The 72,089-nt window shown below is 48.4% G+C and overlaps 1 protein-coding gene across 2 annotated transcripts; it reads right to left on the minus strand.

The window, feature by feature from the left end:
- Positions 1 to 8,503: 8,503 nt before the first annotated feature.
- On the minus strand, positions 8,504 to 19,365 carry LOC149336581 (uncharacterized). 2 transcript variants are annotated; one of them, XM_089553004.1, is made up of 3 exons: positions 19,042 to 19,365; positions 17,674 to 17,781; positions 8,504 to 11,727 (listed from the first exon to the last, which is right to left on the minus strand). In XM_089553004.1, exon 3 carries the CDS (start codon positions 11,343 to 11,345, stop codon positions 10,071 to 10,073), a length of 1,275 nt encoding a protein of 424 aa, XP_089409130.1. In that variant the 5' UTR covers positions 11,346 to 11,727; positions 17,674 to 17,781; positions 19,042 to 19,365; the 3' UTR covers positions 8,504 to 10,070. The 2 variants fall into 2 exon arrangements, with proteins under 2 accessions (XP_089409130.1, XP_089409129.1); XM_089553003.1 differs by having other exon boundaries at positions 8,504 to 11,826.
- Positions 19,366 to 72,089: the final 52,724 nt, after the last annotated feature.

Below are 72,089 nucleotides of genomic sequence, written 5' to 3' on the forward strand. Positions count from 1 at the left end.
GCGGCTTTCCGTCATCAACGCACGCCCTCTGGGTGCCGACGCGCCGACAAGTCGATTGCGGAGGACCTTTATATTATACGGGAGCCTCCAGGGGCCGCAAAAGACGCCCCCGTGGCACGAAGTGCTCGGGCATAGCTTGAGTTTCGCGCGCAATTTCTTTTTTTTTTTTCGCCGCGTTAGACGCGCGATGCGCGCACTTTGCGTGACCCGATTTTGTGCCGGAACACTTCTCCTTTTGCTCGGTGTGCGATGAGGGCGTTGATGGACAAAGTCACGCCATGCCGGAGAGATAGATAGAACCAGAGATGGTGAAAGAACGACAACGACAAAAAGAAAGGGTTACGCAGGCATATGAAGCGCAAGTCAGCAGCGCTACCTGTTGACGCTGAGAGGATCCATTGTTGGCACTGAATATATGCGACGCCGTGCTTTGTAGGAACAGCGAAGGACCGCCATTGGTCCGAACCAAAAGGGAAAGCACCACGTTTTGTTTGCAAGCGTTGAGTCAAGTCGGTCGTGGTGCCCGAAATGTGCCAACCAGGCGCCAATTCTATTAAGTTGTACTTTTTTTGCACCTCTATAGCCACGGTTCCTGGGCTCGTCATCCTCGTCACCAGTCCAACACACCTCCACTTCAGGACAGAAGTAGGTCTTGCTGGTTTCAAATTGACCGTTGGCATCTTTATATAACGGAAGTAAAACTGGTGACCGGCAAAATTGCATACCTTATTGCCGTCACTTATTTCCTAAATAGTCAATTGCGCAATGTCGCTCCCGACGTCACATGTACGGATGTACGGAAAAAAAGCTTTTTGCTCATTTAGGTCATGGAAATTCATGATTTAAAAAATATTTCTAGATATTAGGCCCATTCGCAACTTCCCAGTTTTTTTTTTTAATTAAGCAAAAGAAAAGTAAACCTTGTCGAAGCTCTCCTGAAACGCGTCTCGAAAAGCTGCGAAACTTATGGATCTGACGCGAGCTTTTCGGATGGCAAGTTGGGGATACCAATACTCCCCAAAACGAATTATGGGTCGACCAAGTCCGAGTAGCCGCCAGTTACGCATTCGAAGACTTACAGGAAATGAAATGTTTAAAACTCACTGATATGTCTTGCATGTTGACAGCATTTAAAGTTCGACTCCCAGTGGCCTGACGTGACACGCGTTCTTTTTAATCCAACATAAAAAATGCCGGATGACCGAAAGAGACACCGGCAACGTTACTTTCAATCACAGGTTTTTTTACAGCTGCCAAAGATTTTAATTTAACAAGCTCATCTCAAACAAATCGAAGCGTACAAATTTTTCTGTACTGCACGTGCAGAAGTGTATCAGCGTAATAAGAAATATCTAGTGACCTTTGTTGGACTGGCCATATGCTGGTCCCTTTCGTCAGGCTTCGTCGCAGTAAGAAGCTCGCGCACACAAGTGCGATGCTCGATCCAATGAAACCCTTACCTTTTGACATTGAAGTGTTTCCTATCTACCAGAAATGTCGCCACTCAGGTAAGAGCATAGCTACTCACAGAACTTTTCCCCGGGTAAGCTGGTTTTTGCGCTAAAGCCAACTCATTGTTTGCTTCGGTGGTACACATTTGGCACATTTGTCAGGTGGCTGTGAGGGAGAGAACGGTATCGACCGACAATGTCTATACAAAATGCGGATCAGGATTCAGGATTTTCATCTTTCGGAAAAGCCGGGAGCGGCTCAGAATGGAGGACACAGCGCTGTTTCCGGGAAGAGAACAGAAAATTGTGCGCGTTCATTGAAATTTTAAGCTTCTGCTGAACTCCGCCGTTGTCGTTTCGCAAACGAAGATTTACTGTCATAAGGCAGGGGTTCGCATTGGATCGGGAATCCAAGATTGTGTGCAGAATGAGGTTTTTTTTTTTTTTGGAGGGGTAGGGGTGGTCATATTGAGAGATCTAGCGATTTAAAGCTGACTGGTCTTTGTTTGAGTACCTACATATATGATGATGCTAACGATAATTTGACTTTCGTTGACTCTGCTGACTTCAATAGCACTTTGAACAAAGTTTAAGAAGTTTTCAAGAGACTGTGTTTGTGGTCTGAAATGCACTTGTCAGGCAGTTAATGACAACGTTCCGCCGCGGTTGTTCGGTGGTTATGGCGCTCGGCTGCTAACCCGAAAGACGCGTGTTCGATCCCGGCCGCAGCGGTCGAATTTCGATAGAGGCGAAATTCTAGAGGCCCGCGAGCTTTGCGATGTCAGTTCACGAACCCCAGATGGTCGAAATTCCCGCAGCCCTTTACTACGGCGCCCCTCACAGCCTGAATCGCCTTGGGACGGTAAATTCCCATAAACCATAATGACAACGTTCGTCAGTACCTTCTCCCAGAACTAAAGTTTGAGGTTGGGCATGTGTGTTGATCCTTTAAACCGAGAACGTCAAAGCCGCTGCTCGTTTACGACTTGCAGCTTCCAAGATTGTCAAGAATGGCTTCGCGTTCATCCATGACCAAGCCCTGTCGCCACTGCTTACAAGAACGCTTTCGGTCCCAAGTTCTCCGATTAAGGACTACGCGTCATCCAGATTTCTTTGTATCTCAGGTGTGTTCTTGTCTGGTCATAAAAGGTAAAAAGTAAACCGTGAAAGCCAGCGCGAAAGAATGAAACAAATACATTAAGGCTAAGTAGGAAGCTCTTCGTATGTGCCTCCTTTGTAGCATGGCGTAAAGAATGTAGTAAGCACGTACTGTGTTGACCATCGTACGAAGACACCTACCAAACTTTGTCAGCTTTGCCCATTTGTTCAAAGGAAAACAGCTTCACTGCGTCAGGATCGCAAGGGGCGCGGTGTTGACCCCAAAGTGGAGTTCGTGAAACGCCGTGTTGGTGTTGGAACATTCGGCTGCGTGAGCCCTGCATGAACGTTCCGACGCATATGTCGACCTATTGCCGCGCATGTGACAGTACAGCTATTTCTGACCGGACACGAGCGCTCTAACAAAGAAGTTCTTATAAGCATTTCATATCGCGGTCCACCGTACTAAATTTTTGAGCCATCTACGCTTGCCTTCACGGAGAAATGGCGTTTTATTGCGAAGCAATACTACTTTAGCTACCACCTCAGCCCGTTCCAGCGCGAAGCGGTGGTAGGCACCACTTGACCTTTGGCATGACCTCTGGCATGACGTCATACCATCTGTGTAAAAACGGGGCCCGATCTCGCGCCGTCGCAGCGCGAGGCTGGTAGGCACCAACGGCAGCCTAACTCTCGCTCCTCTCACCAGGGGCGCCGCGCGCGCAGTGACGTCATACCATCTGTGTAAAAAAAAAAGCGGGACCCCATCTCGCGCCGTCGCAGCGCGAGGCTGGTAGGCACCAACGGCGGCCTAACTCTCGCTCCTCTCACCAGGGGCGCCGCGCGCGGAATGTCGTCATACCATCTTTGTAAAAACGGGGCCCCATCTCGCGCCGGTAAGGTCCGTTGTAGCGACCACAGAATGGTAAGGTCTCGTGTTAGCTTAGATTTGAAGAGGGAACGGAGGAAACTGGTGAAGCGAAAGGCTATTAACGAGTTAGCATTAAGAGGGAAGGTAGAGGAATTCAGAATGACGCTGCAAAACAGATTTTCCGCTTTAACTGATGAAGACGACCGCAGTGTTGAAACAATGAATGATAATCTTACAGCTATCGTTACAGAGTGCGCCGCAGAAGTAGGTGGTAGGATGGTTCGACAGGATACCAGCAAGCTATCTCAGGAGACCAAAGATCTGATTAAGAAACGCCAAAGCATGAGGACGTCTAACTCCACAGACAGGATACAACTAGCAGAGCTATCGAAGTTAATAAATAAGCGCAAGGTAGCCGACATAAGAAAGTTTAACATGGAGAAAATTGAGCATGCTCTAAGGAACGGCGGTAGCCTAAAATCAGTGAGGAGAAAACTGGGCATAGGTAAAAACCAGATGTATGCGCTAAAAGACAAACAGGACAATGTCATCAGCAATATGGATAAGATAGTTGAATTAGCCGAAGAGTTCTACACAAATCTATACAGTAGCGAATGTAATCATCAAGTTACTGAGGGAGGCAGTCAAGCACAGCAATGGGACATCCTGCCAGTAACGAAGGAGGAAGTAAAGAAAGCCTTAGGAGCAATGCAAAGAGGGAAAGCAGCTGGTGAGGATCAGGTAACAGCAGATTTGTTGAAGGACGGAGGAGAGATTGTGCTACAAAAACTAGCCACCCTCTATACGCAATGCCTTGTGACCTCGAGAGTACCAGAAGCTTGGAAGAACGCTAACATTATCTTAATTCATAAGAAAGGAGATGTGAAGGACTTGAAGAATTACAGACCGATCAGCTTATTGTCCGTTGCCTACAAGGTATTTACTAAGGTAATCTCTAATAGAGTCAGGACAACCTTGGACTTTAGTCAACCAAATGATCAGGCAGGCTTTCGTAAAGGATACTCGACAATAGACCACATTCACACTATCAATCAGGTGATAGAGAAATGCGCAGAATATAACCAACCCTTATATATAGCCTTCATTGATTACGAGAAAGCATTTGACTCGGTGGAAACCTCAGCTGTCATGCAGGCATTGCGGAATCAGGGTGTAGAAGAGTGTTATGTGAAAATATTGGAAGATATTTATAACGACTGCACAGCTACTATAGTTCTCCATAAAGTCAGCAATAAAATTCCAATACGGAAAGGGGTCAGGCAGGGAGACACGATCTCGCCAATGCTCTTCACTGCCTGCTTACAGGAGGTATTCCGGGGACTGGAATGGGAACAGTTGGGGATAAGAGTTAATGGAGAATACCTGAGTAATTTGCGATTCGCTGATGACATTGCCTTGCTAAGCCACTCAGGACAAGAACTGCAAAGCATGATCAATCAGTTAGACAGGCAGAGCAGAACGGTGGGGCTAAGAATTAACATGCAGAAAACCAAAGTAATGTTCAACAGCCTAGCAAGGGAACAGCAGTTCGCAATTGGTAGCGAGGTGCTGGAAGTAGTAAGAGAATATGTCTACTTAGGGCAGGTAGTGACCGCAGATCCGGATCATGAGAGGGAAATAACTAGAAGAATACGAATGGGGTGGAGCGCATATGGTAGGTTCTCTCAGATCATGAATGGTAGCTTACCAATATCCCTGAAGAGAAAAGTATACAACAGCTGTATCCTACCGGTACTCACCTATGGGGCAGAAACGTGGAGGCTAACAAAGAGGGTTCAGCTTAAGTTAAGAACAACGCAGCGAGCTATGGAAAGGAAAATGATAGGTGTAACGTTAAGAGATCGGAAGAGGGCGGAGTGGGTGAGGGAACAAACGCGGGTTAATGACATCTTAGTTGAAATCAAGAGGAAGAAATGGGCTTGGGCAGGGCATGTAATGCGAAGGCAAGATAACCGCTGGTCCTTAAGGGTAACGGAGTGGATTCCAAGAGAAAGCAAACGTAGCAGGGGACGGCAGAAAGTTAGGTGGGCGGATGAGATTAAGAAGTTTGCAGGGATACAGTGGCGGCAACTGACAAAGGACAGGGTTAATTGGAGAGACATGGGAGAGGCCTTTGCCCTGCAGTGGGTGTAGTCAGGCTGATGATGATGATGATGATGATCTCGCGCCGGTGCAGCGCGAGGCTAGTAGGCACCAACGGCGGCCTAACTCCAGCTCCTCTCACCAGGGGCGCCGCGCGCGGAGTGACGTCATACCATCTGTGTAAAAAAAAAAACGGGACCCCATCTCGCGCCGTCGCAGCGCGAGGCTGGTAGGCACCAACGCCGGTTCGCTCCTCTCGTCAAGCCTGTCAGATGCCGCCTCAAGCAAGCAAGACACTTCCGCAGAATGCAAAGAGGAAGCATCAGCGAGCTACGGAGACGGCAGAAGAACGAGAAGAACGACTTTCCAAGCGGCACGTGTGTGTCGTCATTCTTGGCTATGCGTCATTAGCCGTGTCAGTACATGGGAAACCAATAAAATAGCGGAACCTATCGTATTGCTTCGCAATTACCAGACTTAACCAAGCTAAGCCACAGCCAGTTTTTTTATGTAGCAGAAGAAAGCAATTGCCTTTGCATTGGTTAGTTGGCCCTGGTTCATTAGGGTTTAATGTCCCAAAGCGTCTCAGGATATGAGGGACGCCGTAGTGAAGGGGTCCATAAATTTCTACCACTTGGGGTTCTTTAACGTGCGCTGACATCGCACAGTACACGGACCACTAGGATTTCGCCTCCATCGGAATTCGACCACCACGGCCGGGATCGAACCCGCGTCTTTCGGGTCAGCAGCCGAGCGCCATAACCACTGAGCCGCCACGGCGGGGTGGATAGTTGGCACTGTTGTATTTTTTCCCTCGGTATTCCCGCCATCCTGTTCGGCTGTATATATCCGATCGTTTAAATCAATTCTTTGTTGAAAGTCTTTGGTTGTCCAATCTTTGCCTTGTATTCGCCCGTAATTATTTCTCCGCTGTTTTTAGTTCAAAAAGACCCGCGAGCAGCTCTCCCGAATGTCTTTCCTTGAACGCGTAGTTTAAATGCGCCCAGCACATTCCATTTCCGCCTATCCAGGGACCTGCCGGTTTCAGAGCGGATGCCCATTAATGGAAGCGCAAATAGGTTTGGTAAATCGCCCGAGGCTTCATTGCAATCCTTACAGCCCCATAGGCTTCGGCGTAGTGAATTTACGCAACTGGTGAATGTGTCGAAGCAATGTTCTGTTCCAGAACGTGAAGAGGCTTTGCGAGCGAACAGGTTTTATGAAACACGCAGTCTGACTATGCTTGAGTGGCGATGCGTCCTCGACTTAAGTTTGAGCGACAGGTTCAACCGAAACACGCCTTCTAGTTTGCCACACAGCAGTGTTTGTTTGCTTTCTTTTTGCTTTACTGGTAGGTCAGATAGTCCCGGCGCTCAAGGCGTTTAGTCGCACAATCAAAAGAAACAGATTCCCAGAGAAGATAACTGCAGCTATTTGCTCCCTCGCAGTGCCATACTTTCAAGTGAGCTGTTGTGGCAAGGGTCGTGGTAGTTTGCATTGTGAAGCAGTGCTGCAGAAGTTAAAAGAACCAAACCAACGGAAAAAGAGCTGGTTACCTCATCCATCACGGAAAGCGCCTATACTCATTAGCTAGAGTTGCTTCAGTTCCATACTGTTATTTTTAATTATGCTGAAGGAGAAATCATTCTTGAAGTTATAATTAGGAGGCTTTCATTTCTATACAAGGCTCTGCTGACATTTGTTAACAAAAGATGAAAGTTACCAAACCTACAATTGCTTGTAAACACCGAATAAAAACTTTACATGTACCTGTGTAAGCCTATCACTTTGCAGTGGATGAATAGATGGAGAATGCGTTTTTACTAACTAAAACAAGCGATAATTAGCGCGATAAGAAGTGGAAAAATCTGCAGAGAAAACAAAATTGGACGTTCAGAAACCGCTTAGGATCGGGCCGATTTTTTTTTTTTTACCTCAAACGAGGAAGGTTTATTTTCGTTTGCACGAAACGGAACTGTGCTTTCAAAATAAGCAAGTCGCACAGACAGAACTCTTTCCCAAACCAATGCCTCCAGATTATGTCTCATCCTTTTCGTCTTCCAGCATACTTTCATCTTCGTGCACACGACTCGCGGCAACGGGCTTCATCAATCATCGCTGTTTCCGAGGCATCCGCACAGTTCACGTACTGCTAGCGTGCAAAACCAGCTGTAACTTCGAGTTTTTGCGCGGATCTGGCAGACAGCCATCTGGTTGTTGAACTATAAGTTTCACAGTGAAGTACTGTCTTTTTCCTGAACCACAGAATAACAAATATCTGCTCTCTCGATGAGGGCCCCGGTGGTTGAATTTCCCATATATCGCAGACGAAGTTTGCAATTGTGTTTCTTCTTTTACGTATACGGTTTGTAGTTCGCAGTCGATTTGAGTCGATAAAGTAGATGAGGCGCCAGTCGATGCCGGCATTCTCGTGGGAAAAACACTTGGTAGAACCCTATTGAAAATACTGAACGTGGATTCTGCGTGCCTATCTTTGCGTGTTTATTGCCACGCACATTGTGACGATTGAGCGAGGTCGCAGAACGCGAGACATATTTCACACAATTTGCGCAAGCCGAGCAAGCTCGCAAATGCGACACATCTGTCACATGAAGTGCGCAAGCCGCGTAAGGCTCGTACAGCAGGAGACATCCTCGCGTGATATGCGCAAGCCGGGTGGGGCTTCCAGAATGTCCGAGAGCCAAGGGTGAGTCCCAGAATGTTCAAGAGCCTTGTCTGGCTCACAGAGCACTAGCAGTGTCAAATGGAGTTACCATCATGATACCGATAATACCTTGCATGGCTGCAAGGCTCCTACATCACTGCTCAACACGTTACGCCAATGCCCTACCTAAAGGCCTCCTCACCTGTCTGTCACTGCCTCATTCAGCATGCATGTTGTGAGATAACAAGCTTTGCAGCAATGTTCGTGGGATGACTCTCATGTGTGTAGCATGCTTGCAAAAGGACATAGATAAGGTCACCTTAACTGGCTTTATTAATGCCACATCCCTCATGACGGGTGCCACACAGTGGCTAAACAATTTCTTCAGCTTCTCCAAGTCCAGCAGGTTGGCGTCTTGATCCAGGTTCTCACTATGCAGCACCTGCAAAAAGGTAGCAGTATATGCAAAAAAATTCAGTTAATTTGTTTTCTCGAAATTCCAGAAAAGGGCACAAGTAGTTCTTCCATTAATGAACTAATGATGATTTCGAAAAGTATCAGGTTTGAAATACAGACATTGGAAAACCCGACTCAAGCACGCAGGCTGCTCAGCATCAAACCTGCACAAAATCTAATAACCGTGTCACACAGGCATTTTGAAGGCTTTCAAATGGCCATCAACTCAGTGGCACTTGAATGCAGCTAAATGGGCATTTCCAATAGCCACAGAGTCCCTAGAACAGTGTGGACATCTATCAAGATTTTGAAGGAGTAAAGTTTCACAGGTTCTTCTACTCTCCTTGCACCAGCGGTGCCCCGCCAGAGACGGGTTGGTTTCAACTCGAAGACTGAAGCTTGATCTCTGCACCAGCGGTGCCCCGTCAGAGACGGTCTCAAGATGTGTTGACACGCAGGGATAAAGAAAGGCAATAACTGAAGCTTTATGTACAGATATTTACAGCATACAGAAGTTTAGACACTCGAGACAAATTAAACGGCAAAAGGAGAAACAACAAAAAGGGTGGAACTGGCTAATACCAGGGGAGGCCCCTACTCGGCGTGGCCGAAGATGCGTAGCATCTCACATTAGCGCAGAACCCCGCTTCCAGCTCCGGGGCCCGGTTTTAAAGCCCTAAAGGCCCGGCCCACATTTCGTAGCTTCCAATCATATTGTGCTCTCAACATGATTGGTTCTTCAAGAGCCTGGCCAGCCCTCCAGCTGCCGTAAAGTAGAGCTCTCTCTCCACCACAAAATAAAAACAAACACAAATAGACATCCGTGCCAGCACGTGTGCGAATCAGTACCGCGGGTGGGGGGACACCCGTATACCTGCCGGCGCGTTCGCGAGCGCCGCGTTCCAAGAAAGGAGACGCATCGCTTTGAGCACCCCCAGCCGCGTTCCGATGACCCCCGCGAACGCTACCGAACCCTTACACGCCCTTCCCAAGATTCTACAAAGGGCTCAAATGCCACTTTTAGAATTATAACAAAGGGATCGGTACGGGTCACAAAACCACCCTGTGGGTGACATACCGCAGCTACACAAACACTGGCACGAACAAAACCAAAAACAAAAAAAATGCACACGGGCACCAACACAACATTAAAAAATGCACACTTAAATACACACAGTGGCATGCCTGCCGTGCGCCGTAACACAGCGTCCAAGTTGGTGCGTTGCACCCAGTTCACCAGCATGCACGCCGTCGTCCTGCTCGCGAATGAGCACACAGACACAGACACTCGCGACTGGAGCGTTCACAGCACTCGCCCAACGCCCACGTGAGCCTCCTTAGTCGCACCGAGCGTCCCTGTGTAGTAACATTCGAGCCACCACGTGTTGTCTGTAACACAATTAACGCCTAAACGGTAACTCACTCATTAGGCTGGCGCCACAACGGGGCGTGAACTGAAAAGACGGTGCCCTCCAGGATCAAAAACGTCCCGGGTTTTGATGGGTCCAAACCCCTCACTACACGACGCACCTGAGGGCCCGCTCTCTCTGGCGCGCCGGTACGAACCGCGTGCTGCGTAAGGAACATCTCTCTTGCCGAGTTCAGCTGTAACAGTGCGGCCGGCTTTGCTGAACATAATTTGGCGTACCGCAGCACGGAACGTACTGTTCCACGCGCCGACATTCACTGTGAAGGCTATGCGCCTGTCCCCTGGTACTTTGGAGCGTTTGGAGCTATTTGCACCGTTCCTGCACGGGCAAACATTTAAATCGCCGCTCCCTGCTTGATAGACGCTGGCCGGCTTCGTGGCATCGTCTGCTGCACGAGCTGACTCGCCGTCGCTTGACCCGAGCTTGCCTTGCGGCAAGTCGCCACTCATTTCCGGGTCCTCAAATGACCTGGCCGGACACACACCGGGTGCGTTCGACAACTGCGCGGCGCTCTGCCCGGTCGGCCCAGCAAGCCCGCCTCCGTTCCCTGGCTCGCATGGAACGCTCTTTCCATCAATGACGCTACGGGGCCCTTCATGCCCTATGACCGACACAGTGTGCGGTTCCAGCAACGCTAGACTTTCTCCTGTCACTAGGTCCGCGATCTGACATCTGTCGTCGCTGGCCGTTCCCTGCTGAGCTAAATGCTCTTTTCCGCAGCTTGCTTGAGACTGCGTTTTTGGAATTGTGAGACTCACTTCCAACAATCCTGAGCACGCGTCCGCGTCCCTGGTGTCATTTGGGATTGAGCTAACCTGGGCGGCCGTGTCGTCGGCGTGCGCGTTCACCGCCTCTAATACCGCGACGCTGCGTTCCGTCAGGCTGCTTTCTTGATCTGCGACTCCAGCTTCGCAGAAATCTGGCTCACCCTTTACCTCTGCCCGGCTGTCCTCTTGACCTGCGCCCGGCAGGCATATGCCGTTGCCTTCCCGCACTGGCGACCTCTCTGCTCGTGACTCGGAGCAGTTCTCCCTGGCTAGTTGGCTAGCTCTCCTAGACTCCTTGATCTTAGAAATCTCGAGCTCTACCTGCTGGCGTCTCGCTTCTAATACCCCCAAGACATACTTAACATCCTGAGGTTCTTCCTCGCGAAGAAGCGCCTTTCCGCCATTTACTTTCGCAAGTTGAGCCTGAAGGTCCGCCAAGCGCGCCTTCGCTAACTCAACCTGGTACCTCACATCGAGCGAGGGCCGGCTTGGATAGCTTTCCATACCGCCTTCCGTACCCCTCAGCTGTCCTACCGGCTCGAACACAGGGACGTGAACAATGCGACCAAGGAAACTCACGGTTTCGATGCGTCGATCCGCATTGCCAGCTCCTTGGCGTCGGAGTCCACCGCCACTTTCCCCGGACGCTGCGATGAGCTGTCGCACGCCGCTGCTCCGCCGCCGGTGACCGTCAAGTTATCGACGCGCTGCTTCCTTCAACCGGACGCAGTCCCACGTCGCTGGACTACTGCCGTGGTCCTTGCGTCCTTGCCGCCGTGTCTCCGCAGGTCCGTTCACGAACGCTGACCTGTCGCCTTGTCGTCACCTTTCTCCCTGCCTTGTCTTCTTCCTGCGCCGTCTTCCGATGGCCGCAGGATCCTGCCGACTGCGCCAGTAAAGTTTCACAGGTTCTTCTACTCTCCTTGCACCAGCGGTGCCCCGCCAGAGACGGGTTGGTTTCAACTCGAAGACTGAAGCTTGATCTCTGCACCAGCGGGGCCCCGTCAGAGACGGTCTCAAGATGTGTTGACACGCAGGGATAAAGAAAGGCAATAACTGAAGCTTTATGTACAGATATTTACAGCGTACAGAAGTTTAGACACTCGAGACAAATTAAACGGCAAAAGGAGAAACAACAAAAAGGGTGGAACTGGCTAATACCAGGGGAGGCCCCTACTCGGCGTGGCCGAAGATGCGTAGCATCTCACATTAGCGCAGAACCCCGCTTCCAGCTCCGGGGCGCCCGGTTTTAAAGCCCTAAAGGCCCGGCCCACATTTCGTAGCTTCCAATCATATTGTGCTCTCAACATGATTGGTTCTTCAAGAGCCTGGCCAGCCCTCCAGCTGCCGTAAAGTAGAGCTCTCTCTCCACCACAAAATAAAAACAAACACAAATAGACATCCGTGCCAGCACGTGTGCGAATCAGTACCGCGGGTGGGGGGACACCCGTATACCTGCCGGCGCGTTCGCGAGCGCCGCGTTCCAAGAAAGGAGACGCATCGCTTTGAGCACCCCCAGCCGCGTTCCGATGACCCCCGCGAACGCTACCGAACCCTTACAGAAGGCTTTTCAGTGGTAGAAATTTGCACTCAGACATGGAGCACTCGCAACTTACACTAAGGAATAAAATCAAAGCAATTTAATCGCTGAAAGAATACTCAACATGAAATGTACAACTTATTTCACTGAAAAAAAAGAAGGCTGGCCACAAAACACTGCAGCAAGCGGATTATCACTGTTGCCAATAGCACAAAAACAATGAATACCACCTTTTCAAAACTGCGTGAGTGCTACAACAGCTTCCCAGCAAAATTATCAACTGTGACAGTGGCTCCACAGCAGTTTGGTGCGAGATGATGAAATATCTCTACGGCGATCAAGTATTCTGTGTAGCAGCGGCATAACTCCCGAGTTGAAGTGCAAATCTCAAAGCTCAATCTCCCACCTTAACTGTTATCTTTAAATACATATTTAAATTCATTGCAGCATGCTGCAGAAGTATGTGGTCAGATCATTCGAGAGGATACCTGCAAGCTATCTCAGGAGACGAAAGATCTGATGAAGAAACGCCAAAGCATCAGGACGTCTAACTTCAGAGATAGAATAGGACTAGGAGAGCTATCGAAGTTAATTATAAGTGCAAGGTAGCCAACATAAGAAAGTTTAACATGGAGAAAACCTAGCATGCTCTAAAGCATGGAGGTAGCCTAAAATCAGTGAAGAGAAAACTAATCACTGGTAAAAACCAGATGTATGCGCTGAAAGACAAAGAGGGCAATGTCATAAGCAATATGGATAAGATAGTTAAAGTAGCCGAAGAGTTCTACACAAATCTCTACATAGTGAATGTAATCAGAAGGTTACAGAGAGAGGCAGTAGAGCACAGCAATGGGACACCAGCCAGTAACGAGGGAGGAAGTAAAGAAAGCCTCAGGAGCAATGCAAAGGGGTAAAGCAGCTGGTGAGGATCAGGTAACAGCAGATTTGCTGAAGGATGGAGGAGAGATTATGCTAGAGAAACTAGCCACCCTGCATACGCTTGCCTCGTGACCACGAGCGTATCAGGAGCTTGAAAGAATGCGAACATTATTTTAATTCATAAGAAAGAAGATGTCAAGGACTTGAAGATTTACAGACCGATCAGCTTACTATCCATTGTCTACAAGGTATTTACTAAGGTAATCACTAATAGACTCAGGACAACCTTCGAATTCAATCAATCAAATGATCAGGCAGGCTTTCATAAAGGATACTCAACGAGAGACCACATTCATGCAATCAATCAGGTGATAGAGAAATGGGCAGAATACAACCAACCCCAATATATAGCCTTCATTGACTACCAGACAGCAATTGACTCGGTGGAACCACAGCTGTCATGCAGGCATTGTGGAATCAGGGTGTAGAAGAGTGTTATGTGAAAATATTGGAAGATATTTATAACGACTGCACCGCTACCATAGTTCTCCATAAGGTCAGCAATAAAATTCCAATAAGGCAAGGTGTCAGGCAGGGAGACACGATTTCACCAATGCTATTCACTGCCTGTTTACAGGAGGTATTCCGGGGCCTGAAATGGGAACAGTTGGGGAGAAGAGTTACTGGAGAATACCTAAGTAATTTGAGATTCCCTGATGGCATTGCCTGGCTAAGCCACTCAGGATATGAACTGCAAAGCATGATGAATGAGTTAGACAGGCAGAGCAGAATTGTGGGGCTAGAAATGAACACGCAGAAAACCAAAGTAATGCTCAACAGCCTAGCAAGGGAACAGCAGTTCACAATTGGTAGCGAGGTGCTAGAAGTAGTAAGAGGATATGTATACTTAGTGCAGGTAGTGACCGCTGATCCGGATCATGAGAGGGAAATAACTAGAAGAATAAGAACGGGGTGGAGCGCATATGGCAGGTTCTCTCAGATCGTGAAAGCCAGTTGCCAATATCCCCCAAGAGAAAAGTCTAACACAGCTGTATCTTACTGGTACTCACCTATGGGGCAGAAATGTGGAGGCTAACAATGAGGGTTCAGCTTAATTCAAGGACAACGCAGCGAGCTATGGAAAGAAAAATGATAGGTCTAACGTTAAGAGATCGGAAGCGGGCGGAGTGGGTGAGGGAAAAAACGCGGGTTAATGAAATCCTATTTGAAATCAAAAGGAAGAAATGGGCTCGGGCAGGGAATGTAAGGCGAAGGCAAGACAACCGCTGGTCCTTGAGGGTAACAGAGTGGATTCCATGAGAAGGTAAATGTAGCAGGGGGCGGCAGAAAATTAGGTGGGCGGATGAGATTAAGAAGTTTGCGGGGATACGGTGGCCACAATTGGCAGAGGACAGGGTTAATTGGAGAGACATGGGAGAGGTTTTGCCCTGCAGTGCGTGTAGTCAGGCTGCTGCTGATGATGATGATGACAGCCTGAGCACACCTACAAAGTAAAACTGTGAACTCGACCCAGCAGCACTTTACTGTGTTGAAAGAGAACAGGTACAATTGAATTACTGCATTACCTTGTTATCATTAAAAAGTACAGGGCTCTAAGGACTTCCTAATTTACATCGAAACGAATGGTTTACAGTGAACTTTCACGGATTACACTAACAGGCACTGAAAATCCAACACAGCTGCCCAAGAGAATATTAGGCAGCCGCGCTAGCCTTCTTTTGCGCTATGCTACCTGATACCAGATTAAGATTCGAGAGCAATTTACTCATACTCTAGCACTGGGATACGTTATGCCCCAGACTGATGCAGCTGTCTTACTAAAGGCAGAGAAGCTTTCAGTGTGGGTCATGTGTGCTGTGGCGTGAACACATGCACAGGATCGCCTGCTACCATTCAAGTCCTCTGTGTACACAAATGCAGGTGCAATAGAAAACCCACATCACAAATTTGGCTAGTCTGGTCGGCCAAGCATGGGCCAGCTGATAGCACGAAGCAGCAGGTGCGACACATACCATCATCATCAGCCTGACTAGGCCCACTGCAGGGCAAAGGACTCACCCATGTCTCCACATTAACCCTGTCCTTTGCTAGGTGTGGCCACCATATCCCCGTACACTTCTTAACCTCATCCGCCCATCTAAGTTTCTGCCGCCCCCTGCTATGCTTGCATTCTTTTGGAATCCACTCCATTACCCTTAAGGACCAGCGGTTATGTTGTCTTCCCATTACAAGCCCCGCCCAGGCCCATTTCTTCCTCTTAATTTCAAGTAGCATGTCATTAACCCGCGTTTGTTCCCTCACCCACTCCGCCCCCTTTTGGTCTCGTAATGTTAGACTTATCATTTTTCTTTCCATAGCACACTTTGCTGTCCTTATTGTTTGGCACGTGTTTTTTTCTTTGTAATAAGGCATAAAGTATTACACATGAATTACCACATGGCATCCTCCTATGACCGCTAAATAATTTATAATCAAATTTCTTTCTCCTGCTGTATTTGTTTCGGTTTCGACAGCTGAATGATGGCTGTGACGTCAAAGCGAGGTTATTGGTCACGTGAGGCATGAAAAACTGCAATACAATTGGTACTTCTGGCTCTTAAGGAATGCTGGTGTCAGCGCTGTAGCGAATTAAAATGATGAAGCAGCGATTATAAGTGCAGTTTTACCACGCCTCACGTGACCTATAACCTCTCTTTGATGTCATAGCCATAGTCAAATTGTTCACCGAAACAGGATGGCAGAAAAAGTTGATTATAAATTATTCAGCGGTCTCACGCGAATACCAGATGGTGATTCATGCATAGTAGTGTCTTCCGCAGCATTATAGAGAAGAAAACATGCCACCAAGATTAGGTGTCTATACTCTTTTAAGCTGAACTCTTTTAATTAGCCTCCACATTTCTGTCCCAAAAGTGAGAAACATGCAGGCTAAAGAAAAGATTTCAGCTTAAGTACCAAAGTGGCTCTAATCACACGATGAAGCGGAAAAACTCTCGACACTTGAACAGAGAACAAATAGGAATACCAACAAAATTTTAGATTCTTGTAAGGCTATCAAGCATTTCTGAATATTGTAAACTGCACTTTCACACATACAGTACGCATGTATGCCAAGCTCACATTCAGTAGCCCTGTTTTCCGGCTGTAGTTGTCACGATCTGAGCTCAGTTACAGATTTAAAACCAGCCAAAAGATGCAACACAGGAAAAGAGAAGAAAACAGGTTGGACTATCAATTGAATTTTTTGTGAAGGAAAAGAAGGCTCGCATGAAGATGCGCCACACATGACCCACACCAGCGAAAGGCAGGACAACAAATAACTGTCACTGATATACAAGCACGTCATCTAAAAGAGAAAATTCTTTCCGTTGAAGATTGACTAATGGCTTCGCTACTCATACAGCCATTGCCTTGGAGATATGCATCAAATACCTTACAGATTTGTTTACCACTTCTATACACCACTGAAGTGTCACAGAAATCAGGCGTACACACTGATGGGTCATCTTATGATTTACACTCACGACATTGGCACTGTAGTGCCAGATTAGAAGCTGCCTTCCCCCTAACGAGTTAGTGCTCACTCAGGAACACATTAAAGACACCTGCACATATCCCTGAAGTAGTTTCTTGCACAAGCTAGCGGAATGTGATAAACCACTTCCTGCAAGTCCTGAACCTAGTTTTATGGGATACCATACTGCTATCCCGGGTTTTAACAGCAGCGCAAAGGCCATCAACACAATGATTGGCGCAAAAATTACATTTAAAAATTTTCCCGACACTCGATTTGAACTCATGAAGTCTACACAAAGGACTCCATGATAACCGTTCTGAGGTGAATGGCAGTTCAGCCTAGCCTCTGGAATCTGTGCCAAAAAAAACGGAGTCAGCGCATCGCAATTTATTTCCGATATCAGCCGGTGCTGATGACAATTGTATGTTTTGCTTTCTCTGGCTTATAAAGCTCCACTTTCAGAAAAAGTGTCGTCTTTGTGGTTAGGATGCGGAACTTCATCATCACAGGTCAACTTCAGCTTGCCATCAGTGTCCTTTTAATGCCTCAAAGTTGAACAATAGCTCCATTCATAGAGGAGGGCTGTGCATAAATTTCGACCACCAAAGATTCTTTAACATGCACTGACATTGCATAACACACGAGCAAATATGCATTTCGCCTTGTCGAAACGAAGCCACCACAATTCAATCCCGCGTCTTTGGGCTCAGTAGCCGAACACCAATGCAGTAGCCCACAGCAGCAGGTGAAAAACAAAAGAGAGCCCTTAATAGGCAACCTAACTTGCAAAAATCAACATAACGAGGGGTCACACAAGTAGCAGTGGACTAGGAAAATAAAAGCTACTTGTGTCGGAAGATGTCTTCAGTGCTTACCTCAAAAGCCTGCTTGCTTGCTGGGCATCCTAGCACCAAGTGAAAGGCTGGCACAGCTATACTGGAGAGCTTGGAAGAGGCATTGCTGGTAAAGCTATGTGGAGCTTGCTGCAAGGTAAAAAGACACATTTAACAGCAGCACAGTGCAAAAAATGGACTAGAATCAAGCATGTAAGGCAAAATGCAAGGCACAAAAAGGAGCCGGTCGCAGAATGGAACACGACTGTTTAACCACATTTCGAAGTGGGCCAGGCAACAAGAAATTCATAACCACGGCAGTCATTCACAAGCTAGCCTCAGACGAGACATCACTTGCATATCGATATCCAGCATCGTTTCTACAATACATGCCACCATTCAAAAGAACAGACCACAGCAGAACGATATTTTCAGTAGAAGGCTGGTTTGCTTCAAATTCTGCATGCGTCCCTCAATTTGAAATCTGGCATGATTAGCACTGATTTCACATTCTCACAGGTATGATGAATTAATAGTGCCAATTGCAGAAAAACCACACTTTTTCCTTTAACATCAAATAAGGTATTGGAGAGGTACCTCAGCATATTTAAGTCAAAGTCAGATTTATTTGCGCCATTGGTTATAATCATGAAACAATTAAGTTTATTCTTCGTACATATTAAAGGCTCAATTACCCTTAAATTTCACTGCAACTTCATGATTTATGCCAAATGGAGCTACGGCACTTGTGTGCATTTTGCAGTTGTCTGTACCATTTCAGCTCCGAGCCAAAGTATGAAAAAGCGAATGCCAAAATAGAGGCGAAAAACTTCAGAGCAATTTGTTTTTATCTCACCGTTCTGCTATTCAAGGCTCGACTACACTGGCTCGGCTATAAGTACGAACGCAGCTGGATCATACGGAGCTTCGTACCTTAAATACACAATTTATAAAAGTACAAGTGAAATACAAGTGAAAGAGGAGGAAGCTCAATCCTAAGGCATACAGCTGAATCGCAGTCTACGTAGTTATACTGCTCGAGCGCTGTTACTTCAATTACAGCGTAACATGCGGCGAGAATGCAAAGCCCGGGCCGAAGATCTATTCGCGGGCACATATTCCATTCTCGGCGAGAGATGAATGGCAGTACGGCGGCAGTACGGCGCCGATATCGTGCACCCCGCGATCGGATCAGCTGTGCATATTTGCATGGCATACTGACCATGACCGTGTGACCACTGACACTACACGCGCATTCATGCCCGTGTGCCGCCAGCAAACAACCTTTCAGCGCTGCGTGCTGCCGCGATAGGCACTGCGTCTTCGCGTCTCTGTACTAGCTGTGTTGACGTGGCCAGTTGTGCGCAAAGGCTTTGAAATAATGAACAGGTTCGAAGAAAATTAACTTACCCCCAAGATGCGAGATGTCACCCGGGTAGTGGTCTCCCACCAGCTGCTCCGCCATGGAGGAAATGAGCCCCGCCGTCAGCATAGCGTTTCCAGTGAAGGCGCGCAAAGGACGACGCGCTATCCGTCGAGCCCGCTGACGCACGCTATAAACACAGGTTTAGCGAATTTCACTGCTGTCGGCACATCACATATCGGAAGAGTGACAAATGCTCATGCCAGCGATGGTTCACGCCCTCGGCACCACAAAGGAGGACCACGACCGACCACGACAAACGTAGCAACGCTGTCCGCCATGCTGTCCCTTCCCAGACGCTGCGTTCGTTGGCTAGCGCTTCGGCCAGTTTCGGCTTCCTTCGGCCCGTTTAGAAAGGCATCGCCTCCAGGCATTCCTCCAGGTCGTCTCTTTCGGGCTCTATGCTTTTGGGCAGTGCGATAGCAAAGAATTAAAACCAAATGAAACTTTCGTTACAAAAATAATTAAGTTCTTGTGCACATATTAGCATTAAAAACTTGAGAAATTTGTGACGCGTGGACGCATGAATATGCGTGTCGGTACATGCGTGCGTGCGTGCGTGCGTGCGTGAGTGGGCAAGGTCTAGCGCGTCAAATCCAAAGCCTATCCGACATGCTGCATGGTTTCTGAGATCACCGCCGTGAGCTTCGCTTGTTTTCTGGTGCTGCTGCTGGGCGGTCTTGTGCGCCACTGTTACTGTGCTGGAATCGCAAAAGAAGAAGGATTACCGGTGTGTGCTGCCGGTGGGCGCGCTCTCATCCAAGAGTAGTAGCAGCTCCCAATTAAGCGATCCGTCGGGGCATATGTGTTATGGTTGTCTGGTCGACAACGATAATGAGGTCAGCAGTGCGGTGCCGTCGTTTGATGAGTCGAACCTTTCGGCCTATTGCTCTGCTAACTTTGTTGCAAAAATGCCTGGCTCATAAGCAGCGACAGTGGCCATTGTTTCTGTGGTGTGTTTCGATTACAAGACGGCGCCCTTCTACAGTGTGGCTTCCTTGGAAACTTAGTCGGCGGTGTGCCTGCAACGCCTGTCGCTGTCAGCTCAAACTGACCGCCTGCGAGCGCTGCCTTCTTTTGCGATGTGAACGGTGACGGGACACTTACTGCCTGTGGCCGGAGCTTATAGCAAAAGCGAAGAGTGTTTTCTGTGAAGGTTTGACGAAGTGCGTGTGTCAGTCTGGACCCTTAGCAAGTCATACGAGATGCGACATGCAAAAGTGGTCCACCAGTCGCTTCAGCAGAAAGGAGTGCGGATGTTTTTTACGTTACTTCAATCGAGAACTGCCCATGCAAATATTTCAACTCGTCTCTTGCCTAAACAGCATAGTAAAGAAGCTAAAGCAACAAAACTGCTGTTTCCATGCTGTATATTGATTCCGCACTCGTGCTAGAGGTGGGAAATATGTAGCAGTTATTGGCGGAGTTACAGCCTATGAAGCACGTGCAGCTTCATGTAACTGCAGGTTAGGATATGCGCCTTACTTGGTATTGACTTTGTGACCAGACATAGCCATTTGTCAACTAAAAGAAATTTTCTTGCTATAGGATTCTGCAGCATTATGTATGCTTCTGGACACTGAATACCGGGTGCGTCACCTCTCTTGAAAGCACTCAGATTTGTGTACTTATCAGTACGTTTGAGATGAGAAAATTTTATCAGCTTCTTTTCTTTATTTTATAATTAGCTACACAGCATGTTGCAAAAAAAATGTTTTAAGGAAAAGTATTTCAGTTTAGAGTAGAACAGTTCAACAAAGTTGTTTTGGGCATTCTGGTAACTTCAAGATGGTATTTGATGGTTGCATACAGACGCGCAAGTCAAACCTCAAAGGGCATCAAACTTAACAGTACCGCTGAGCTTATCCTTTCGTGCTTTTTATGTGTGTGTAGATCACGTGGGGAAGTTCAGTATTGGATGTTGGATTTCATAGTTCTGCTACAACTTTTATCTTCCTTTCTACACATGAAACATGACTGAACTTGATTACATTCCCCAAGCAAATACCTGACGCCTTACAAGCGTTCCTTACTGTGCACAGTTGTCCCAGTGCATTATATCCACTCATGTGCAGCACACTGTTGTGTTGCTCTTGGTCTCCAAATGTGACTCTCAGCAATATGATGGAATCATAGTCCATCCAGATGGTCTTTGTGGTAGTGCAAATTTCAAAACAGATTGAAGAAGAATGAAGAGTGTGATACTTCGTCATGCATCATGCAATGCTGCTGCTAATCAGGCAACATGTGTGGTATATATACTTCGCACATTTGAGATTCATTGGATTTGTTCTGGAGCCATACTGGGAATTAATTAATCGATCTGTGATTTGTCACTGAAATTGAGAGAGGGCACTAATTTCTGAACTTTTGACACCAACTGTGAATTCAAAACTGTCTTTTCATGTAGGCTTACATGGCTTTTTTACGTGTATGTAAATTTATGCTAATGACTTTGGAAATTGCTTTGGAAATGGTTTTAGAAATTGCCTCGTAACATTCCTGTTACAGCTCACAATTCGCTTTCTGCACGTCATGTTTGATTGAACCTGATTATATCCCCAAGCTTGTTTGTTGCACCTAACAGACACTGTTGCCCTTTCAGAGTTATTCCATTGATTGACTCCTTTCGAGTGCAAGCAACAAATGGTTGTGTTGCTTCTGATTTCGAAATATGGCTGTCTGCATGACGGGCGACAACATAAATGCTCTGGATGGCTTTCATCATGCATCTATAAGATATCTGTAACTTTCAGAATTGGTTAAAGGAAGAACTGAAGGATGCTGTAAGAGTCGTTAGAAGCTTGTTTTTTACATTATTTTATAATGAACTTGCAATGTTGACAAGTTCTTGCTCAGTGTGCATGTTGTCATGTACAGGTCCCTGCAGTTTCGAAGGGAACCATTTTGCACTAAAAGATAATTTTTTGGTTATTTGTTTGCTGAAGTTGAAAATGATTAATGGGTACTTACGCCAAGACGAAAATTATAAAACAGCAAAACGTGAGCTTATTGCTCATTATTGAGAAGTAATCATTAACTGAATGCTCGAACTTTGTTTGCTTTCACCCTAAATGGGCCTTTACAGTCTCGACAAGTTGCTACTAAGCAAGCAAACGCACACATGGCCACACGCAGCCTCACTGAGCTTGCTCAGTGTGCACATAAGCACGCACAGCTTCGGCAAGCCCCCTCTCAGCACGCAGATGTCCACGCACAGAGAGTTGTCCACGAGAGTCCACGATTTTTTACACACAAAGAGTGTGCGTGTACGTCTTTCAGCTCACAGTACGCGATCATGTACACACAGGACGCACAAATGCGTACAGGTAACGCACAATTTCTGCGCATTCGTGTGCAAAATAAACGTGATCGTACAAAAATCACTGTTCTCGTGCAAACTCACGCAGAGTTTTTTCAATAGGGAAGAACATACGGAACACCACAATTTGAAAAAAGAAAAAGAAGAAATGACTACAAGAAGAGGAAAAAAGGAAAACATTGCCAGTTACGCAGTTATATGAAGGTCCTGTGCGCAAAGGGTTTGCCTTATAGTTTCTTAGTTCTCCTTTAATTATCTCTAATGATTCCTTCTGGTTAACATCCCTGCCTTTCCCTCTCTCTGTATCTCTCTCTCTCTCTCGACCATGTGGCCAACACTGTCTTCGAAAAGCTCGTGATAGCAATAGATGACCCGACGTCGTTATCCCATGAGAAATGCTTTGACGTAGCCATAGCGTTGTAAAACGCGAACATGTATGCTGCAGCACACTCGGAAAAAAAAAATCTCCTGAGGTAATCACTTTTCTCCGGGTAGAAGAACAATGCAGCCGGACGCCGTCATGCTTCCCGACCCTCCTCCCCTCACTCCTCTCTCCCCAAACTCACTAGCCCACAGAACGACCGTAGGCCTGGATCTTACTGATTAGCAGCTGTCACATTCTCACTGGTCCGCGGACAAGAACAAAACAGGCGCTCCTCTTCGTTTTGCGCAACTTTTTGTGTTGTGTTGCGTTGTATTGTGTTGTGCTGCCATTGCACGATACAGAAGTTAGATATGCAGAAAGAAAGACCAGTCTGGCGCATTTCTATCGACGGCACGTTACATCAAGCCAGACATTAAAGCGGCAAGAAAAAGATGGGCAAGGTTGAAACTTTATGCCGGCTTTATTTTTCGTAGCAAAATGTACAAATGGCAAGTAATTTTCTTTTTTCGTTTTCTTGCCGGAAATGCTGTGTTGTATTGTGCGGTGTTGTGTTGTACTGTCTTGTGTTGTGTTGTCTTGTATTGTGCGGTGTTTTGTTGTACTGTCTTGTATTGTGCGGTGTTGTGTTGTACTGTCTTGTGTTGTGCGGTGTTGTGTTGTGCGGTGTTGTGTTGTGCGGTGTTGTGTTGTGCTGTGCTGTGCTTTGTTGTGCTGTGCTGTGTTGTGCTCAGTTGAGTTGTGTTGCGTTGTGTTGTGTCGTGTTGTGTTATGCTGTGTTTTGTTGTGTTGTGTTGTGTTGTGTTGTTTTGCGTTGTGTTGTGTTGTGTTGTGTTGGGCTGTACGCAACGCGCGGTAAACACTGTGCACATCGCTGTTATAGTTTATGTGGTTAAGCTCTCCTGCAAACAACTTTACCGCACCCTACTGCTCTTTAGCTCACCCCACACCTTTTGTGCGGCCACCCTATGTCTGTCTTTTCCACAAGAGGCCACAATACCGCGGCAAAAATAAGGTGCCCGCGAAACTGCTGATAAAAAATTCTGCGACGCAGCTGTTTCAACATGAGCTCGATGCATGGTGGACTTCACTCCGTCATTTATAATTTTTTGCGAGACCTAACTAGTTGTGGTAGTGGCGTGCCGCTCTTGCCTTAAGAATGCTTCCCGAACTTTGCGGCTGTCACCACCGGTTCCAGGCGGTGTGCGTGGGAGGAAGGCATGAGAAGCGAATCGCTAGCGCCAGCGATAAAGCCATTAAGAGGATCATTAGCGGAGCACAGCCTAGCCGTCTTGAGCCTCCTGTATACCTCTGCTAAAGCATCACGTTGCGGGAAAAAGTGTAGGAGCGCTCGGCTCGAGCAAGCGAAAAGAATAAAAAAAAAGTATTTTATGTTTATTCGCTCATTCGTGTGTGAAGGCACTCTGTGGGTGGAACGCGAAAGCAGATGGTTATACCATGTAGGGCTTTTGTCTGTGTTATAGAGCCTTAGTAGTCTGCTTCTAGGCCGAGTAGTAAGGTTCTTGTAGTATCTGTCGAAGTCCTAACTTTCGCACAGTGAAAGACGAGAGTTTCCCCTCACAGTCACGAGCTTTAGAACACTGTCGATGCACAACAGATCACACTGACCAGCAAAATGCGATGGGCTGTTCTGTTCATCTGCTCTGGCAAACTGTGTTCATCAATCACTTTAGCGTGTTTGATGAACGTTAGTGTGCGCTGGCGTTCTGGTCTCCATAGTAAAAATGACAACTTTTTCACTCGATTCTATTGCATTGTTGTCATTCGTCCCGTCTCGAGGTTAAATACAACAATAACCTGTGCGTAGTGATTGGTGCGATAGCCGATGACGAAGGAAGAAAAAGGTTAGTACTGGGATGTAACTGTTACATTATCCAGGCCCTACGTTAGGCGCGCCTGACTACAGACTGCAGGTTTCTTTCTGGCCGCGTTAAAGAGTATGCTACTCCGTCACAACGCTATATTTTCTCTATATTTGCTGGTGTTCAGAATCACAAGGTCACAGCGAAAGCCAGCAAAAGGAGAACCAGTGTGGCAGGCATTTGGAACTGAACTGCCCGTGCCGTACTTCCGCACACAGAACGTGCCACTTCATCTTCGCAACCGGCGCCAAGGCGTAAAGGCGCTGGTCTCGGCGCCTGCAGGGCTACGCTGGCACTGAAATGGCAGCTACAGCTTGGCATCGGCATGTCAGAGGGTATAAAATATTAGGTTCATATTTCGATTCCAGTCATTTTTTTTGTTATTTGCGATTTCATGAAGAGATTCCACGAACTGCGCTTTTGTTTCATCTTTAGGTGAAGCCCACAGACGGCCTTCTCTTCGAACCTAGTCCGTTATGGTCCTTAAGAGCAACCAGATGGATTCAAAGAGAAGGCAAGCGAAGGAAGGGGCGGCAGAAAGTTAGGTGGGTGGATCATATTAAGATGTTTACGGGGATAGGGTCACCGCAGGACAGGGTTACTTGGAGTGGTATTGGAATGTCATCAGGCTGATGACAGGCTGATGATGACAGATGGCGGAGGCGCCCCGGCCCTGCCGTGTTTCATTTCGCTGTAAACGGTTCGCCACAATCGGAGGCTTCTTTATTCCGAGTAAAAGTTCTCGGAGCACAAGTGACCGCAATATGGGCAGCAAAAAGTCGCGAAAATTGGCACTTCGATCTGCTGTTATATACATGCAAATTTGAATGCGAGATAATGACCCAGATTTAAAAGAAGGCAGGGGAATGATGTGATGCACGGGATGCAAGGGAAACAGCAGCTTTTGTGTGGTGCACCGATGGAGATGGTTGGGGAAAAGTAAAACGCTGGACCTCTGGTCATCGAAGCAAAGCATCCGGATCTCCGGTTAAATCACGGTCACCTGGAGCGCCATACTCTTAGAAACGTGATATTTATACTTTTTCGCTCCTGTAACAATGAATACACGGCAGTAAAATTGCCAATTTTTAGGTCGTGACTGAAACGCAGAAACGAGGTTGTCTGCCTCCATTCTAGCGAAGGACGAAAATGGTCTTCCAAGCTCGACAGTTTTCGGTTCGCTAAGTACTCCAGCATTGCCTAAAAGCCTAAGCGTCCAAAAAGAAACCGCGCGCATAAAAATTTCGCCATCCTTCTTACAAAGATTCGCCAGCACGGAAAGTTGCCTTAATAACCGTCTCTTCATCTGAAGTAAGCACGCGCTCTTATCGTTTTATCAAGCAATTTCAGAGACATATTTTTCTGAATTTTTTCACTTTCTCAGAACTCTATCTTTTTTTTTTTTGCGCTGAAATCTTTTCGATCACTGCTTCAGCTCTCTTTGAAGATTTCCAAAGCCTGTTGTTTATACGAGCCTTCTAGAATATGACCTTATATTCGTCGATAGTAGAGTACTTTACAAAGAAATATATGACAGTACCTTAGGAAATCTCTACAATTGTATTAAAAAGTTGAGCTACTATTTTATACTAAGTAAAATATTAAAGTGATTTCAATCAAGTACACAAAAGTAACGCGGGGATAAATTTTTAATCATCCTGGCATCTTCACTTGCATCCTTAAGAATGTCAATTGCTCTTATTGTGAGATTGTGCCAATAGCTAGAACAACTGGGAATCTTGGCCTTCTACCTTTTAATCTCTCCTCATCTGACCGTGACTGCCCGCCCGGGAGAGCGTTGTCGCAATATTGTGATGCCATTTCGGTGCACTTTAAAACCCCCCGGTACTCCAAATTATTTTAAAAGTTCATCATTTGTTCGTGCCTAATGGGCCTCACTGTTGCTTTTGCAAGTAAAAATATAACAACCATGAAAAACTCCATCGAACAGTTTACTTTCGCAAAGTCGCCTTTATTTTATCTTAAACATTGTTAACAGCCGTGGTAAGAGTTCCTATCACAAGCTCGCAGCAGCGCATGAATTGTTAAAAAAAACGTGAAAGAGCCACAAAAATAAGAATCAAGCGGATGAGTAAAATATGGAAAATAAAGAAAAAATGCCCGAAATACACACTTAAGAAAATTGAGTCCAGCCTAATCTTTCCTAATTCGCATCAGCTCAGAAATAACGTAATTCCTCAGCTTTTGTTCAGTTTCTTTTCAAAGGTAAAAAGTTTCTCACGTCTACAAAAAGCAGGCACGTGCCGATGTCAGTCCAAGAAGAAAAGAAGGATACAAATCTCTTTCTGCTTTCGCTGGTTGCGAAAGGCACACCGCTTCACGACTCTGTAGTGTGAAGATCTTGCGGATAAAAAGAAAGTGAAGCGCACGTGTGAGACTGCCTTTATTTCTTTCTTTTCTGCATGCTTTGTAAAGCTGGAGCGCCGTTGCGCAAGTGTCAGATTCCTTTCTGCTCTTCTGTTCACGCAACTCAAGCGTCTCTTGCGGATGACTCAGCCTATGGATAACGTATTCAAATGGGAAGAGCACATTTCTGTATTTCTCGTTTTTGTTTTTCGTTCTCGTTTATTCTTCTTTTTCGTTCCTCGAATAACGAGGTGCGAATTGACGCATAGATCTCACAATATAGAGAAATGTTCATTTTTTTTTAATGCAAGAATTCCTTTCCGCCGGCCTCTTCGATTAACAACGCGAAGGGATCCTTTCGAAAAGAGCTGCGAATGTGTTAGCTCTTGCCAAGCAGTGAAACTCTCGACAGGGTTAAAAGCAATCGATTCTTTCGCAGCACCCAGGCTTCCCTTGGAAAGTGAAAACCTCCAGGCGTTTTGTGGGCTCTTTTTAACGTGGCTTTTTCAGTATACAGTAAATAAAGCAGAGCACGATTCACACTTTATGGGCACTAGGGGTAGCTAACTAGATAGGGAGGGATTTATATTACAGAAGAATAGACGAATGATAGAGAGACATATAATCTATGTATCTCTACACTACCACACACAGTGGCCTAGCGTCTGAAGATCAACTTTAAGGGGAAAAAAAGAGACCAGAGGGAATTCTGCCTCTGCAAAAGTAGAACGCGGATAGAACAACTATAAATGTTCTTGCCTACGCAAATCCAGTTGTAAAACCAAAATATTGACATTACTGAACAAGAATTCTTCAGCGTCGTATGGGCCATTCAAAAATTTTGCCCTTATTTCTACGGCCGTCACTTCATGTCCGCACCTGACCACTCTGCTCTGTGCAGGTTCCTGCCACTCATGAATTTGAACGGGTGGCTCTGGCCCTCGATTCTCTTCATTTAAGAGCACGATGTCGCAGTCACGCAGAAATCTGGCAATAAATACAAGGACGCCGACGCTATATTTCCTAGTCCCCTCGAAACGTCGCCGCCGCCTACACTACAATTGCCTGCTTTTTGGCTGCCAAGTCGTTCCGAGGCTGCGAATAATCAACCTGTAACGTATGTACTCATTGATTTGGCCACCCCACACCTTCAATGTGGTCCCGTTTCCCAACAGTGAGCTGGCATGCTGCGCTGAGCACTCGTCCATCGCGAAACAATTGCTACACAACCTCTACATTCCGTATTGCGTCTCTAACTTCCCCACTTCAACGAGCAGGACATCAGGATTCCCTGGCAAACTTTCTCGCATCTTTTGGTTATGCTGTCCACATGCGTTAACCTCAGCCACACCAACTGGCACTACATGCCTCCGTTTGTTACGTTCGCATGTGGCACTGACGTCCGACGACCGACTACCTATTAACTTTTCTTGTACGCGTCATTTTCCGGAAAACCGTTAGGAGTTAAACTTTATTAAATCGTGCAGTGCAGTTTACTGAAGCACCTCTCTACCTTTTTTTTCCGTATTAAGTTAAACTTTTCGTAATATTTGCAACATCTGTAGGATATGTTGCAAATAACACATCACGGCAGCGCATCTTATTTTTGTGCAGGTTGCGCTGAATCCCGAAACGACATCCACCTTGGCGAAAGAATTTTATTCAAGCTTGGAGAGCTCATTCTGTTTCGTTGCGTACTGCGTGATGTCAGTGCGTGTCACACAGCTCGGGCAGCCGAATCTAATCCGGAGCCTCCAATACAGTGGGTGTAGCTTTCCGTTTTTTACTTTTCCTCCTTTTCTTAACATTTTGTCCTGTTGTTTTTTTTTGCCATTTTTGTCAGCTCGCGAAAATTTGTTTTGCTACTGATATAATAGGGCATAATTTAAAAGGACCACCCTCGAAGACAAATATCTATTCTAATAACGCTCTCTCGCCTTCCTCACTCCTTTGTCAGTCCCGTACTTTTGTTTGTTGGGAACTAAAATTCAAAACCCAAATCAGCATTCCCCCCTCCAGAAAAAAAAATTCCTGCTCGCAATTACAAGCCGACCTCATCCTTTTTCTATGTTCTTTACTTGCAGCCGCTTGAGGGGCATTCTACTTTCATATTTCGTTTTCATGTGCGCGTACATTTTCTGAAGCTGCTCACCTCCAGTCCGTGGCTTAGCCACTCTCTCTATTTTTCGTTTCGAATAATCCACCTAAGGAGCATTCCATGCACAAGTCTACAAAACTGTGCCTCGCTCAGATCTTTTCAATGCAAGTGTGGACCCCGCTATAGCCACTCCCGCCGCGGAGACCGCAGCAGGCGCACCTCGTTACTCGTGAAGCTCGTAAGTACCGGAAAATCGTTAGGCGGTAATTAGGTCAAAATAGGGCGCGGCACGCGGGGATGAAAAGCAGCGACCCCATGCGGGCGCACGTGCTGCTGGCGGCGGCGGAGCGCCGTGACTTGAGAGGGAGTCCAGATATAGACGGAGCTGCTTAGCGTTGACCGACAAAATTGAAGGCAAAGAAAAAAAATAGTAGATAATTTAGCATGGTTAGGCCAGATAAGGTGCGCTAGCAAGTTTAAGCCATTGCTTTGCTGATTGCTGCAAGGTTATGGAAAGGTACAGTCTTTGTCAAAAGTTTAGAGCCCAGGGGTTTGCTTCTAAGCCCCGCAGTGGGACCCTGTAACATTCGTGGTAGTCCTACCCATTGGAGGAAGCAGGACCAGAAATCATCTTACCTTCAGCAAATTTGTAGCATTAGAGATGCATTACGAACCGCACAGTGTGGCTCAGAAGCAAACCCCCTGGGCTCCAAACTTTTGACAAAGGCTGTACATGCAACGCAAGCATTAACTGAACAGTCACTTCCACACGTGACTTGACTAGTGTTACAGTGTCCGTTATGCATTTCCATAACAAAACGCAACACAAATGTCGTTCCAAATTCAGCTGTTGTTTTATGGAGTGTTCCGCCTTAAAAAGATTTGCATAGTTGGCTACAAAACTTTCTGGAAGGTTGCCGACAACCCAGTTGGAAGGAAGGGTGCCCCTGCCCACCATGGCAGGTGAGCCACCTTCCAGAGGCTTCGGACAGACTTAGATTGGCGAAATGTGAGATTCGAGGTTTTAGAGCCCAGCGCACTAAAATACCAGGATAACGAAAAAAACAAACAGAGCATCAAACAAGCAATCTGGAGAGCGGCCTGAAACTAGGGTGAAGTGTGTTAAAGCTAAGGTGATCGCTGTGCCGAATTCGTGATCATGCAACGTCGTACTTGCGGTAATGACAAGATACGAGTGATATGCCGGCGCCTAGGCCCGGTGGACGGTTCCTACGCAAACGCAAACCTTGGAGCTTCTGCGGCGAATTGTTGCGCTGCATATAGGAGACGATACGAGACATTAAAGTGAAAATGTGAAAGAAGAGCTTATACGCCAGCCTGTTTCCCGACGACGTCATTACTAACAGTTCGGTTACGCTCAGTTCGGGTGGAAGGCCTCTCTGCGCGATAACCAATTAGTACTGTCCATACTATCCGCGGCGACCACCCTGCCTGACCCAATTACGTAACAACTCCAGCCTGACTTTCTGCCGTCTTTCTTTTGCCTGTTATTATCTAGCCGTAAAGGACCTATGGGCATCTGTCATGTGCGCGACATGCCATGGAGGTATATGGAATGGCATGGCATGTGGGGTATAACGTCTTAGATATGCACATGATGCTATATAGGGGACGCCTTAGTGGCGGGCTACAAGTTAATTCCCAGCCCCTCGGGTTCTTTAACGTGCACTCATACTACACGGCATTGGCATATTTTTGCTTTCAGTTTGCAATGAAATCCGAACGCCGCGGCGTGGAAGGCACTACGGCAGGTTCCACGCAGGCATGTCGAGTCAAAATCCAGATAAAGAATCTGCACAATTTCATTTCATTTATTGTTCTCTTAAAGGCCCGAAGGCATTACATAAGAGGGGGGGGGACATATTGGTTTACAACGGCGACGATGGGAACATGCATAACAATAAAAAGAATAAACATACAAACAAACATAAAAGGTGTTGTAGTCATATCAGGGTTTCCCAGCAGGTGATACATCATTCATTAAATATCAAGCAATACTCGCCACAAAGAGCGCAGAAGTGATCAAGATCTATGTGAGGTGAATTTTTATTTTCTCGCGGAATGTTTTGTGATCAGTGCATGCAGCGATGTCGTTAGGCAGTGAATTCCAGAGTGTTATTGCGTTGTGAAAAAATGAGTTCTTGTAAGCAGACGTGTGGCCACTGATGCGTGCTATCGGGTTACCGTGACTGAGCCGGGAGGACGTTCGTAGTAAGGCGGTTAATAGAGCATGCCGTGATCTTGTCTTATGATAAAATGTATGAAGTAAGCATAGGCGGGAAACGACGCGGTGTGATTCTAGTGTTGAGAGACAGAGGGAATGCTTGAGGGCGGTGACACTGGCTTCTCTTGAGTAGCATGAAGTGATGAACCGAGCTGCACGATTTTGGATCGATTCCAATTCGATGGTGAGATACGATTGCCATGGGTGCCAGATGGATGATGCATACTCTAATTTTGGCCGCACAAATGTTTCATACGGGAGTTGTTTTATGTTATGGGATGCAGATTTCAGATTTCTTCTCAGGTAGCCAAGTGTGCGTGAAGTGTCGGACCAAATGGTTCTAATGTGGGTGACCCAAGAAAGTGTTGATATGAGATGTACACCTAGATATATATAAGAATTTGCAATGGTTATAGGGACTGATGAAATGCTGTAAGTGTGATTCTTCAAGGTGTGTTTGTGAGTGAAGGACAACGATTTGCACTTAGTAAGATTTAAAGGCATCTGCCATTTTTCAGACCATGATGCAATAACGTCAAGGTCCTGTTGCAAAGTGAGGTTTTCGGTTGGGCTACTTATTGCATTATAGATGACACAATCATCCGCAAAGAGTCGCAATTTGCATTGAATATTAGAGGGCAGGTCGTTTATGTATATTAACAAGAGTAATGGTGACAACCCGGCCCCTTGACGGACACCAGATGTTACATCTGTTAAGGGTGACTGGATGTTATTGGCGGATGTGAACTGCGAGCGTCCTAAAAGGACGCTCGCAGTTCAGATTGGCAGGAATTCCCAGGAACAAAAGTTTCGCAAGCAGATGATTATGAGGTACGCGATCAAATGCCTTCGAGAAGTATAAGAAGATTGCATCTATTTGGAGGTTATCGTCTATGGCCTTAAGGATGTCTTGGGTGAACTCTGCCAGCTGGGTTTCGCATGAAAATGATTTCCTGAAGCCATGCTGATGAGGATAAAAGAAATTAATTGAATCAAGGTGGGACATTAAGCTTGATGATATAATGTGCTCTAGAAGTTTAGAAGATATGCTAGTAAGGGATATTGGACGATAGTTAGCTGGGCATGCGCTATCACCTGTTTTGAAAATGGGAACAATTTGGGCTATTTTCCAATCGTCAGGAATGATTCCGGTGTCTAAAGATTGGGTAAATATTAGGTGTAGTATCTGTCTTGATAACGAGATAGGGTTTTTAAGTAGTTTACTGTTTATTTGGTCACATCCTGCAGATGATGAGAGCTTGAGTGAACTGATTAATTTGGAGATTCCTTGGGCGCTAATTTGAATTTCCGGCATTACTTTTTGACTATGGGTTTGCAAAACTGTGGGTGTAGAATTGCTGACAGGCGAAAACACATATGAGAAGTAGTCATTTAAAAGTTTTGTGCTTTGATTAGTATCAGCTGGTTCGCCATCAGGTCCTACAAGATCGAACCGATTAGATTTATGTTTAGGGGAGAGGATACGCCAGAATTTGGTGAGATTTGTTCTGAAAATAGATACCAAGTCAACAGAGAAAAATTTATCTTTCGCAGCACTCAATTCATTTAAATATTTACTCGCGCAGGCGTGGTATCTTTCCCATGCTTCTTGTTTTTGACTTAGTTTAGCGGAACGCTAAAAAGCCGTTTCTTCCTACTAAGAAGGTGCTTCAAGTTTTTGTTAAAGCAAATATTGTTGGAATCCGATTTGACGACAATGGTTGGGATGTGCTTATTTTATAGTCGCAGCATTGTTGACTTGTAACTTTCCCAGTTTTCGTGAACTGTGTTGGTTAGATAAGAACCTAGGAAGTCGGTGAAAAAGAATGAAAGTTCCTTATTTTAATTTAAAGTTCCTTATTTAATGAAAGTTCCTTATGTTTAGGGTAATCCTCCGAAGTGGGGTAGATGTGAAAGTGGATTCTACTTACGCATTAGAATCCACCCAGTGGCTAAAAAAAAAGACAGCTACATAGCTCCTACATCGAGTTGTTGATCCATTCGCTTTAATCATACCATATGCTAGCCGTCCCGTTTGGCTCAGTTGGTAAAGTGACTCCTACGTTCAGGTCGTGGTCCTGGTTTCGAACCCCGGACACGGACGAATTTTTCTTCAACTATGAAGTTAGTTGGATTACTGATCAACAAAGGCGCACTTTGTCAGACGCAGCCATGCGCGATGTATGCAGTATTAATTTCTATGACTGCCCTCTCCCATGAACAACCTAAATGAAATTGAATCCATAGCCGATGAACTCCGTGGGTATCAGCGGCTGTCACCCTCTAGTTTCCAACAACCGTCCAGCTTGATGTCACCGACATTATGAAGCTTCGCAAAGGACTGCATGGTTCTTACGAGAGACGTGATAATTAACAGACCATCCCTAGCAGGGAACGCTTGCCCCTTCATTACATCTTTAAATGAACAGTATAAAAAGTTTTCAATACAAGGGAAATGTGTCGTCTCAGCAGATATACAGCATTTCAAGCAAACTCAATCGCAAAAATTGGCAGTGGCTTAGCTCGGCTGTGCCAGGATATACGTAGCGAAAGCGAGCTCAACGACGAGGCAAGCGGTGTGACGTCATACCAAACTGTGGCGGTGGGTCCGCGGCGAGGCGCGCGATGTGACGTCATGCCAGATGGCGCGGAGAGCGTGCGGCGTCCGCCAGCTGTGGCGGTTGCAAGGCAACGGCTTAAGGTCTGTCTCTGTGCCTCCTTGGAGCACCGCCACAGCGAAATCGCAAGTTTGTGGCCAATGTAGCTTTGATCGCTACAATACATATGTCTACTGTAGTCAAAATGTACAACCCTAACGAAATCTGGCCTAATGTGAACTTAGCAACATCTAAAAAGAATTAGAGATAATTTACATAGTACATTAAGGACTGTTTAGGTGCTTTGAATGCTAAAGCATTTTTTTACTGTTTCGCTTTTAATTTTTCATATATATCTTTTTTTATTTTTCCTTTAATTTCTAATGACACCTCTACTCATTAGAATCCAGTTGTAAGGCAACGCGTATTGTTCCCACTTGTTCGCCAAGAAGCAACGGTTGTTTTGCGGCCTATGGGTTGCCTGCTCGCCTCGCAGTCTGAAATTTCTGCCTTCCATAGACAGCATGCGAAATGCACAGCGCCATCTCTTGGCGCTTCGAGAACGAGGAAAGCGATGTTAGTTCGGTAGAGAAAACGAAACTGCTGCCGAGCGTTGGTTTAAAACCACTGCGCTTCGTTTGAAATGTAAAATACCAATACATTGTTGCGCTACGTTGTGCACAATGCAAGGACACTACGATGCGTGCAGGAACCATGTTCAGGCTTGGCCAAAGGTCAAGGCCACAGCTTCCAGCTGCAGCGGAATGAATGTCCCTAGGATGCTCCGTGTAGCGGATCATTCAAAACACAAGTCAAACTGGAAGCTTCTTACATCCAGAAGAAACCTTCTGCCAGCATTTCAAGGTCATTCGGTCTTCAGTGGTGCCGTAATGACTCTGTAATGCGGCTGAAGCGAACAGCCTTTGGCCTTAAGACTTTTTACCAAGACTGTATGTTTCAGCATTTCGGTTTTTTTTATTTCAACTCCTTGCCAACGTTTTAATAATACCAAATACTACGCCAGGTATCATAATCTGAACGAACAAACGTAGCGTTTAAACAGGACACAGAAAGATGAGGACAGGACGGGGCTACATAGCCCCGTCCTGTAGCCCCGTCCTGTCCTCATCTTTCTGTGTCCTGTTTAAACGCTACGATTGTTCGTTCAGATTATGTATGACCAACTGGCCCCACAGTGTACTCTGTTAAGCCAGGTATCATATCAGCACGCCGGCCAGTGGACACCTTTCGCTTTCTGCGCTGATCTTTCACAAAGCTTTATGGGTGATTTGCGTTTAAATAAAGATGCTGATCAGAGTCTTTGTTCTCTCTGATCAAAATCAAGAGACACTTTCGTGTATTTACTAGCACTCCGAGAGCGCATAGTCGGTCCGACGTGAACATATCGACGCGTACTTGAACACCGTAATACAGGAGGCAATTTTTTTCAGGCAGCCTAAGCCTGCGTTGCTCAAGCATGTAGTCTAGTCGCGAAGAAGCGCGTTCATTAATTTGCTGGCAAATTAATGAGGGCTCGACGCGCTCCATCTACAAACCTCGATAGTTCGTGCCGTCGCGAACTAAGTGCACTCAGAGAACCTTACGCCGATTACGGCCCAGTTTTCTACGCGTTCAACTCAGTTTTTCTCGTGTTCAATTACTTCTAGAAGGGCCAGAAAGGTCTCTCGATCGTGGAGTTGCTGAAAGGACCCACGGGCTATTTTCCTCTAACGTCGTGCGATGGTGCCCGCATGTTATGCGCGTTAATACGTCTTTGGGATGCATAATATTCCGTGAGCATGAAAACTGAGACGTAAATGTTTTTATCGATATCCGCGGCGACGAAAGTTTGTTCATGGCAGCAGGCAATGATCCGCGTTACCCGCCAATGCTTTTTTGTAAAGAGGAATTCATGGTCTCTTAAGCTGTTTATCAAAATTTTTTCCTGGCTTTCCTCGAAACATCTTATTGCGAAATTAAAATGCAATCAAATTTATTGTCGCAATTAGGATATCTGAAAAAAACAAAAACTGGGTCTTTGTGTTACAATATTTTTTAATTATAAATTCCTACTTTTCTCTCAATATCGACTGCTAACTGCGCAATATTCACTCCAACTGTGTCAAGTAAGATGCAGTTTTAAAGGGACACTGAGGAGAGCACTATTAATATTTTTTTTATAGTAAAATCCGATAGTTCGGCATGTCATGGCTTTGTTGCCACTTGGCCGGCAGCGAAAGATGCATTTATTTCTAAGAAATTTGGATTCGAAGTTGAAAAAGTTTTTCCCGCCGCTCTGATTCAAACTTGGGATTCGTCTATGACGACAGAGGACTAAGAGACGTGAAACATGACGTGCACATGACGTAACGCAGACTCCGTGATTTCTGACTGCCAGCAGTGCGGCCTAGCAGCAGCCGAAAAGAAAGCTACCGCCGGCCGCACGTTGAAGGCATCTATCGGCTATTGCGGCCGTCGCTACAGTCGCTTCGATTACGTTTGCACTGGCGTTTTGCCAGCGTTACGATGGATCTCGTTCTCGAAGTCGTCAACGAAGTTCTCGCAAATAGACACCTTTAGCATACCGTGTACCTTGTTACCGCTAGCGGAATACCGGGAGCCCGCCTACCGCCGGAAAACGGGCGCTGATTTGTCCCGATGCTTCAGGAGCGCGCGTAGCAGCCGGGCACGTGGCGCCATCTGGCGACATCAAGGAGATTTGCGCATGCATTGGCTGCGCCTCAGTGATGCATGGTTTCTCGGTTCCTGGTGTTGCTAGAACCATTCGTTCTAGCAACACTGTTTTGTTCTATGATCTCATCACGCTTGTACTTGCGAGTTTGGCCTGTGGCGGCGATACCTGTATTTTGGTTCTTGCTCTTTTCTATGTTACAAGAGCTTTGTTGTCAGTATGAGTGGCGTTTTTGTAATCAGGAGCTGGTATTCTGTCGATACAAGCCAACTTCAATTTCTCCTCAGTGTCCCTTTAACGAGGTGTGCGCCTCGTTCAATCAGCACTAGCAACGGTGACGTTGAAAACCGGGGATATGCAGTGCACATTGCAAAATTTGATGTAAAATGTGATGTAACCGCCTCTCCTGAGCTCTTTCCTTCCTCCATACACAAGCTCGAGGAGCTTGACCAAACCAAGAAAGAAGCCGGAAGCTTATGGCGCGGTGTTGCCAGACTGCCAAGCAGTTTCGCATATCGTCTATTCCTCGCAACTACGGAAGAAATTTTATTTTTCTTTGCCTGGTCACGTGCGCTCCTGGACGCCACTTTTTCTTGACATCTCGTTTCGTTGCCAATGAGCCATATAATGTTTGCACAGCAATACCGCAAAACCGCTGGTTGTAAAAGGAAGCGCCCAGCGTTGCCTGCGATCGTTTCGCCATCGCGGTGTGTATAAGGTGACGTTTTGCAAAGTAATTATTTACTTTTTCACTCTAGGCTTCGCATACGTAAAAAAGCGTGTAACTCAAGATTGCCGGGTTGGTTACTCGTCGCTGTACAGGATAAAAAACTTTGAGATCACTGTGGCGACCCGCATACAGAGCAATGTGAAAGCAGAACATTCAGATACTATATCGGCGTCCTTGGCTTTTCTGACATCCACATACTACATCAACATCCATAGCTATTTTGACGTCTAAGTTTGTTTTTCGCGTTTAATTAATTACGTAATTACACCTCATCAGCCAAACTTTCCCACGGCAACATTTTATTACGCACTATCACAATCACGCTTTCACTCATTTATCTTAAGAGAACGACATAATCGTGCGGAAAAAAATTGCGGGCACGCGTTGGAACACTTTTTCTGACGCGACAGCGCCATATAATGCTTTCGCAAAACCACATACCGTGCACGTAACGCCATCTGTCGCATTGCCCAAGCGTTTCTTCTGAGTCACCACTGAGGCACACAAGGGGAGCAGCGCGTACGAGTGGCCGTCGAGGTTTAAAACATAGAATTTCTTACTATTTCCTTCTGGGAAAGCTAGTGCCCGTCTATGGGAGTTTGCGTGGAGCTCTCTCAGGACCACTTCAGCCACCATGGGGGCTCAAAGCATCATGGGCCGCTGAGCTACCGACTGCAGAACTACAACTTTTGACCAAAAAAATAATGCAAAAATGAACACTGTTCGATAATAAAGAATGACCTAACATTCAATATCCCGTCTATAAATTACAACAAACGAGTATAAAAGCATGTAAATGCAAAGTTTGCCCAAAATAAGAGGTGGCTTGAACTCCTATTGGCCAAGTATTGCACACTACATAAACTAATGTTTCGTGCTTAATAGGCGCAATTTTAAAAGGAAATATGTTTTCAAAAAAATATTGCTGCTTATACACTCTAAGTGGTTTTTTAATGGCATTTCGGAAACAAGAGAACTTTTATCGGCGTCGTGTGTTGTTGCGTTTTTGCTACTATGGCTTTTCCACATTGCATTCACGCCAAAGTCGTCTGCGCACGCACGAACAGCGTTTTCGGAATGAAACGTCTTAGTAGTGACACTCTGTGTTCATGAAAAAATCTGGCTGTCCTGCACCAAGTGGCTCAACGGCCCATGATGCTTTGAGCGTCCATGGTGGCTGAAGTGCCGCGCCGCCAGCTTTCCCTCTAGGTAATAGTAAGAAACTATGATTTCAACGGCCTTGATGACAATAGCCATTTGGTTTTCTCGCGTGACAGGGAACTAAGGGAGCTTAGTCTCTTTATTTCTTTCCCGTTTTCATTTCTTTCTTTTCTTAGAGCACCCGTGGTCTCTGTATTTTTGCGCAATTCTGTCGCTTTCACGATTCCAGAAAGACAAAGTCCAAACGTTTCGGACTCCATGAAGTGATGAATGATGCCCCCTGGGCTAAACTGATGCAGAACCGATGTAATTGGCCACTTTGTCTTTCTTCCTTCGGAATTGAGCGCGACAGCTGTTTTATCATAGCTTCCCGACAACATCACCCGCACTCCTCGTAAAACGTTTCCCTTCTATAATGCAAAGCTGCGATACTTCCTCATCGATACAGAATTTAAAAAAAAAGAACTATAAGAAATCGACAAGCAAAGGAGTCCAAAAATGGTATCTGGTTAAGGAGCACGGAAAAAACGACTGCCCACTCCGAGCCCTCTCCTCCTCGTTATCGGTATGAAACGTGAAACGTCCCAAAGAAGAGAGACGCCGAAGAAAATTTTACTTTCTGCTTGAAATCCATCGCGACAGGTCCTGGCCATGGTTCCGCTGTAACGGATGCAAACACGCTTCTGATGAAAAATGTGCTGTCACGCACCGAAAGAGAGGGAGGAAGGAATAATTACCAGACTATGAAGAAAGAGCTAAAACTTGAACTTGACTGTCTTTGGCGAGTGTTCGAGGAGGGAGGCAATGGTCGTTCAATCAGTGGTGTCCAGTTTTTCGTCCCACGTTGGGCAATACGCACCAGTTCACGTTCAAAGCAACATTCAGAAACGCCTCCACATTAAAAAAGCATATTGCTAGTCCTAAACGTGGTTGACATACTGGTTTAAAAATACTCATGGGATGTCGGAACACTGTTTGTACGGCAGTCAAGAACTAATTTGTTTCTTCTGCCTTTGACAGCTGCTCCTTTTTTAGAGTTTGCTGCGTGAGCGAAATTAAATGACCATCTTGGGTCGTGAGGGCACTCTTGCTTGCAATTACGTTTTGCGGCTGTCTCTTGCACGAGACCTGTAAATAATGGGCAGAAAGACGTTTCTCATCTCGTCTGAGCGCTAGAGTTCTAACACGGAGTTAATATAAGGTTCAAGGTGCGCTTCTATCTCCTATTATTGTGAAGCAACGAGCCTGACGGTAACGCGTATTGCATTCGTTCTTTCCGAAGTTGGTAGTAAGTGGTACCCTATTACAGCAAAAAAATAAAAATAAAAATCAAGAGAGAGAGAAAGTCGCGCATAATGGTCTTTATATGTTTCATAATTCCGTTTTGCACATAACAGATCCTTTCAAGCAGCTTTCTTTTCCGCCGCCGTGGTGGCTCAGTGGTTATGGTGCTCGGCTGCTGACCCGAAAGACGCAGGTTCGATCCCGGCCGCGGCGGTCGAATTTCTTTGGAGGTGAAATTCTAGAGGCCCGTGTACTGTGCGATGGCAGTGCACGTTAAAGATACCCAGGTGGTCGAAATCTCCGGAGCCCTTCACTACGGCGTCCCTCACAGCCTGAGTCACTTTGGAACGTTAAACCCCAGTAAACCATAAAACATCAAGCCGCTTTCTAAGCTCTCAAGCGCACTCATGGGCTCGTGGCCGAGACCCGGTTGCTGGGGGACGCGGTAATATCGATAGCGATTGCGTTTAAGGCAGCTGGTGGTGGGTCGGCATCTTCGCCTTCGATCATCCACAGAATTGTGAGGATACAGCGCCGAAGTTACCCGCAGAGTATGTACATACATGCAGAGCTTACAGTACGCGTCACCCTTGTGTACAACACTCTGGCAGCGCAGTGGGCTCCAAACAGAGCGACAACTCGAGATAGGCGTGGCCAACACGTCTCCTCAAGTGTACTGATGCAGAGGGAGAGTATTTTGAAGAATTTTGGCCATTTCTACATGTCTGGTCAATAACTCTATTTTCCCCAGAAAATGCGCTTTACTTTCATAATGCACCTTGTATATACCCGATCGACATAGTTTAGTGTTGAATTGTGGTGCGCGGGCATCGCGCTTCCACCTGTTATTATTCTATTCCATTATACAACCACCTCGGTAACCATGGAAACCACTGGGGTACCGTGTCGCTGCTATAGAGACCGTCATCGTCGACTCTATCCGTAGAATCAGCATTACTCGGAGGCCCGAAACACGACCAGTAGAGCTAGAGCTCCAAAAGGAAGATTTCTCGGAGCATCCTTGTGTTGGCACAAGTGATTTACAACAGCCGGGAACGGCGTTAAAACTAAGGCGCAAGTTAAAGTGCGTTCCAATAGAAACCTTTAGAGCGATGAATTCGCCAGCAACGATGGCTTGTTTCGCACTTCCGATTTTCAATGACCAAGCCCGAAATTTGGTTGATTGGTGTTAACGTCCTAAAGCGACTGAGGCTATGAGAGACGCCGTAGTGAAGAGCTCCGGAAATTTCGACCCCCTGGGGTTCTTTAACGTGCACTGACATCGCACAGCACACGGGCCACTAGAATTTCGCCTTCAAGAAATTCAGCCTCCGTGGCAGGGATCGAACCCGCGTCTTTCGGGTCAGCAGCGGAGCGCCGTAACCACTGAGCCACTGCGGCGGGGCTAAGCGCGAAATTTAGTTGCTTTATTTTCGCTGAGCCAGGTGTTTAATCGGATTACAAGGAGCATGCAGGCCTCTATTTTTTAGAGTACTCAGCTGCTATCAACCCAACTAGTGTGTCAGCACCTGTCGGTGAGTTTGACGCGGGCAGAAGAGAAAATAAGAACAAAGGTATCAATGAAAGATGTCCCATTATGCGAGTTGGATGGAAAACTAAGCATCCGAATCAAAAATGCGACTCGACAGACTCATCTGTTTGAAAAAAAGGTAAAAAAGCGTTATTTTTTTTTTGATCGTCCAAAAATTCTGAAAAAGGTAGCTTCCTTTTGACTTATTTTAGACCTAGACCGTTGTTCATGTCTACAGCGGATGCAAGGCAAGAGGGTGGATGATTTAATTAGTTCGCGAATTAAACTAATTCGTTAATTAACTTTGTATTTTTTTTTAATTTGAGGCGTTTGTCTTATTTCCAGAAATGTAGATCGTCCTACAAACAGTCTAGCCAAGAAAAAAAACATCGAAAATTTTTAGCGCGCTTTACGGGGCGAAAAAAGTCATCCTAGTAGGCGGCTTCACACCGTAATTCAGGGGCAATTAGCGCCTCGGATGAAGATCGCTCTGCCCAGTACTTTGCATCACACCGATGACGGCTCAGACTGGCGGTCAATCGCTGCCAGTTTCACTTCGCTCCGTGAGCTCGCGGATTTCCGCCGCGTCGGAACCCAGTGCGCGCTGTCATTCTGCTTGCAATACGATCCCAAGACGACTGCGTGGTCATTGTCGTCTACTGGAGCGGCAAAAAGAAACGCTCGCGTCATTTTCAAACGCTGAGTGCATGACGTGAACGGCTGCTTTTGTACGGGGAAAGCTTTTTATCTGCTGAACTGCGCACAAGCACCTTAGATGTATTATCTGCAGGTCTTGACAACGTGGTTGGAAAAACCATGAGCGTGAAGCCCCTCTGATAATAATTATTGTAAACCGCGGTTTGGCCACAGCTCCAGGAGATTCATTTTATTTTCATTTCAAGGCACTTATTGCGCTCCAGGCAAAATAAATACAAAACCTCTCGGTAACTGAGCTGTCACCCGATGTTAACGATGTCAAAGTGACCATAGAGGGGCTCACGAGTAACTTGTTGACAGTGCACGTAACGCACAGCGCCTAATAGATTTCACTACTGAAATATTTTTTTGTTAATCGCTTGCTGCAGTAAATTTATCCATTCGAAAAAACTGCTTAGAGCAAGTGTTTTAGAAGCGAACGTCTTTATCATGGTTGTTTGGGTGCAATCTTCGGACATTGGATATCTTCAGGAACAAATTGAAGCTTCTTACTCGGCATTCTGAACGCTCACAAAAAAAGAAAAACTTATTTGCATCCCAGCAGTTAAGCAGTTTGTGCAAATTCAACGGAAGCAATTCATTGACGTATTGCTGTAGTAGAAAATTGCAATTTGTGGACTCACATGAAAACTTGTTAGCGGTACCAGAAGCACACGCTACTTTCAGAAGAAATGCTCGAAATGCTGTCCCACCGCAGCAGCACACATCACCTGTCGCTCGTGCACAAAATAATGTACCCGTAGCACCACTGAAGGCTCCACTGCATCTCGTGCTGGGATGATCCTCGCCTTAAGGTGTTCTACACTGGCAGGCTCATTGACAAAAAACCTCGTTCTTTATGTACCTCCGCAGGAAGGGAGCCGTGGATCTAGAGACCTCGGGGGCCATGGAAAGGGACCGTTAAATCTTATCCACTTTACTGGAAACCTTGCATCGACATGCTTAACAGCACGTCGACATGCTTAACAGAAGAATGCGCTGGCTCTCTGTACTGCTAGTACCACACTTCCTTGAGCGCTTTTAGAGGCAGGTCTGCAATAAACTCCTCCCCTTCTTCTTCCACAATTTCTTCACAGTGCTTCTTCCCAGTCAGTGACTGTTCATAAAAGCAAGGGCCGAAGATTCGGTTGTTGAAAATGCCGCAGGGAACGTTCACTGCCCACCTTAGTTGGGGTTTTTCCGACCGAAGCTAGTGAGGGTTCACATTAACCCAGTAAAGGACATTGTACAGGGTCACACACGAATAGCGAAAGAACTCTGCTAGACACCCGTCCACATCATATTCTGTAAAAATCCAGGATCTCTCTATGTCCGACTGAATCAGGGTTCGGTTACAGAAATCTTGCCTTTGTTCAAAGACAGACGCACTCAGCTGCTGGTGCAGACTCGCATGAATAGCATACATTCAGTGTTTGACAAAGACTCTCAGCAGAACACTCACGTCTTGCCTGCACTGGCACACTGGGCTATTTGTCAAATGCTTACTTCCGGATTCGGTCTTACGAACACAAGCATGCCGATTTTCAACCCTTCTTTCAGAACAAACACTTCAGGCCTGCTTGTTGACGCCACAGAACCTGTAGAAGCTAATTTGTTGAAAATCCTCCCATGTCTTCGCTAGAAGCCGGCCCCCTGGGTGCTTGGAAGAGTAGAACTGCGTCGCCAGACGCTTGTTCCTCCCCGTATATAGTTACATATGCGACCACCACGCCCACTTTATCTTCTTTGGACAACCTTCCTTCACGCCGCGACGCATTCCGGGGCCGATGCAGTCCCACACCGCAAGCGGGAATAGCGTGAGCCTTTCTTTCTGCCGCTTCCACAAACGATAACGGCCACGCAGTCGCTCTGAGGTATTATTGCCAGCGCAATGACAGGCGCATTCACGACGGACCGTTCGCCCGCGGCCCGCGCCCTACGTGTTCATGCGTCAGCACATTTAGAGGCGCTGTGCCGGCCATGAGAGGCCGCGGCCGGCAGAGCGCCTCCAAATGTGCTGACGCATGAGCGCGTAGTGCGTGGGCCGCGGGCGAACGGTCCGTCGTGTGAATCGGCCTTAAGGCGGCAATCCGCGAAGCCGCGGAGTGAAGCAAAACTGGCAGCGATATCGCCGGCCCGCACATCTGGGCCTCACGTGACGTCAGCACTCTGATGAAAAACGCAGGGCGGAGCGATCAACGTCCGAGGCGCTCACTGCCGCTGAGCTACTGTGTGAAGCCGCCTACCAGGGTGACTTGTTCTCGCCTTGTAACGCGCTCTTAACATTTGCTGATTTTTTTTACTTGGATGAACTATTTGAACGACGATTCCTAACTCTGGTAACCGAAAATATCCCCTGTAGTAAAAATTACAAAGTGAATTAAAGTATTTAGTTAATTGACGAAATAACTGAAACAATCTGTCTCCTATCTGGTGCCCGCCATAGCCCACAATATTTCCGCTCGGTTAAAATAAATATATAGCAAGTTACCTTTTTTAAAAAAAAATTGGGCGTTCTAAAAACAACACCCGGTACAGTGACATAGGGGGCCCTTCGACCCGTCTGTTTTGAAGCATTTATTTCTCGCTTGCTGAGAACTTTGCGCAAGATCTACCACCATTTATTTTTCATACGCTACAGTTCCGATGAAATAATTCCTCGCTGAACGAGCATCCGCATCGCGTGCCTTATAGCCCATTCTCGTTCTCCCTACACAGTGGAGGCAGAGCAACACAGCGAGGTCAGTAAACGGGGTTTGTGTCCGCCCGCGCAGAGAAACAAAGCATCTGTCTCCGATACAATGCCTTGACCGCCACTTTCTCCCCTGAAATATAATCGTATACTTGCGAGGGATGTCTCCTGAGGTCGCTCTCTCGCTGAGCGGTAAAGGAGGAGTATAATCTTTTATATAAACGTGTTGGCCTCGTCATCATCGTCTTCGAATGACAATTCTGCCGCTGGGCTCTAACCCTAACTGCGGACCGCACGATAGCATTCTGCCCTTAGCCATAACATGCACTTGGTGTGCGCACTCATAAATAAACACCAACTAAAGAAAAAAAATGATATATGAGCTTCAACGTATTACTTATCGCTAGAATATTACATGGCAGCATCTCTAGAATACACCCTTGCTTAAGGCGACAAAGAAAAAAACGCACAAGACAAGAAAACATAGTCTGCTACCAACAAAACTGCATAGCATTCTTTATTAATCAAGTCTGAGAAACCGTGAAGCCAAGCGAAGCAGCACGCGTGCTCAAGCGCACCCAACATTTAAAGGCAGTTACACTCACGACTTCATTGAGTGAAAACAGCGCTAAGTTTTACACAGCGCTTTTAACGCTTCCAGCGTCATAGAGGAGACCATTTTTCTGTCTGTGGAGCAGTGAGAAATGCCTCCGCTGTGTATAAAGAGATCCTGATCTCCCACTGCGGCCTGCACTGTTCATGTTACGCGCTGAAGCGATAAACGTAGCCAAACACGAACATAACTTTTTAGGCCCTTTACATCGCCGTTCATTTGGACTTTTGCATAAAATTTATATAAAACAATTTTCTTCACCCTGAGCTTGGCGCATGATAGCCTTAGTCGCTTATGCGCCATTAAACTCAACTCAACTCATTACCTCTTTGTCACACACCCATCGTTTGTCAATGAGAGACCCTGGACGCTATAACAAGGTTCTGTGGAGGCCAGTGTTGAGGTCGCCCAGGAGGCGACCACGGCCACGTTTATTTGAGGCTGCCTTAGAAGAGGTAGCGACAGAGCAGCAGCGGCAGCGTCTGGCGAGGCCGAAGTCCAGAGCATTCTCTGCTGCGCGAGCCGGCGTTCTCCTGCGCGTGCCCACCGCTTCGTCGTCTTCCGCGAGCCGAAACGGTGGCGCTACAGAGGCCCCCACCCAGCACGAACGTCCGGTTTGTGCGAGAGGGACAGAAAACACGAGAGGAGAGGGTGGAACAAAAGAAAAATATAAACTTGGAAAGAAAGGCCGGTGAGTTCAGGTCGGTAGTCCGGGAAGGCAGTCAGGCTGGAGAACAAAGCTCAGGCGGTCGAGCCTGGCTGCTTCGCAATGGGCGAGGGAGGCAGAAAGCGGAAGGCGAGGACAGGGGCAGCAGACATGAAAAGTCACCCAGTAAGCGTCGACGAGATGGTCGTACAGCAGTCTTCAGAGAAACTAGTAGTGGTGGCAGTGGGCTCGAGGATGGCCTGAACATCAACCAACGTGCAGATGTCCGAGCGTGTGAAGTGCGTCGCCCCAGCCGGCAGGGTAGTAGGTGCCGCCTGATACAGCAGCAGTGGTAGAAGCGGTGGCGATGGCGCAGTCGCTCGTGGCGGCGAAGCAACGGCATAGCAGGCGAAGTGAGCAACGGGCGGCTGCCATCTGATTGGAAAGCCGGGACTGCTTGGGTAGTGGCAGCGGTGGATGCAGGAGTAGGGCGCAAATCCGGCACGTGAGCGTCGGAAGAAACGGGATGCGCTGGTGCTGCTACGACAGGCGGTGCTGGAGGGGGCCCGCTGAGGCGCGTCCATGTCGCATGCATGCCACCTCCGGTGACTCTCGTTTGGCGCAGAGGCAGAGTCACTTGCGAAGCCGCCAGATGACCAGGGAGCCGTGGGAAGCAGTGCGGGTTGCGCATTAGCAGCGACAGGGTCCTGGTGTGGCGTGCATGCGTGCCCCGCGACAGGAAGGACAGATGGGCTCACCGGAGAGAGGCATGAGGGGACAGGCGAACATGTGACGAGGAGCGGGGCTGCGGCGCAGGTCGGGTTACTTTCCGAAGAGGTGGGGCACGTGGCGAGAGAGACCTCGTCTGGTGGTGGTCCCAAGGCAGGCACCACAGCTGGCAAGCAGGGCTGAGCAGGAGCCGTCGGACGGGTGCTCGCACGTGGATCGTCGTCTAGAGCCGAAGCTTGTTGTACCGTGTGGGATGCACGGCGGAGAAGGTTTGCGCCGAAAAACTTGAAGGCGTCCTTCAAGTCATCGTAAGGGTGTTCACCCGGCGGTGAAATGTCAAGCTGGGTAAAGAGATCGGCGGGCAACTCCCTTTTCACGAGGAGGTACCGCCAGATCTGTGATCGGACGCCGTTCACGTATAGCTGAGCGTCCACTTGCAGAAACCAAACTACAGGGCTGTGCGGGCGGAACGGCCACAGCTGCAGACGTGAAAGGTCGAGAAGCTCGGGTGGCTGCCACTCGTCATGAGCCAGGTCCTTGTCGAGAGGGCAGGAGTTCGAGGGTGCGGTCGTAGTTGAAGCAACCGGGCCGGAGACGCTGGACTGGGGCGGAAGAGTACTGGCCAGTGACGGTTGCGGCGTGCTGTTTCTCGAGGATGCAGCCGAAGACGAGTGCGATGCTGGTGCGGGCGCAGGCGCTGGCGGTGGCGAAAGCGAGTCCGCCTCGTCATGGAGCGGCAGCGGGTAGTATGATGCGCCGTAGTAGACGAGGACGGCAGCGCGCAACTCGTCGTAGGGCCGGCATCCCGAGGCAGGGCAGGCAAGTCGGCAGAGGAGGTCAGGCGGGAGAATGTCGCAAAGGACTGCGTGTTTAAACGGCTGGATGGTAATTCCGTTCAAGTACATCGCAGCCTCCAGTTGGGCGAACCACCCGCCTACGCCTGCAGGCCGGAACGCTGGAAGCGGGGGGTTGAAATCCAGGTCTTGCCAGCCTGCCATGCTGGGACGCCGCTGGGATAGAAGGCGCGGCTCTCCGGGTCACCACGATGTGGAGGCCAGTGTTGAGGTCGCCCAGGAGGCGACCACGGCCACGTTTATTTGAGGCTGCCTTAGAAGAGGTAGCGACAGAGCAGCGGCGGCAGCGTCTGGCCAGGCCGAAGTCCAGAGCGTTCTCTGCTGCGCGAGCCGGCGTTCTCCTGCGCGTGCCCACCGCTTCGTCGTCTTCCGCGAGCCGAAGCGGTGGCGCTACAGTTCTCTAGGTCCCGCGGGGGAGGGTCCGTCAGGCAGAGGAAAAGATGTGGAGGGAAGAAGCGAAGGGTTCTGGGCATAGGGCGCATGCCGTAGTGGGGATGGTGTTGAAAACTTTTTAATAAACAACAGGAGAGTTTGCAGAACAAAAATGGCCCTTTACATAGGTGGAGTCGTTAGTCCGGGACCCAGCTGGACCAGGCCGCTTCTCGCGCCCGTTGGACTAGAGCCCTTTGAGACTCCAGCCCCGAGCAGTTGAGCAGGGCTGCCTCCCATGCCTCTCGGGAAGGGGAAGGATTGGGGGGAAGGGAAGGATTCTTCTGACAGGCCCAAACCATGTGGAAGGTATCGGATAATTCCCCACAGTGAGGGCAGCACCCATCAATTTTGGGGTCGAAATGTTTCACTATTGCAGGACACAAGAGAGTGTTGGTCTGCAAGCGCCTCAGAGTTCGCTCATCAGCTTTACTCAGGCCCTTAGCAGGGACCGGGAAAAGCCGATGGCGTTCGCAATAGTCGTCCAGAATTTCTCTGAACCGCAGATGCAAACAAGCAACACTCTGGCGCAGACTACAGACACACTCTCTCCCCTCATCCTTACCCTAGCCTACAATCATCCCTCCTTCCCCACTCCGGAGATTGTGCAACCGGAGTCGGGAAGGAGGGATGATAGTGTGCTATGGTAAGCAGTGAGGGGAGAGAGTGTGTCTGTAGTCTGCGCCAGAGTGTTGCTTGTTTGTTATCTAGGGAGGAATGGGGCGGGGGTAGAGCCTTTAGCATTTCGCCTCCATTGAACCGCTGCCGCCGCGGTTTGATTCAAACCCGGGTACTGAGGCTGTGTAGCTGAGCGCCCTAGCCACTGAAAAAACGCGGCGCGTCAAGCCCGTTTTTATGATCAATTTTGGGTTTTCAAGTGAAACCTAGAGCGTCAGACAACGACGAGTTGATAAAGGACGCTCATTGTCCCCTTGGAATGCAGTCCAGCACATCTGTCGGCTGAGTGGGACCGAGTTCCGTTGCATTATTCTCACCGGATGCGGCCCGTCAGTTCTGATCAACTTTTGGCGTCCGATACAGGACGGTCTATAGCGGATTACTTTTTTGGAAAACCATTGCAACCACTGCATCATGGCATAATTAACTATTGCGCTCAACGTCATGGGCATTTTCAGCTCCTCTAGTCCCGGAAGATTTTACATCAATTAAGATTGACTAGTGGGAATTAGTGAACGGATTAAGATGTAAGATTGGGCCTGGTTAGTATAATCCAATATGGTAATATAATCGAAGGTACTCGACTACCTACTACTCCTCACCTACTATACTACAATTTCTCAGACTGCCTTATAGACCAGTCAGGCAATTTCATTACCGAGACACCAGGTGGCTGCTACCAGGAGGAGGAGAAGGAAAGGCAGGGAGTTTAACCGGACAAATAAACCGGTTTGCTACATTACACGAGGCGAAAGGGATGAGGTGACCTAAAGAATAAAGCGAAAAGAGATAAGGAAGCGAAAAAATGGCTGTGGTTTTGCTTCGTTAAGCCCGGTAATTGCGAAAGCAATATCCGTAGCAACGCCAGGGTTCAGCTGGTAGTGTAGCTGGTGGTGGTGTTTGTGGTTACACTTGTGATGCATCGGTTATACTGTGCAATCCAATGCGATCCAATCCATTCCAATCCAATCCAATATGCTAAAATGGTAGCTACCGGCCTCGCTACGCGACGGGCTGAAAGTGCAACTAGTAATGCTTTCGCAATAAAAATTTAACGGGGGCTTAGCTTTGGTTAAGCCTGGTAGATTGCGAAAGCAAAAGCGCAACGCCTCTAACTGAACACTAGGTTCAGTTTTCGTCCTGACAAGTCAACACAGGATATACTTCTGCAGCTCCACCACGACATTTTAGATCCTGTCGAATGTCTCCACAACGACAAGGTGGTCCTGGCCTTGGATCTTAAAGCCGCATTCGACAACGTCAGACATGAAGTAATCCTGGACCACCTTAGTAACACCAACTGTGGCCAGAAAACATTCCATTACATAAGACAATTTTTACAGACTGTCAAGCCTATATACGCATACAAGAAGCGGAACACGGGCCATACACCATCGGCTCGAAGGGAACACCTCAAGGCGCGGTCCTGTCTCCCCTGCTGTTCACATTGGCAATGCTTCGTCTTCCTTCCAAATTGTCTTCTCTGCCCGGGATACATCACGCTCTTTATGCGGATGACATTACAATCTAGACCACGCAAGGTAACCTGGGAAACATGGAATCCTGCCTGCAAGCAGCGGCGACCCTAGTCGACGACTACGCGGCCTACTGCGGACTCCAGTGCTCCCCAGCTAAATCAGAATTTGTGCACTTACGTCCCTCCTCTCGGGACACAACTCCGCTTCGCATCAGTCTCCCCTCGGGACCGATCCGGGAGACAAAGGAGATCAGCGTCCTTGACCTCTTCATACACCACCAACGATGAGTCGACACCACCCTAGCCAAACTCCGCACGGTGGGAGACCAGGTGGGCCGCATGGTCCGCCGTGTCTCCAACAAGCGGGGCGGATTACTCACTGCGGCTTGCCCATGCTTTCGTAATGAGTAGAATCCTCTACTCAACTCCCTACTTGCTCCTGCGCAAACTCGATTATGACCAACTGGAGGTCATCCTGCGGAATGTCGTGAAGCGGGCTGTCGATCTGCAGGTCGCCACGTCCAACCAGAAGCTTCTGGCCTTGGGCGTAGTGAACACATTCCGGGAGCTTCGAAAAGCCCACTTAGTAAAACAATACACGCGTCTTGCACAGACCACGTCCGGTCGCCGCCTCTTGGACCGGCTACAGAACAAACATGACTACCACATTGAGGAAAGGGAGAGAGTACCAGAACCCTGGATACGCGCCCTGCGGGTCCGACCCCTTCCCCGCAACATGTCCAGAGAAGACTATAGCGGTCGTCGCCACACGCGCGCGGAAGCGTTGGCGTGATACTATAGTAACCAAGAACACGTGTATTATGTGGACGTTGCCAGCCCACACCACAGGGGGTAGTACACGGCCACAGTCGTACACAACACAAACACAGTTAACGGGCTCACTTTCAAAGCCTACACCGCAACACACGCGGAGGAGATTGCCATTGCTCTGGCTCTCACGAATCCCAAGTCAAAACACATCATCACCGACTCGCGAGGGGCCTGTAGGAACTAAGAGTTGGGCTGGGCTCCCTCGCTTGCCTGGCGCATACTGGAATATAGCTGTCGATGCGAAGGTCCAACTCCACGCAACCTGATTTGAGCCCCCGGTCACCACGGACTCCACGGAAACGAACAGGCCGACCTGGCCGCCCGCGCGCCCTCTCCCCGGGCTATCTCCCTGTCCTTGGAAGGGTACTCCCAATCAGACAATCTGGCACTTACATTGAAACAGATCACCGATTACTGCAAGGAGGAGCACCGGCGCTACCCGGCCACTTCAACGGTCTGAATCGCGCTGACGAGCGCCTCCTCATCAAAATTCTTACTAACACTGCACTGCCCCCGGCGGTGCTTAAACATTTCAATACATCCTTTGATGGTGCGTGCCAGTTCTGTGGGGAGGTGGCTTGCACCTTCCACATGGTTTGGGCGTCTCAATCCAACCTATCTATCCCCCCCAACCCCAACCCCACCAGAGAGGACTGGGAGGCGGTACTGCTCGGCTCTCAAGACCTAAAGAGCCAAAAGGCCTTGGTTCAACGGACGCGGGCGGCGTTGCTTGCCAATGGGGCATCGGAATAGGGGCTTCACCTAGTATTGTAAGCGGAAAGGGCCAATAGTGTCCTACCCCAATCACCTTTCTGTAAAAAATTTAATTGCCCATAAATATTTTTCACCACCGCCGTCTACAGGTCACGCGTGGCTACCGGCCGCCGCTGCGCAACGAATGAAAGCGTCTTGGAAAGGAGTGCGCCGCGTCTACAGGTCACGCGTGGCTACCGGCCGCCACTGCGCGACGACTCAAAGCGTCTTCGGTAATTTTTTTTTACATTCTGTTTTTATGTTGTTGCGACTGGGAGAAAGAAAACAATCTACAGCTGGTATGACGTCACAGCGGCAGTAGCGTCACAGGTGCGCAGCGCGGCAAACCCACACCATAACTGCCACCGGGCTCTCTCAAGGAGCGAGTTGGTCGCCCATAATCTACAGCTGGTATGACGCCACAGGGGCAGTAGCGCCACACGTGCGCGGCGCGGCGCAACTGCAGCCGGGCTATCTGAAGGAGAGTTGGTCGCCCATATTCACTTCGCAAAGATCAAACGTAACTGCGGCCGGGTAACGCGAAGGCTTTAAAGTGCCAGTAGTATTGCTTTCGCATGAAAAAAGCCGACACGAAGTCAGCAAGCACTCGCTAAAGTCAAAGTCTCTCGTGCAGATCAGAAGTTCACAAAAAGCGGAGTAGTGCTTGGGAGGCCTTCACTGGCGACGATCGCCACGTTGTTAGCAGGCGCCAACCCAAGCGCTGTCGCATTAATAAAAAAACTTTCTAGTACGGGCAGTGGAATGTGCCGTCATTTACATATGGCGGCTGTAATGAGGCGACTGGCACAATTAGTGTCGACGACCAGTGTTTGTTCGAACGGTGCTGCTCAGCAGGCCATCGTTCGCAAGCGCGCACCCGAGCTTTGTCTTCCCTCTTCTTGCTCTCCTTCGTGGGCGCTAGCCGCTGGGGCATCAAACCCGAACTCTCTTTCTTACAATACCCCCTGGGTGAACCGAAGCGTGGCCTTGTTGTAGAGCATCCGCCTCGCATTCGGGAGGTGCTGGGTTCGATCCCCAGTGCCGCCGGGTACCCACCGGTTTCTTTAATGGGTACAATATTTCCCCTGGCCTGGTGCTCGACCCTTCTAGGGTGAAATGCTTGGGAAAAGGGTCTTAGACCAAACAGTTGCCTTGGCGGATGAGAGATAAGTTCCCCTGCCAAGCAACCATAAGTCCGCCTCGTGCGGCATAAGCCCAATTTGTGGCCCTTTTTTCGGCCGCCAGGATGGCGCCTTTCGGCGCCATCCTGGCGGCCGAAAGGCGCGAGACGATAGATGAGTCGTAGTAGGGCTTCAGGCGCTCTAGGTGCACAATTTCACGGCCGCGGCGGCGATTATCAGACGAAGGCGTGATTGGCTCGACCAGGTAGTTAACTGGGGATGTCTGCTGAACAACGCGATAGGGGCCTTGGTATTTGCTCAGCAGTTTCGTGGACTGCCTCGAGCCGGAGGAGGGCACAAAGAGCCAAAACAAGGATTGAGTAACGTAAGACGGCGGCAGACCGGGGAGAAGCGGCGCGGGCGCTTTTCTGACATTGCTGGTCGTGAGAAGTAAAGGAACGGGCGAGTTGACGGCATTCTTCGGCATGCGCAGGGGCTTGAGAGCCGGTTGTAAAATCGGACGAATCGGGGCAGTAAGGGAGTATGGTGTCCATGATGGAGGAAGACTCGCGGTCGTGGAGAAGAAAATACGGGAAAACCCAGTAGTGGCTTGCGTTGCAGAGTTGTAAGCGTAGGTAACGAAAGGTAGAACACGGTCCCAGTCTGAGTGATCGGCAGAAATGTACTTGGCCATCATGTCGCCGACGGTCCGGTTAAAGCGCTCGGTCATGCTGTTCGTCTGCGGATGGTTGAAGACATCGTGCGGTGAACGATATGATACTCACGGAGGAGGACTTCCACGACGCGGGACAAGAATACGCAACCTCGATCGCTGAGCAATTCCTTTGGAGTTCTGTGACGAAGATTGATGTTCTGAAGTATGAAACCGGCTACGTCAGAGGCCGTCGCCGCTGGTAACGAGGCAGTTTCCGCATAGCGCGGGAGATGATCAATGGCGACGATGATCCAGCGGTGCTCAGCGGCAGTGGTGGGAAGAGGGCCATAAAGGTCAATTCCAACACGGTCGAATGGCCGGGCGGGACACGGCAAATGATGCAGAGGAGCTGGTGAGTGTGGTGGTAGGTTCTTGCGACACTGACATTCCAGGCAAGAGCGTATGTACTGGCGGACAAAACGGTACATTCCCGGCCAATAATACCGAATGCGCAGGCGGGTAAAAGTTTTCAGCAGACCGGCATGAGCGCATTGCAGGTCGTCGTGATAACTGGCACAAATGGCGGAGCGGAGGTGCCTTGGAATCACAAGCAGCCATTTGCGACCGTCGGAGAGGTAGTTCCTACGGTACAGCAGCTGGTCACGCACGACAAAGTGATGAGCTTGACGACGAAGCGCTTTAGAAGAGAGGCGCGCTGAGTGGTTGGCTAATATTCCAGAAGAGAACTAATTCAAGCATCCTTGCGCTGCTGAGAAGCCATATCAGTGTGGTCAATAGAAGGTGTGAGGCCGAAAAGAGATGATGGGTCAGGATCAGAGGTCACAGGAGAGCGCGAGAGAGCGTCGGCATCGGAGTGTTTACGACCGGAACGATAAATGACCCGATTGTCGTAATCTTGTAAACGGAGAGCCCAACAAGCGAGGCGGCCAGGTGGATCTTTGATTGAAGACAGCCAGCATAGGGCATGGTGACCTGTAATGGCATCGAATGGGTTTGATGCCACAGCGGCTAGCACCGACGAAGGAGAGAAAGAAGAAGGAAGACGAAGCTGACAAAGCTCGGGTGCGCGCTTGCGAACGCTGGCCTGCTGAGCAGCCCCGCTCGAAGAAAAACTGGCCGTCCACACTAATTGTGCGAGTCGCCTCATTACGTGGCCAATTTCCAAGTAGCGAAAGGCTGTTACGTATATGTGTAGTCAACACACCAAGAGTCTGCTTTTTTCACAAGCTTTTCATCTTAACCTCGGATTGTAGAAAAATGGCCCTCAGCCCTCTAACACAAGTTTTCTGTTTTCGAATGAGTCTATGAGAAGGTTCTGCTCTTCAAAAACAAAGCAAACATCAATTCATCGCTAAACATCGCCCATTTCACATCACTAATGCTAAAGCCATTCGAAGCTCGTAGTTCATCGAGCTGAAGAGAAAAGCTAGCTCCCAGCTTTCTGTGCATAGCGCTGCATCGTGGCAAGCATGGTGTCAAGGGAGGGCGGCGTTGCATTTGTATCCTGACGCAAAAGCAAGCCGGCATGCAACAATCGATTCGGAACAAAGAATTCCGTTATGCAGAAATGATGCAAGATTACACCCTCCCACATACACGCATAATATCCATAATACATAAATTATAACTGAAGTGACAATGTACACGCCGTTCAACCGCGGACTTAGGCATAAAGGGATTTATATCCACCAATAGACCCATTAAAAAGTTCAGCGCGATCGGATGTGAGGCGCCGGAACCGCGGTGCCCCCGCCATCACTTGGGCATGTGGCTGCCGGACTGCGCTCGGGCCTAATTGAAAAGTACTGCGCCCGGTGAAGCCGCAACAAGCGCAATTAGCTTGTTTCTGTTTCCTAGCCATGTTCCTTGACAATGGCTTTCTGCTCCAAGCTTTAGTTGCGATGCCCGGAATGCTGGTGTGTGGCTCTGCAGCCAGCGCGGCGTAAGAGACACACACGGAAATAAGCTGTGTATCCAGAACCCGGAGCGCATGCAGTATCTGCATGCTTCTTGCTTCTTTCGTAACCTGTTAGTTTTCACATTAAAATAAACGATATGAGTATCGCAAGAGCAGCGAGAGGTTCCTTCTACAGTGTAGCCGTTCCGCTGTATATTGAGCACAACTATAAAGGTGCCACATTCGGTGCACTCGAGGACATGCATTGTTTCCAATGCAGGAGACTGTTTCGGCGCGTCACAAAATCAAAACGTTGCTCAAGCGCACCCGCCGCGGTGGCACAGTAAAGGCGCCCGTCTACCGAGCCGGAGTACACGGGTTCGAACCCGACCGCGGCGGCCGCGTTTCGATGGAGGCGAAATGCAAGAGGCCCGCTTGTGCTGTGCGATGTCAGTGCACGTTAAAGATCCCCAGGCGGCCGAAATTATTCCGGAGACCTCCACTAGGGCACCTCTTTCTCTCTTTTTTCCTTCACTCCCACCTTCCTCCCTCCCCTTACGGCGTGGTTCAGGTGTCCGCCGAGATTGTGAGACAGATACGGCGCCATTTCCTTTCCTAAAAAAAAACAATTTTGCTCAAGCGCGCTTGTGTTGCATTTGCTAGCATCCGCGCCTCAAATATTCATAGTGAGTTCTATGTACGGGAAAAAGAGCACAACGATGCGGCGTGGCGAGGAGCGCCGTAGTTCTCTCCGCTGCGAACCTGCAGCAAACGACGGCGACATAGGCGGAGCGCAGCAGCAGCAGCGGTGTGTTTTCGTACGGTCAGTGCCTGCGCACTCCTGCAAAGCAAGCACTCCGGTAATCTGTCTCCTTCATCTGAAGTGAACAAACTATGCATGTGAACAGCTACAACGCGAGTTATTTCGACGGCTGGCGCACCGGCACTAACGCGTGCTGCCGAGCATCGTAACGCGCATCGCAGGAAATTTCCCATACCAGCTTGTAGCTTCGCTGAAAGGATGCGGCCGGGCAATCGGAGTCTTTTCAAAAATCTGCCAGTGATGATAGTCAGGTCCCTTGAACAATGCGAATTTTCCGCCATCACTTTCACGAACGAAACTAGGCATGCCACCAGGTAGAAACTGGTGCAAATGCCGTGCAAAGCACTGTAGCGGCGCGTCTTGTAGGCAAAGATGCCCAAAGCATGGCGCACGGCGCCGATGGAAGTTGCTGATTATGATGCTTACCAAGTTGCCGGAATGAATTCTGTAAACGGTTTCTTCTAGACCAAAGCATTTCGGAGCGAGAGCTCCAATGCGCTATGTTTCGCCAAGGTAATCGGGTGGTGGAGTTTGACCTTGAGCAGTAGGAGCGCCGTAGGTGTGGCGGTGACGTCAAGACACGTGACTCGCCGCCGCTGCAGAAGCCGGGCCGCTGCTGCGACCGCGGTGCGCCGCCCACCACTTCGCCAGGTATGGTCATGTGATAAATTATTAGTCACTCGGCGTTTGCTTAAGGAGGCGCCGCCGCTCTGGCGTGAATTTTCGCCATGGATGAGAGCGCGGCTGACAGTGTGTCCGAAACGCCTGCGAGGCGTTTTAAGCGTCTAACCAAGCGTAGCCAATTATAATGGAGCTGGCGCTTTGTCTCTGTTTAGAATAGTTAAAGCAGTCCCAAGTTTTTGAAGGGGAAGCTTTTATAAACGCATTTTTTCACGTAATGTAACTTTCCACTTTAAAAATTAATATCTCCGCAGGTCACCCGATGACACCCATAATTTTTTTTCTATTAACGTTATTGCTAGTGCCCAAAGCTTTCCACATTGGAAGGCCCTCTAAAAGAAGTTCCGCTATATATCAGAAGAATGAGCCATTGCATTCTGTAGTTCCGTAACATTATGTTAAGGTATTCTAACTTTAGAAAATTTGGTCTGAGAATCTTGGACATGCTCGCGCTCTCCACAGACAACGAGATCGCGGGCTGCCACCTGCCTGCATGGATTATTGCTTGCCAGGGCACTCGCCTTTTGCCTCGTCTCGGACATCGAGATATTCAGCAGCCATGTCGGGAGTGTTTCGGGCAAGGTGCATTCACATACTGGGGCACTTTCGAAACAAAATATTCTCTGCCAGCACTGCCTCAGTGTTCGACCTAACAGGGTTATCTACGGGAGATTGAAGTGATTACATCGGTGTGTCTCATAAAAAGTGTACATAGAATCCAAACATACCTTCTAAGACACAAACAGTGCCATGTAAATACATCATGGATTTTGCACTATTATTCCGATTTACAGCCACCTTCGCGATATCCGGAATATTTCCTCATTATATCAGTTAATATATTTCATAAACGCGTGCATCACAGCACAACGAATCGTTTGTCGCCATCCGGAAACCGCGGCCGTAACAGCCGTGTGATGTTCCTCAGAATGAGCGGTGTGGTGTTGGAAAGGTTGGCGTTGCGAATCCCACACATAATTTTGGGCTCCATCAAAAATTGGTATTTTATGCTCAAGAACATGCCAAGTCATTTCACGCGCCTTTGAAGATTCTAAGCCAAACGGCTGGCTCCCAAATTGTATGCACATGGGGGTCTCAGGGGGCCGGGGTGGGGGGGGGTCTCATTAGATGGCCGCTATGCTGGCAAATTAATAACCAATCGAAACAGTAGGTATCAGTTGATGAGTTACGCGCTCATTGTTGCTTTGTGGCGCAGTGTGCTCACGTGGTTGCAGTTTTAGTCAATTTGAGCTTCATTACAGACATAAGCGTCCTTGACAAAAGTCAGCAGTAAAAGCTGACGCTCTCAACAAAATACCGCGTGCGCGTCTATCCCACGCCGCAGCAGTGAAAGTGTGGGGACGGCAATGGCCGCCGACACAAGGGAAGCGGCGTTGCCCCATTCAAAGACTGACTCCACCCTCGAAGCGATGAGCGCGCGCATCGAGGCACCCGAATTACAGACCAAAGGCGAGACAGAGCGTGGCTTACGCTGAGCTTGGAGATTTACGCGGTGTAAAGAGAGAGAGGGAGAAACAAACTTTATTGTAACACGAATTCAGGGCACGCCCCAGGGTCCCCGCATGACCCCACTGCACACAAGTGTTTATGTTCCTAAGGTCCATAACACTGGCAGCCCGGCTGGTGGCGACGGTCTGCACGGCCAGCTCCTCTGAGCGCAGCAGTCTCCCAGTCCTCCTGGGTCTTGAGGTCCTCTAGGTGCCGCGGGGGAGGGTTCTCCGGGCAGAGGGAAAGGATATATGGAGGGAATAAGCGAAGGGTTCTGGGCATAGGTTGCATGCGGGTCTGGGAAAGAATGGATGAGAGTGCGCTAGGTTAAGGGGTGAGGGGAGAGTGTGTGTCTGTAGTCTGCGCCAGAGTGCTGCGTGTTTGTTATCTTGGGAGGGGTGGGTGCGTGGGGTAGAGCTGGCGTGAGGCTCTGTATGCCTGCGTAAGCTCGCTGAATGAGTGCATGCGCTCCTTCGTGAATCCCTGATCCGAGGCCACCTGAGCATGGTTTAAAGAACCTCGGGCTAAAAGGTTGGCGGCCTCGTTTCCGGGATTCCCGGAGTGCGCGGGCACCCATATGAGCACCACTTGGCGGGGCGGAAGTGCATCGGGCGAGTCCAGTATGCCCAAAGCAGGGACATGGACTCGGTCTCGAGCAAAATTTAGAATAGCAGTTTTAGAATCACTTAAAATATACCGGGCTTCCGTGCGAGTGATAGCAAGTGCAATGGCGGCTTCCTCTGCAGCCTCTGGGGACGTGTCTGGAGGGAGAGGTAGTGTGAGGAGGTTGGATGAAGAGTCCACCACAGCTGCTATTGCTTCATCACCCGTGCAGGCAGCCTCCACCCATACGGCGTCCGGCTCGGAGCCGTACGCTCGATGGAGTGCCTTCACACGGGCTCTGCGGCGCTGCTCATGGTGAGACGGGTGCATATTCCTCGGGAGCGGCCTAATGAGAAGCTCCCGGTGAAGGGGTCATGGGATGGCGAGGAGGGTTGGTTCGTTGGCCGGTATTCTGATTCAGAGGGAGTCCAGGATATACCGTCCTGTGAAAGTTTGTGTGAGCCTGATGTATTGGACCTGTCGGTGGGCCTCCACCAGTTCCCCGATCGTGTTGTGGGGCCCAAGCCTAGTAATATTTCCGTGGGTGTGTTGAGGGGAAGATGAAGTGCTACCTTGAATATCATGCGAAACAAAGCATCCAAAGCGTTTATGTCATGTTTGGATAGTTGTAAGTATGGGGTAGTGTACAGCACACGGCTGAGGACAAAGGCATGAATGAGGCGACATAAGTCTAAAACGTTGCATTTACGCGCTCTCCGAAATCGTACGCTCCCTTAACGTGACCATCACGTGGCGCCTTAGTCGTGACGTGCCTTCAACACAGGGGCTCGCTACCATGTCAGAAAGAGATAGGAGACTTCAACGGCCGTGCAGAGAAGTGCAGGGGTGAACCCTCAGACGACCCTGACGAGCAAAAGCAGTTCATCTGCGACGCGCCATCGCGGCCCACTGTTAAAATTAATCCGGAGCGAAATTCTTCTTCACTGTTTTCTTGCGGCCAGCGAGAAGTGAACGCTGGAACACCCGACAATGCCGACCTGATGGACGACGTTTATTGTACTCTTTTTATGCATTCACGTACCTATTTAGAAAAAAATTTTATTTACATATGTACACATGCCAAGGTTACCAGATACAGTGACATTTACAAGAACACATGACAATAAGCATGTAAGGGGAGCTAATTAAACAGGTACCACAAACATCTCTAAGTGATTAACAGGAATTGCTCGTGGCCGATGTAAAATTGGATAGCATACCTATTGACAGAAGGGCGAAAAGGCAATAATTTGACATTGAAACACTTAAACGGAGACCTCTGTCGTAAAAATTGAGAGATGAATTGCTAACGGAGCTATCCCGTTCATGCTGATCAACTTTAGCGCAATGATACAGGACGGTCAATAGCGCATTAGATGTTTTGGAAAACTGTCGCTACTAATGAACCCTAGTTTGATTAACGATCTGTTCAGCATAATGGAAGCTTTGAACTCCTCTAGTCCCGCAGGTTTTTTAAACAAATCTCGAATAAACAGTTTGTCATAAGTTCCAAAAGTAACAAGGCTCCATGGGTTTCGTCATTCACTGTGGGTCCCTGGCTAAAGAAAAAATTGGAAGTGGCCTTGCTCTGCTATGCCAGGATATAATTACCATGAGACGAGGGCGCGGTGGCCTCGGATCGGGGATTCACGAAGGAGCGCATGCACTCATTCAGTGAGCTGACCCAGGCATACAGAGCCTCATGTCAGCTCTACCCCCGCCCCACCCTTCCCTAGATAACAAACACGCAACACTCTGGCGCAGACTACAGACACACTATCCCCTCACTCCTTAACCTAGCCCACTATCATCCCTCCTTCCCCACTTCGGCATGCGCCCTATGCCAAGAACCCTTCGCTTCTTCCCTCCACATGATTTCCCTCTGCCCGCGGACCCTCCTCCGCGGGACCTAGAGAACCTCAAGACCTGGGAGGACTGGGAGACCCTGCTGCGCTCGGAGGACTCGGCCGTGCAGAACATCGCCACCGTCCGAGCTGCCAGAGTTATGGGCCTTAGGAACATAAACACTTGAGTGCAGTGGGGTCGTGCGTGGAGCCTAGGGCGTGCCCCGAATTCCTGTTGAAATATAGTTTTTTTTCTCTCTCTTTCTCTACATCTCGGGGACGCTGCTTTGCTAGGCGTCCATGGCGTTGCTCTGGCGTCTCCGAGGCGTCAAGTCTTTTAAGTGCCATAGTCCTTCACCCACGTCGCACACATACCCAAACCATTTGCTCGCAAAGTCGTGCCTGAAAGGTCCGAGTCACACTGGCGCTTTCACTGAGTTTCACCGTACAGTCTGTTGATCGGCGAGTCTTGACATTGTCTTGAGGCTGCTGCTGAGAGGCCCCGGCACGCCACTAAGCCTCCTGGCGACGCTGCTTTGCTAGGCGTTCCTCTTGTTGCTGTGGCGTCTCCGGTGCGCGCTTGGCCTTAGCCTGTTTGTTCCCCCTAAGTTAACCGCTAAATACCAGGCAAACACTTCGGGATTCGGCGAATTCAACTTTTCTGCTCAGCTGTGGCTTTGCTTTCCTTCTCCGTGGCTGTAGCCTGGCTGTCGTTCCTCACCATCCTCTTCTTCATTTCGGCTCCGGCGCACCAGGTGCGCAGCTGTAACGTCACACGCTCCTCGCACATGCGCAGCACGGCTCTCCAGGAGCCACGCGAAACTGGTCAACCTCGGCCAGTGTAGCTTACGCTACAAAAATGTCGCCCCATTCATGCGTAGCTGCGGCGCCGCATGTGTTTGTGACGATCGGTTTGGCAATTCAGCAGGGCTGCACTGAGTGATTTATTAGAGCGAAAGCCTTACTTGCTCGACTAAGCAAAGTCGTCGCAGGGTCTCAGGGTTTATGGCGCTTGGCTGCTGACCTAGAAGACACTCGTTCGCTCCCGACCACGGCGGTCGATTTGAGATGGAGGTGAAATTATAAACCCAGGGAATCCCGGAAACCAGGCCGCCAACCTTTTACCCCGAGGTTCTTTAAACGGGGCTCAGATGGCCTCGGAGCGGGAATTTATGAAGGAGCGCATGCACTCATTCAGTGAGCAGACGCAGGTATACAGAGCCTCAATCCAGCTCTGCCCCCCACCCCTCCCTAGATAACAAACTAGCAACACTCTGGTGCAGACTACAGAAACAGAATCTCCACTCACCCCTTACCCTAGCCCACCATCATCCCTCTTTCGCAGTCCTGCTTGCTCCCTATGCCCAGAACCCTTCGCTTCTTCGCTCCAAATCATTTCCCTATGCCAGGCTGACCCTCCCCCGCGGGATCTAGAGAACCTCAAGACCTGTGAGGACTGGGAGGCCCTGCGGCGCTCGGAGGAGCCACCCGTGCAGACCATCGCTACCGGCCGAGCTGCCAGTGTTATGGACCTTAGGAACATAAACACTTGAGTGCAATGCGGTCGTGCAGGGATCCTGGGGCGGGGTCCGAATTCCTGTTACAATAAGGTTTTCTCTCTCTGTCTCTCTCTCTCTCTAAACCCAGCACACGGGCCCATTTGCGGTTCCCTTCCATCGAAACATCTGCTCCGTGGCTGGGTCCCAACCCCGGGCTGCTGTGGCTAGACTACGGCAATTGTGAAGCCATCCTTTTCGACCATCTCGCGGTGCAGTGGCGCATTGCTTAACCGATGCGCCAGTGCTCTGGCAGGTGGCTGTTTCAACAGAGATACCCAAGGTGCCTGTGAGACCCAGGTCACTTTTCCACAGCAATGCGAAAATCTAGCGCTTCCGTAAGTATTCGGGAAGCTGTCTATGTTTCATGTAGAACTGCTGCGTTTCCAGTCATTTTCTCCCTAGTTATTTTCATTTTTACCGTGTCATGCTTCGTACGGCGTCGCCCTCAACTCAACTTCACGTGATGAGTTGGAGGGAAGACAGGGAAAGAGGGCGATAAAATAACAATGCAGTTGGTAGGCGGCAGCTGGAGAGATAGAAATCCCCCAGACGCCGCCTTCGCCGACGCCACCATCGAATATATTTCGCCTTCATTTCCCTCCTAAAGCTATCGCAATATAACAGTTAGTAAGGATTAGTTGAAAACAGCTTAGACAGTTGCGAAGCTTGCTACACCATCTCATGATATCTTGAAATAGAGCTGCCAAGATAAGCGGACGAAATTTTCTTCGCTATGCGCTAATTGGCAGATTATGTAACCTCGCATCCCTACCCCCCCCCCCCCCCCCCACACACACACACACACGCTTTGGTGCGACGTTCGATCACCAGTGCCTGCGGGTGTCCAGTACAACGGGCGCAAGTTTTCCCCTCGCCTTGTGATAGGCATATCAGCGGTGATATGCTGGGCAAGTTGGTCAACCTTGCGTAAAGAAAAATAATTGGTGCAATGGCGCTCTTTGCCCAAAGCTGCCCTCCGGCCATAAAATGCCTAATCATCAACACCCACACACCTCCTGCCTCCTGAAATGCACCCAGTTCCTCACCTCTCCGCATGCTTTTCCCGCCCCTACGCTCCAGACGTTCAAGCACCGTTACCTACTCACCGATGTACTCAAGAAGGCGCAACTTACCCGCTTCACCCTCCATAAGGTCCATGCCCCTCAGCTACCCACCTGCACCTTCCAGGAGCTCCTCCCTCCCGAAGCCTCTGCCTACCAGAAGACGACGCAGAAGGCTCAGCCCACGACGCGCCCAACTCGCCCTTAGAGATGCCTGAACTCGCTATGAACCCACTTAACACAGGAACGAAAAAATGGCGGCGAAATCCGAATTAAATACGCAGTGGGTAGCTGGTCAGTGCAAAATCGAAATTTACAAGCAATACTGAAACGCACATTTGTCGCAGGATCTGATCTCCTGCGCATCTTTTTCCGTTTTTTTCAGCATGCGTTATATGTATCTTTATGTTGTTCCTCCCTTTGAAAACTGGCCTTTTTTTTAATTTTAACTATGTCCGCCTGTGATCAATGCAGCCTTTGGCTGTCTGCCCGCTACAATCTTTAAGGAAAACTGAAGGCAATTTGAAGTTAGCCTATATCGATATAATGCCGCGTTCTAATGACACATAGGCAACTTTTTCTGGACCATTAGCTTTTATAAGTATGAAAACAAATAAAAATCAAATACACAAGTCGCTACCACGAGCTCTATTCAAAGGAAAGTACGGGTTTGGGTTTGGGTTATGGGGTTTCACGTCCCAAAGCGACTAAAGGCTATGAGAGACGCCGTAGTGGAGGGCTCCGGAAATTTCGACCACCTGGGGTTCTTTAAAGTGCACTGACATCGCACAGTACACGGGCCTCTAGAATTTGGGTTTGGGTTATGGGGTTTAACCTTCCCAAAGCGACTAAAGGCTATGAGAGACGCCGTAGTGGAGGGCTCCGGAAATTTCGACCACCTGGGGTTCTTTAACGTGCAGTGACATCGCACAGTACACGGGCCTCTAGAATTTCTCCTCTAAAAAAATTCCACCGCCGCGGCCGGGATCGAACCCACTTCTTTCGGGTCAGCAGCCGAGCACCATAACCACTGAGCCACCACGGCGGCACAAGGAAACTACGATGATATTATTACTTCTTTATATCACGAAAACGACTAGAGCTGAAGACGGGGACTAAGAAATAGAAGAATGCAGAGCAGACAATAATCTTCTTGACATCTTCAATTTGGCGATCCCTGAGTTCTTGTCTTGACCTTATCCTTCTTGACTTGTTCAATTGGTTGCTCCCTGTATGACGCGCGTCTTTTTATAAGATAATTAACAACCAACTAACCAAACTTTCCTCCCGGGGTGCATACGCGTGTAACCCAAGATAGTTAACATCCCTATCCACTTTGAGACAGTAATCGTGAAGCCCTTATTTTTCTCGACATCTTCATTAGCGTTACGGCTTTGCATGGAACGGCGGTATAAAATGTTTTATTTTGAACTCCAAATTTCTCCGCCATCGATACGTCTCTGGCTGGCGAAGGAACATCAGGAGATCCACAAAGAAATACTAACGGAAGCTTTTTAAAAGAAAAAATTTAATGAACTTGTGCTTAGCGTGTCTTCGGGTGCCTCTAAGGAAAGATAAATTGTGAGACGGCCTCCTTGAGCTTCTCGATGACGCGCCCCTTTGGAAACCTCCAACACATTGAGAAACTTCTGCGACCTTGCATTGCAGTTACCTCGGGTGCCCGTTCAGAGTCTCAGAAGTCAAAGGGCACCGTGTAGAAGCGCTAGCTGTACCCTCACTGATGACAGCCTCTAGCATAAAACTACAGTTCAGGTACCGGGACTCGTTAAACAACCAGAATTTCGATCATCGCGCTTCAACGTGAACATCGAAGGACCAGTCACGAACTATATATAGCGTAATAGTCTGTCAGAAAAAATAATAAAACGTTGACAGAAGTTTCCCTTCATAGCACTTCTCCCCAAGTGAGCAATTCACACAAGCTTAGATTATGGCTCAGGGAAAAAAAAGATAGCGGAAGAAACAAGTATCATCGCAGTAGGTTATCGTGGTAAAAGATTCAGAGAACAGTTGGTGAAGTGCAAAAAGTGGTCGTGAAAGATCATCACCGTCTGCAAATTTGCTGTAATCATAAGAGCTCACCCGACTCTACTCTGCCAATACCTCTCTCTATAGGGTCTTCGATTTGGCCAGGTGTGGTTTATACACACACAACAAGCACATAATATGTGGTAAAAGTTAAGGCAGACTCGTACAAGGCAATCAGAACAATCGCAACGTTTGCCGCGCATCACTGTACCAGCCACAGCTAGTCGCTTAAGAGGAATTCAAAGCAGTGCTATATTTACAAGTAAAACCTTGCGAAAGATGAATAATGAATCGAAACACCGCCGCTGAACACCCCATGGTTCAGAGGTGGCAACTCAATTGGCTGCTTACATGCAGCATTGAAGCGTAGCAAGCCGGGAGCATTTTGCTTTCACTAATTGGAAATCACTCCCTGGGCTGTTTAATAATTCAATAGTAATATCCCTCCCTCTCCTCAGTTTCTACTTCCGCGCACGAAGAGAGGATAGAAATATAGAATCGACAGAAAAATAAACACAGGTGTAGTCTTTATTCTACTCTCCCCCGTTTCTAGCCAACCCTTCTCCGCGACAACACAGGCACTGCCGCTTCCTTCACGCACGGAGCTTCCCGGTCTAACGAGCAAACGAGACTTTGTTTACAGGAGATTCGTCATGCATACGGGTGCGGGGTTTGTGCGCCCTCTGACGTCATTGCCGTTATTCGTCCTGTCTCTCTAAAGGCAGCTACGAATTCCCTCGCTGTTTGCGTCGGCCGTGCCACGTTAGTACTCTGCTTGGGCGAGATTGCTGCAATAAGCTCACAGCCTTTTTAATATACTGCTGGAAAATGTTTCGCGAAAGACAGTTCGAAAATAGGCAGAAAGCAAAAGGACAGAGCGTTTCGCAAGTGAGACTTTAAAGTGCGCTGCGCAAACAAGCGATAAATGGTAACCTTGTTTTTAGCGACAGTTCGCGGAAGAAAGAGCGACGAATTTTAGCCCTTGGGGCATGTCTGAGAGACACCAAATTTAAAAGAGCAGCAAGTGATACTGTTTTCATTAAAACCAGCAAGAGGATTACGGCGCGAATTGTCACACGATAAATACTACGAAGTAAGCAAAACTCGTTATAATTTTTTTCTTTTACCGAGAAAGATTGTAGTGGTGATGGTGACGCAAAACATTTATTAGCTAAAAATAAGGTATAGTGTGCGGAGAGAGGGGACTTTAGTCCAGAGTTCCTATTGCTTTTCCTGTTAAGCGTGCCGGGTGGACCAGCTCCCGCTGGTATTCAAGGTGACAGGTGGTCATCGCGGACTCCCAGCTTTCAGGGATGAGTTTGGGTACTACTGTGGCTGCGCGGCAAGTACATGTGGTGTGAAATAGCGTCGGGAAGGCGTCGCAGACTGGGCATTTCATAGGATAGAGTGCGGGATGTATGTTTCCATGCTACCGCTTCTTTCCTCATGGACCGTTTGTGTGGCGGGGGGCAGGTCTGGCGCTTGAGCCGGTGGTGTTGAAGAATTGCGCTATACTGTTGGAGCACCAGTTATGAGGATCATAATCCGTCTTGCGAGATCCGGTTCGCACAAGCTCGGGCGATAGCGTGGACTCGCCGTTTCCACGGACTAACGCGTGACGAGATGTCCAAACAACAACAAGGCTACTCGGTACGTGTCGTTTGTTTTCCACGATGTAGTGGCGGCAGCGGACATTCTTTCTCTGACGTGATTGTCGCAGACCTCTTGGGAGTCGAAGAGGACGTAAATTTTTTGGCCCTCCGGGTTGGAGGCAGTTGCGAGTGCGATAGCTGTCTTTCCGGGCCACCAGGGTGGCCAAGTGGTCTGTGCGGTGGCTGAGGTTACTACCTGCAGTGTGGGATCAACTACACAGGTCGTCGATGCCTGGGATGTTTAAGTGCATTCTATATCTATCGCGCAGCACATGGGCGCCTTTTGACTTTTGAAAGTCTCCATCGAAAGGCGGCCGCGCGTTCGGGTTCGAACCCGGGTACACGGACTGAGTAGGCGAGCGCCTCAACCACCGAGCCATCGCCGCGGGTGGGTGATATCCACAGACTCATAATCAGCTCTACGAAACCTGTGATGCAAGCTAACGTAAACCAATCACCAGGCAGTATCTCATAACACTAGATACCTGCATCACTTGGGCAACGTCACAAGCCACTACACAAAATTTAAATGGATCCTAACACATTGTGGAATTACGGACAGCGGAAGGGTAGAAAAAGCGTCTCGCAAAACGTTCGAGAAAAATTTCAAAAAAGCCTATTATGAACGGGATAACCACTGGAGCTTGCCAATTTACCGTTATGCATTTCTTCACTCTAATGATCCACACTTAAAAACTGGACTCCTGCGTATACTCTCTCGACAGCTGAAATCTGTCTACCATTGAATTCAACTGATTGTCGCCTTAACAAACTGCTTCTGATAGTGCTTAGGCAAAGCGACCAGTCCACACTACGATAACTGTGGTTCGGTTGAAACTGCAACATGTTCTCTTGGAATGTTCGACTTACGCAGGCAAGCATGCATTTTACGAGCATCAAATGGAGTTTCTCGTGCAAGTTCCAGTAACACTGAACTGTGTTTGAGGCCCTTCTGCCTCTCTTACGCAGCAGTGCCACGTTTGTGATATTTTTGTTAACGACATTGGACAAGTTAACCTACTTTTAAAATATTTTGTATACCCCTAATAGTTTGGATGATGAGGCGGTACGTGCTTCTTGAGGGCGGACGCTTCGCTCTCCCAGGCTTCAAAAAAAATTTGGTGGACTTCTTAACTAGGATCTTGAAGAAAAAATGCGATAGTAATTAGGAAGTCTGCCATGGTGTCTTTCACTTCGGCGTCCCTATCAGCCTGAGTCGCTTTGGGACTTTAAATCGCATAAACCATAAACCCTTATAATATTATACTAATCCAACACCCGTATACCCTTTTATGCACCCACTAATCAAACTTAATCCATTTTCTGAGGTGGCCGTAATTCCAAAATCTTGAGGGCTCTTTGAAATTTTTGTTCGTTGGCCAACCTTAAACTTTTGAGGGTCCCCAGTTTTTCAGACAGGTCTGTGCCCTTTGACAGATTCTTGTGGTCACGTGCTGGTGATTTCGTCATATACTCCCAATTTCATTCAGAGATGGTGGGCAGTCCTCATTCTACTACCGGCGCAGTGGTGCAGGGGTTAAGCGATACACCTCTACCCCGGCAGGTGGCTGTTACAAACAGAGCCACCGCTGGCGCTTGCGACACCCTGATTGCTTTTCCCTAACTCCCGTAAGTCTCAACTCAGCGCCACAGTGGGCAGTTCACTTATAATCACGTGGTCAGGTTTTAATCGCCCCACAGGGCTCTAGGACCTGTTTCGGAGATCAGAAAATTTCGTGACAGAGAAGCCGGAATTTTTTGTTGTTTGACAACGACTAAATTGCGCTCGCATTAAAAGAAAATCTGCTCTCTTCATACATAACACCGGCATTGACCCATGTGCCCCTTTTACCGCTTTCATAACAAAAGTTTCGCTCTTATTCAGCTGAACGTAATGCGATAAACCTTCCCCTAGATACAACTCTCGTTTCACCCTTGATAATAAAATAACGGCTTACGGTCGTCATAAACGCTTGGAAATAAGTGTACAACACGTGTGCCTGTTTTATCTGTGAAAGCAGCTCAAGCTGCTGCTGCCTCACAAGTACCTAATGAACCATTGATGATGTTACTATTACAAAGCCTTGTACCGTTTATTTGTTTGTGCTCGATTCCACCAGCACGTGGCTTTAGCACTTTATCTCTGTCTCAAGATGCGATCAGGTTTATCTCCAATGGTCGCTGCCGGGAAGAACCGATTCTACTTTGTTCTAAACTGTTGTGGTATCTTCGCAGCAGTATCTCTGTAGGTGGTTGTCAGCTTGAAATTAAGCAGCGAGAGCAGCGGGCACTGTGTTCGATGACCGCCGAGAACGATTGTTGTTAACGCCGCCACCAAGTCATTCAGTTCTTTGTTGGTGGGAGTCAGCACCAATAAAGAGTTTCTTTTGGAAGCAACGCTTGTTGTTGGCAGCACTGCCGAGCTTGCCTGGCCGTATTGGCGGGATGGTCGTAGTTGCCGTTCACCGTAGTTAGCGTACAACGTTGCTGAAGCTCTGGTTAGCAGAAATAAACCACCGTGCTCTGCTGTTGCATCAAGGCCGTATGGCTGCTGGCGTTATAGTTAACGTAATTAGAATGCCCGAGACACGTCGACAGACTTTATGCTGTTTCCAAATCATCTCCTGCAGTCACCAAATAACCCAACCGCACAATGTTACGTTGCTGCACCTAGTACCACTAAAGGAAGTTGATATTCAGATCTTCACCCTCCAGATGGCACAATACGTCAGTGAGGTCGACCAATCTCAGATTTCCATTTTAGCTGGCACCCAAGCGGCAGCGGTGCTACTTTCTTCTGTGAAAGTACAATGCCATCACTTTGTATTTCTACAATCTTTTCAAACACACCAAATAAGGTTATTACGAGGACGTGACACCCAATAGGTCGTGCACAACGCCTGTCTCCGTTTTTTTCTGGTCTTTTAAAGCAAAAGCTTTCCTAGGCTCGTCAAGCGAAGGTCAACGGCGCGGTACATTTGACCTCCAAGTGTAGATGTGGAGGTGTGTCAGGCATGGTAAGCCACGGGGCGTAAGACGCGACTCACCGTGACCGCCACGGCGCGATCACCACCTCGCCAGCTATGTCCAAGGGACTAACCACTCGACTCGCCCTTCGCTTGAAAGGGAGACGGCGCCGCTCTCAGGTGCGTACACCCTACCAACTCGCAGTTTTTCACCAGGGATGAAGCGAGTCAGCCTTGGCCCTCTACGCCGTCGGGACGGTCTCGTAGACGATGGGCAGAGTCTTATCATCCAGCTGGAATTGCCAATCATGCTAAATATTTAGCGATAGATAGGGAAGTTATACGTGTCAAGCTATAGGCAAAGAATGAAGAGGAACAGGACCGTCGACTGCCTCAAGGGCGGTTGAAGGATGCGGGAAGACTGCAGCGAAGACCTTTGGAGGCAACCGCTGTTGCGTCTGCCTCCGCCACGGCTTCAGAAACGGACGAAGAGGTTGAGTCTAACCCGGCTTGGCAACACAGTATAACCACGCATAACAAACCTCTCGCTAGCATGACCAGGATTAGCCAGGCTAAGCCGCAAATATTTTTTTTGTTTCCAGGTTCCTGCTCAGTACCAGTTATGCAGTTCCGCAGTGGTGTTGCAGTGGTATCGCATATTTCTAAATATAACTGATACACCCACACATCTAAAATATTCTTCGCGCTCATTTTACTTTTAAATGCTCTATTGTGCTTGTTGCACCTTTTGTAACGATTATTGTCATTTCTTCTATTTGAATGTACTTGGTTTATCAATATAATACATATGGACCCAGTTTTCTACCATACACTTAATATCCAGCAAATTAAGCACATTATTTTGTTTGGGGTGAGTTGAACCAAATTCCGGGGCACGATTGCTAACATTGCCAGCACGAAGTGAACCGTAGAGAACCAGACAGTGCCAAGCTGGTGAAAGACGTTAATTCTTCAATTGCGATGTACTCCAGCGCCACTGTGGGATAAGCAGAGCCGACCTCCGGTGCTAAATTGCTAACGGAGCCAGTCCGAAGTGAAACCTAGGGCACCAGACAACACCGGTCTGATGAAGGATGTTTATTCGCTGCCTGTACTCCACTCCAGCACCTCTGTGGGCTGAGGTGAACCTAGTCCCGGTGCACTATTTCTAACGCAGCCAGCCCGAAGTGAAGCGCAGGCCGCCAGACAACGCCGGTCTGATGAACGATGTTCATTCGTCGCTTCTAACTCACTCCAGCACATCTGTGGGGTGGGTTGAATCGAGTTCTGGTGCACTATTTCTAACGGAGCCAGCCCGAAGTGAAGCCCAGGCCGCCAGACAACGCCGGTCTGATGAAGGATGTTCATTCGTCGCTTCTAATGCACTCCAGCACATCTGTGGGGTGGGTTGAACGGAGTTCCGGTGCACTATTTCTAACGGAGCCAGCCCGAAGTGAAGCCCTGGCCGCCAGACAACGCCGGTCTGATGAAGGATGTTCATTCGTCGCTTCTAACGCACTCCAGCACATCTGTGGGGTGGGTTGAACCGAGTTCCGGTGCACTATTTCTAACGGAGCCAGCCCGAAGTGAAGCCCAGGCCGCCAGACAACGCCGGTCTGATGACGGATGTTCATTCGTCGCTTCTAATGCACACCAGCACATCTGTGGGGTGGGTTGAACCGAGTTCCGGTGCACTATTTCTAACGGAGCCAGCCCGAAGTGAAGCCCTGGCCGCCAGACAACGCCGGTCTGATGAAGGATGTTCATTCGTCGCTTCTAACGCACTCCAGCACATCTGTGGGGTGGGTTGAACCGAGTTCCGGTGCACTATTTCTAACGGAGCCAGCCCGAAGTGAAGCCCTGGCCGCCAGACAACGCCGGTTTGATGAAGGATGTTCATTCGT

The sequence above is a fragment of the Amblyomma mixtum genome, chromosome 7, assembly GCF_055824585.1.
Source record: "Amblyomma mixtum isolate Tamu chromosome 7, ASM5582458v1, whole genome shotgun sequence".
Taxonomy (NCBI): domain Eukaryota; kingdom Metazoa; phylum Arthropoda; class Arachnida; order Ixodida; family Ixodidae; genus Amblyomma; species Amblyomma mixtum.

Excerpts from the sequence above, each read along its gene's own strand:
- LOC149336581 (XM_089553004.1), bottom strand. The coding sequence starts at position 11,345 with ATGGAAAGCTATCCAAGCCGGCCCTCGCTCGATGTGAGGTACCAGGTT.